This window comes from Sander lucioperca, chromosome 1 (assembly GCF_008315115.2).
Source record: "Sander lucioperca isolate FBNREF2018 chromosome 1, SLUC_FBN_1.2, whole genome shotgun sequence".
NCBI lineage: Eukaryota > Metazoa > Chordata > Actinopteri > Perciformes > Percidae > Sander > Sander lucioperca.
Genome location: NC_050173.1, coordinates 51,487,199 through 51,558,636, shown reverse-complemented (window position 1 = coordinate 51,558,636; position 71,438 = coordinate 51,487,199). Strand labels below are relative to the sequence as shown.

At 40.1% G+C, this 71,438-nt stretch overlaps 1 protein-coding gene across 3 annotated transcripts; it reads left to right on the top strand.

Moving 5' to 3' along the window:
• Window positions 1–27,034: 27,034 nt before the first annotated feature.
• Window positions 27,035–70,805, top strand: LOC116036608 (gamma-aminobutyric acid receptor subunit alpha-2). Of its 3 annotated transcripts, XM_031280199.2 has the most exons (10): window positions 27,035–27,559; window positions 28,000–28,105; window positions 30,573–30,688; window positions 41,342–41,409; window positions 46,597–46,817; window positions 48,444–48,526; window positions 49,448–49,591; window positions 65,730–65,882; window positions 68,231–68,433; window positions 70,157–70,805. In XM_031280199.2, exons 2-10 carry the CDS (start codon window positions 28,035–28,037, stop codon window positions 70,463–70,465), a joined length of 1,368 nt encoding a protein of 455 aa, XP_031136059.1. In that variant the 5' UTR covers window positions 27,035–27,559; window positions 28,000–28,034; the 3' UTR covers window positions 70,466–70,805. The 3 variants fall into 3 exon arrangements, with proteins under 3 accessions (XP_031136059.1, XP_035861593.1, XP_035861592.1); XM_036005700.1 differs by lacking the exons at window positions 27,035–27,559; window positions 28,000–28,105 and adding an exon at window positions 29,442–29,528; XM_036005699.1 differs by lacking the exons at window positions 27,035–27,559; window positions 28,000–28,105; window positions 30,573–30,688; window positions 41,342–41,409 and adding an exon at window positions 43,538–43,742.
• Window positions 70,806–71,438: the final 633 nt, after the last annotated feature.

Below are 71,438 nucleotides of genomic sequence, written 5' to 3'. Positions count from 1 at the left end.
TGCATGTTAAACTGGGCCTACAATAACGTTTAGGGCAGCCTAAAGCCTTTATACATACCTTTTTTGCATAGAATACTAAGCTATTCAAATAGCCTTATAATTGTTGGCATGATTTTATAAATCATGTATTAATGTTAAACATACATGTTTTTAGGATTAACTATCTGTGGATGGCTACCTTAGTGACGACCTTACCTATAGGCCAGTAAGCAGTGGGGATTTATATTTGCTGATAACATGTTGGATTCATGTTAAGACTTTTATATTTTTGAAAAAACTTTAATTTGGAGGCCCCCACTGCATTGACGTTGAGGACCCTCTAGGGGTCCCGGGCCCCCTGTTGAAGATCCTTGTGCTAAATATAAAGCTTAGAAACAGCTAGCCAAAGGTAACAAAATCCACCAACTAGCACCTTTAAAGCTTACTAATAAACTTCACTAATTAGACTCCAGGAAGTAAGCTAGCAGGCTAGCTGTTTCCCCCTTTTTCCAGTTTTTATGCTAAGCTAACTGGCTGCTTGCTTTACCTTCATATTTAGCATACAGACATGAGAGTGGTCTCAATGTTATTATCTAACGCTCAGCAAGAAAGCAAATAAGCTCATTTCCCAACATGTCAAAAGAGGTGGAGAGGAGAGGGGAGAGGGGAGGGAGAGGTGGATTTTTGCAAATCTCACTACAGGCTGTAGGTGGAGCCAGAGGAGCTGGATTTTTGTTTAAATGACCTGCTTCATGTAGTTCTACTGGAACATAGGGTCAGTTTCAGCAAATATGACAGAAAGTTAGTTTTTAAAAGTCTTACCTCCTGCATCTTTAACTCAATTTTCTTTAAATCTTGTTGATCTCTGAGGACACAAATTACATCACATTTCTACTTGTCCTCCTAGTAATGTACAAAATAGCCCAGAAAACCTTAAACCAACTAAAGAGTCACTGAAAAATAGCACCCCCATGTGATCAGGACCTTGTGCAGGTTCTCACTCTGGTGACCCTCAGGAGGAATGAAAGAGACTGCTGATAATTGAATCTTTGAATGTGTGAAGGACGTCATTATCTAAATATCACACACATGACGGCAGGAAACTGTCCTCTCTGCTGTCTCCTGTCACGGTTCTGTTACTGACTGGTAGAGGTGAAGTGGGGGATGTAGTCTCAGGTGTCCTTGCTCTGGACAAAGTGACATTTTCAGTGATTACTTGCTGTGTATAAGTGCAAATAAGACTAGAAACTAGGGCTGCATAATATAAGGGAAATAGACGATACGCGATAACGTTGTTGAATATCGCGATAACAAAATTACTTGCGATAATTAAACAGATATTAAAGTGTACTTAGTTCTGCATTTCTGCTGCTTTCAGTATTCTGCTAAAATGCCACGAAATGCTTGTTGTATTTAAAACAAATGAAAGGAAATCATTTCCAACATTATTTTGTTAAATTGAACATTGAATTGACTATAAAAGGCACCACTAAGACAACAATAACAGTCACATTTTTTTTAAAGATTATTTTTTTGGGCATTTTCCGCCTTTATTTTTGACAGGACAGATGAAGACTTGAAAGGGGGGGAGGCGGGGGAATGACATGCAGCAAAGGGCCGCAGGTGAACCCCCGGCCGCTGCGTCGAGGAGTAAACCTCTATATATGGGCGCCTGCTCTACCAACTGAGCTATCTGGGTGCCCAACGGTCAGACTTTAAAGTTTAAAGTTTTCTTCTCTGAGTGTCTTTTGCGATATGTCGCAGCCTTTTGCAATGTGTTTATTGCGCCGTTTGACAATTTAAAAAAATCCCAAAAGTACAGTTTTGGTAAATAATTGGTCTCCTCATTTATCAGTATTCCCTCATCAATCAGGACCAGAGCTCATGAAACATCTGTTTAGAAGATAATTAAGAAGAAATAATCCAAAAATCGTGCTCGACTAATAGTTCCTCACAGCCTAATTTATTATTGATTGGAGACCGTTTACAGAAGTTGAAGATTAAACAGTTGGTGGATGAGCTCAGCTCCGCTGTCCACCTCTGCAGACAGAGATGTCATTAGAACACAGTGCATGCTGGGATTCCTGATGCAGTGGGTGCCTAGTTTCTTGCTCCAATAGCCACATCATCCATGTTGTAGTCATGCTTGTTTGCCCTTGTCGATCGGTTCGTCTAACAGGAGTTATGATGCAGCCACAGCGGCGACAAACACGCAGGCTGACGGACAGATCAAGATGCCCGCCGCTGCCGCTCACCTCTCCGAAACGCAGTCATGTGTGAAATTGATTTTGCCGTTATTACCTCCCTGTTGGCCTCCCTCACTCCCTCTCCCAACAGTGAACAAAATACATATCTCCCCATAAAAGCACAGAACATCCATGTGTTAATGAGGACCCTGTCAACAACAGATTGACGCTCAGTGTTTATGGTGGCACTCTGCTCTGCTCTAAATGTGATGATGCATGATAGATGGAGCTGCCAACGCCAGGTTGTGGGTTTTCTTTTCTTTTTTTCTGACATGCTGTTCTAGATGACAGACAGATAGTTAACAGATGCTCCACATGCTCACGCTGCCATTTTGAGGAGCTGACACGGTGCAGGTTTTGTGTGGGAAGGTCAACCACACCCTGAGATCGAGCTCTCAATTTATTTTTGTCATTTCAGCTGTTTAACTAGTTCAAGAAGAGCATCAAAATAGCTTTTTCAAAAGCTGTGGAGTGCAGATGGCTGGGTAAAATGGGGCATTCTCCGTAGTTTTAGAGCACTTTTGATGTAAATGATGGCGTAACGCTCCCTCTAGTGGCTCAACTGACCCCTTTTTAGTTTCCTATTTCAGGACGTGCTCTTCTATTCATTTTAAACAGGCAGGAGTTGAATGCCACAGAAGAGAAAGTTATCCTGCTTATTGCCAGTCAGATATTTTATTTAACATGATGATGAGAGTTTAATTCAGCATCTGTTCGTCTTGTATGGCTGACTGGCTACCACAACTGTTGATTTAACAAAACAAAAAAAAAGGCTCAGGACACTTTTTCTATTTTGCATTACTCATGGTATGGCCCACTGAACAGCTGAATTATAACAGTAAAACAAAACTAATGCAAAGAGTGTGAGCTGCCAAATGTTATTAACTGCTGACCCTATCTAATTCATACAGTACATTCACACCGCTTATCACTGGCAAAAAAAAAAGTGTGTTCAGAATTTCAAAACAGACCTTCTTTCCTTTTCATTTCTTTTTTTTAACTGGAGGTTCACAAGGGTGTTTCGCCTGTTTAAATTAGGTTTCCTGCTGACAAAGCAAAGCCTCCTTTATGTTATGATAATGATACAGAATGATAATGTGAGATTTAAAGACAAAATGTACTGGATGGAAGGGTGATCTGACTCACCTGGTTTTAAATAAAAAATATACGGTTCATCCTCAGAACAGAGTGACTTTGAAACCTGTGTATTTTTATACACAGTGGCAAGAGAGCATTGTACTGTAAGTGACATTGAGACAGTGATATAATATATGCCTAAAAAGCCATAAATGTTCATTTCAATCAGGAGAGACTTCATTCGAGTGAACAATCGATTTTTATTTAAGTGCATGATAAAAAATAATTTGAGAAGAGTTTTTGGCAATTAGGCTCTATCGTGACGTAGTATATTTAAGGGGGTAGTGATCAGGCTTCAAAATTAACTTTTTCGTCCACCAGCCAAATGGCTAGTGAACATTCAAATATTACCAGCCACTCAATAGATTACCATCAGGTTTTTTGGCTGGTGAGTGAAGCAAATCTACCAGCCACTTGCATTTTTCACCAGCATTTGGCTGGTAAACGGTGCTAATTTTGAACCCTGGTAGTGATGCCGTGATTAGTTCAGGATATTTCCCCCCTGGGGTATAGACACTTTTTGGACCTTTATGATAGAATGTGGCGCAGGACTGGGTGAAGGGGTGAGGAGGGTCGCATCCGTTCGTACTGAAATGACAACAGCATGATAGCAGCAGAGAGGAGAACGTTTTTTTAAAGTTTGACAGCAAGGATATGATTGGTTAAAGGTCCCATGTCGTGACATTTTCACTTTATGAGGTTTTTTAACATTAATGTGAGTTCCCCCAGCCTGCCTATGGTCCCCCAGTGGCTAGAAATGGTGATAGGTGTAAACCGAGCCCTAGGTATCCTGCTCTGCCTTTGAGAAAATGAAAGCTCAGATGGGCCGATCTGGAATCTTCCCTTTATGATGTCATAAGGGGAAAGGTTACCTCCCCTTTCTCTGCTTTGCCCGCCCAGAGAATTTGGCCCACCCATGAGAAAGAGAGAGACATCATGGCTTGAAAACAAGCGAAGCATGGCAGTTGGTCAAGGCCACACCCCCACCCTCCACCTTCCCCCCCCTCTCTCCTCCTCAATAGCATTTAAAGCTACAGACACAGAAATGGCACATCCTAAGGAAAGCTCATTGTGGGACTGGCTCTAGTGGCTGTAATTCTGCACCAAGGCTGAATTTCAGGAAAGAGACTTCAGATACAGTATTAGGGGACCACTAAGGTCTATATAAAAGAGACTTCAGACGTATAGGAGACCACTAGGTCTATAAAAAGACTCAGAACGTATAGGGGACCCTAGTCTATATAAAAGAGACTTCAGATACAGTATTAGGAGACCACTAAGGCCTATATAAAAGAGACTTCAGATACAGTATTAGGGGACCACTAAGGCCTATATAAAAGCATCCAAAAAGCAGCATGTTATAGGACCTTTAAGAGAGTTCATGGCAAGTTAGTTGGACTACTCAGAGTGAATGCCAACAGAGTAGAAGCCGGAAATAGAGGCAGAGAGATATGAGAATGAATGAGTGAGTAAAGAGAGTCTTCCTGATTGAACTTTTGCTAAGCTTAATTTTTCAGTCAATAGAGTACTAATCCAACAACAATCCCACAGCGCTGTGGAGACCAGTCTGGCTACTCCGCACATACATTCCAGGATAGGAGGAAAATAAATGCTCTGGGTTGTTTGCATTTCTTTAAACCAATCACAATTTTCTTGGGCGGCGCTAAGCTCTGGACGCAGCGATGGTTGCTCTGCAAAATAGTCTCGGGAAGGAACCTGTTTAGGTGGAACATTTTCACCCTGCAAAAGAAAAAGCAACATACAACATTAAATGAGGTTAACTGTTGACACAGTACAGTAACTTGATCTATAAAAATTAGCTGCATACATGGTTAAACATAATTTGCTCTTACCAGTGTATCGCCGTGTGTATTTTTTCCATAGCAATCATCTTAAATCCCAAAACGTCCCAGTCAGAGAGTAAATGCCGTAAACATATTCTTTGTAAATCTTTACAATCATTTCCCAAAAGAACCAAGCAGGCCTGCCTTGTTGCACCATCCAAATTTTCTTCAAAACTTGCCATTTTCAGCGTGTAGCTTGCTAACTCGAAGTTTGTTGTTGTTTCCTGCAGAGAACAGAGTTAGACAACGGCAGCACAGATTATCCTGGAAATGAACTGTTGTTGATCCAGACTAGGTCAGGGATGGTCATCTGTCCACACACTCAATGGCAAAAGCAAGACATTTGGAAAATTGTGTGATTATACTCTTAAACAAATGGCTGGAATGATCTTAGAACTGATGTATCTGTATGTTGGTTGTTACACCCTGTCCATGGCATCCCACTGTACAGAAAGCACATCAGTTCTAATATCTTACATTACATGTCATTTAGCTGACGCTTTTATCCAAAGCGACTTCCAATTAAGTGCTTTCAACCCTGAAGATGCAAACGCCAGACAACAAGTAGTAAGTGCAAGTACATTAGCTTTAAATAAGCAAAACTAGAAAGAGCCGTATGAAAGTGCAGTTTCAAGAAAAAAAAAGAAGAAGATGGGGGTCAATAGGGAGCTCATTCCACCATTTAGGAGCCAGGACAGCAAACAGTAGGGATTTCGTTGAGTGATTAGTTGTCCCTCGCTGTGAAGGGGCAGCAAGCAGGTTGGCTGATGCAGAGGGGAGTGGGCGGGTTAGGGTATAGGGTTTGACCATGTCCTGGATGTATGCTGGGGCTGATCTGTTCGTGGCCCTGTATGCAAGTACTAGTGTCTTGAAGCAGATGCGGGCAGCAATTGGTAACCAGTGAAGAGAGCGGAGGAGCGGTGTAGTGTGAGAGAACTTGGGGAGGTTGAAGACAAGTCGAGCTCTTGAGCGAGATGATGAGCCATTAGAGGGATGGTTCATCATTAGAGGGAGCAATAGGCTGTAATTTTCTTCCAAATCCAAATGATGATCACAGATGATCACTATCAGGTGGCTCTCAGTACAACATGTCCATACAGGCTGATTTTGCACTCATGTTAGGGTCTAACTGCACTGATTCTAAAGCGAGGATCTATGGATAGCATTTCATTGTGTTAAACTCGGGCTCTGAGAGTGGGGGATTCACGGCCTGCAGCAAAATGAGGAATGGTTTCATCTAATGAGCCACTTTCAAGAGATTAGCACAGTTACAATGTAGGTCTACCCTCCAATATTATTATTCTCATCACATTACTGTATCTGTCTTCATAGATGAGAATCCTTTAGGCTAAATTTTACCAGTTAGGTGGGGGGAGAGGGGGGACTCAACCCAGTGTCTAACTTTATGAGACATGCTCGGGTGTATTTTGATTATACGTTTTGCTTACAGATGGTGCAATGAAGGATTCATCCAATTGTTTCATCCTAATTCCGTTACTTTTTGTCACTCTGATACTATTTGTGTCAAATGTTAATTTTTTTTTCAATTCACCCTGATCTTTCTTAAATATTCCTTTTTGGGACACTTTTCATGCAGTTTGTGAACCTTAATGGTTTCATGTGTAATAAGACCTCACTTAACCCAGTTTTTTGGAATGCCATAGGCCAAGATAATTAACGTGTAGGCCCTTGGTAGTTAATAGGATAATACATTGTAACTTGTATTATACTTTCTAGCACATGTGCAAGGCATTTTGAAGCTTACTAATCTTCCCAGTGAAAAAGGACGACATTATTCTCCTTGTTTGTTGTGTCACAACATTTACACACATAAACTGAAGAGGCCTATGTCCTTATTTCTGCTGGTGCATGTTTGCACCGGTGACGTGAAACAATCTTTTATGGAGTCGTGATGTTGATGAATGACCCTTAATTAAAATGCTCAATAGTAGGAGGAGCACTCGTTACAGCAGTCTTTAGAGTATTAGATAAGCCACAGAAAGACAGCAATAATGTAAACAAAAGTGTAGAACCCGACGTGCACAACCTTAAATTGCTTCCTTACATAAACTAAAGCTGCACCAAAGGACTCATTACAATGCTTTTCCATTTTGTAAGGATTTAAGATAAACACTTTAATTAACTCCTAATCGCCCACTAACAGACCCTCAAGTTGTACTGATATTTAAGCAACACTGCAGAACTTTGAATGCACTGGTTTGAAGGCGATTTTCTGCAACATTGCCTGAATCAAATGGACTTGTGAAAATAAAAATGGTGTATTGTGTACTTCGTATTGATGCCACGTTGAATTTATCCAAAGGGTGAAAACAAACTATGGTACTAACTGTACATCGTTCCGACTTGAATTGTTTGTCATCCTCTCAAGTTGTTACAATCAATATGCTGATAAAAGTATTTTTTGAACTAACGTTTCATTTATTAGTCCTTACCCAATGCACTGTTTTGAAAAAACACAATTAAACATGTTAGACTAATCCCTGCTTTGTGTTGTAACTTCATTTGGCGAGAAATGTACTACGCTAAATACTATATGACACAAGCAGAAGACACCACACTCACCATGTGTGTGTGTGTATGTCAAAGTCCTTCTCTCGTGTCGGTCTAAGTTGGCTAACGTGTTAGAAACAGTTGCTAATTTACGCATACAGCAGACACGGATGCAACATTAGCATCGGTGTATCTGTGGAACTGGAGAATGTAACGTTACGTCCAATATTCATTCTCCCTTTATCTCTGTTTTGGTCTCTACCAATGCTAAATGCTAAACGTTCACCAGTAGTCGCTAACTTTGTCTTTCTGCTGTTGCTGGGCAACTAGCGTACCGTTAGCTTATTTTCAGACCTCTAAATCCCTGCTAACAACTCCGGTTTGCTCAGGGATTAAAATTGTGCAAAATGAGCACAGTAAAACAATATGACATTTCAATCTAATATCATCAATCAGAGCTAAAACTGCAGTATTGTGTAGTAATTCTCTGGTTTTAATTACTTCAAACTACACTTTTCACATTACATACAGTGATTTGACACATTCTTTATACATGTATTGGTTAGTTGAGGTTTAAAATTTACACCTGAGCTAATGTCATATCAAATCATCATTGAAAACTCCAGGTATTAAATAGCTTAAATAGAAATACAGCACCTAAATATCCACCATATACAGTACATCTCCAGCCTGCTGCATTCAAAAGAATCTCAGCAGAAAAGTAGCCGTGTCATCTGTAAATGTGCCAGCAGTGATACTGAGACAGCTGGAAGCTCCATGTCATGATATGGTGATTACGTTATAAACTATTTGCTGGCCAAGAACAACCGTCAGATAAGCTGCTTGCTGCATTTAGCTAAAAGCATGCAGGCTAGATAGAGTGCTAATCTGATAAGCGTGCATAGGAAAGAACAAGTGCAGATGTTGAGTTAACAAGTAAAGCATTTAATTCATTGCCTGGCTCAGGTGGTGTTAGCGTTAACATTGAAAGGCAACCAGGCTTTAGCCTGTGACCAAGATATATTTTTTCAAAATTCAGAGGTTGGACATTAGACATTACACATTATGTAAAATTTGACTTTACATTATGTACACACAGCTAACATGCCCACTTACAATTTAGAAGTATTTTGTACCGACAGCAAAACAGAAAACACAACAGCTTTTCACAATACACAACATCATTTTGTGAGACTCAAACTGGACAAGCTAGGTACGTATTGGACAATGATATATAATTCCATCTCATGATCCCAACTAGCCTAGAAATCTAGACGCACCCTAGCGGCAGCAAATTTAATTTGCAGCCAGGGGGGTCTAGGCACTCTCTGTTGGCTTGCGAGCTGGAAAAACCAAACTCTGGTCAGGCCAATCACATTGTGTATAGAGTCGGTAGGCGGGCTTATGGCTGCTGCTGCTGGGAACAGCGTTCTTCTGGAAGACTTGGAGTTAAGCTTTTCTTTGAGAAAAGAACAAAGAACGGCACTGAAGTCATTCTTAAAAAAGGAAGATGTGTTCGGAGTTTTGCCGACCGGATACGGCAAAAGTTTAATCTATCAACTAGCTCCGCTACCTTCTTTGTTGCTCTGGTTGGTTGTAGTGGTATCCTATTGTGTGCAGAGGGAATTTGAAAGACAACCGTTTATCCCGCCCCTCGGATTGAGCTCCGTCAATGGTGAGTTCCCAGACCCAACATCTTGATGTGGGTCTGGCTTGTCAGGCTAGATCCCAACCTGTGTGAGACAGCATTGTGCTGCAAGGCATCCAGTCTGCAGGAAATCCAAAGAAGAAGAAGTACTTCCATTTGTCGCAGACTGACAGACAGATCAGCGATGAGGAATCAAATGCTGTTGTGTTTTCTGTTTTGCCGTTGTGTTTTGCATCTCAAGGCCACCATACTTTTGCCTCTTGCTCAGCATTAGAGGCAACAGTGGTCTAACAAACAACAGGTGTCTTTACGTATCAATGTTGTTCAGATGAAAAACACAATTTAAAATAGAGATTATTTTATGTACTATCCAATACAAAAGTGGATAGCAAGATGAGACAAAGCTAAAAGCCTCTCCTTCCCCCTTCCCTCCCTGTGTGCATGATAAAGAGCAGCTGGTAGGTTAGCTTGCCAGTTTTGTGTCACAGCTCATCACATGTAAGGCTGGTGACTACTGTTGGCGTCCTGCCGGGGAAAACTGAAAATCTGCATAATGAGAAACCTAGCTTTAATATATGTCTCTTGACAAATGGTTATGTTAATTAGAGATCCAATTAAAGGGGGGTACATATTGGACGGGATGCAATTTCATCACTCCGTCCAGTGTTTGATACAGACATTTAAAGCTGCACCAATCAATGTATTTATATTAACAATGGATCAAGTGACTATATGTAATAAGGAAGGAGAGGAGAATAATCATCTGACTGACTGACTCATTGAATTGGAAAGCAACTTTACTGTATTGTTTCATTCTGCTCTTGTTAACTTGTTAACTGTTAACTTTGTTAACTAAAGCAACAAAAAACACACTGTACACTACCTGCTCAGCACTAAACAGCAAACAAAGTTAGAAATGATCTGGTGAACACAGCGGAACATTTAACACCTAAAGAGCCAGGTATTTCCCTCACGAGACCAAAAACAGAGATTAAAGAATATTGTAAATAGTACGTATTGGACATACATTCGCCAGTTAGACTAAGGGACTCCAAATGTATGGGTTAAAAAGGCAACTATTTGCTTACACATTAGCCACCAACAACAACTTTACAAAGTGAAATGTCAATTTTGTGTTTACAGCTTTGTTCATCTCCCCCCCCCCACCCCCTCTCAAAGGCTCAAAGATCAATTATTGTTGCTTTTTGAGTAAGTACTCATTGCATCTTTAATTTGTCCAAATGAAATGCCAGTAGGTTGGTGATTTGAATACATATGTCTCAAATTGATGCCGTTTTAAATTCTCTCCTAATGAGAAAACAAGACAAACATTTCAGCTTTTATTTTTAGCTTTTTTGTGTTTGTTGTTACTACATGAATCATGCATGAATGTATTTGTATTTTTGAAATACTAAAGTCAACTGATTTTCACAGAAGCTCATTTGCATAATGAAATACAGATGGTCTTCCAGCACAGGTGTATAAACTCAACAGGTAGAAATGTACTGTCCTCTTCTGACTGAACGACTTTCATAATGTTAACTAAACAACAGAAGGTATTTCTGCAAATACAAATGTGTTTTGTATTTGAGAGAAATCCAAGCAGCCCCACAAAAGCAGTAATTAAGATCTGATAAATAATAAGCAAGCCCCATAAGAGGATTCTTAAATAATGGAAATATCTCTCACTGACAAATAGTACAGAGTGTGATTATAAAACACTCATAGATTTCTTTTCTTTTAGTAATATAGCATGTTACATTAAAAGTTGTAAATCTTGACTAATGCTTTCATTTCATATCGGTTTGCTTATATTAATTTAAACATTCCATATCTCTCATTGCCAGACCTTCCTCCACAGCGCTGCGGAGGAGGGTCTGGCTAGTCCACACAACATTTCAGGATGGGAGAGGAACATGCTCTGGTTTATTGGCATTTCTTTAAACCAATCACAATTGCTGGACGGAGCAACGGCGTCTCTGCAAAATAGCCTCGGGAAGGAACTTGTTTTGGTGGAACATGTGTACGTTCAAAAGTAGTTTTAGTCGTACAACAGAAAACTCAGATTGGACGGATATTCTAGTTAGCTGTCTGGATTTACCCTGCAGAGATCTGAGGAGCAGTTAACCATAGTCCTCATGAATCCACCAGAGGTTAGAACGCCAACACAAAGAAAGCGGAAGGAAACGGACATCGGCCAAAAGACATGCATCCGGCGGAATTTCCTGCGGCACCGGAGCAATCCCAGGAGTGAAACGTTGTGGATATAGGCTAAGGCTGAATATCATTTCTCTGTCTTACTCCTTCCCCTTAGTTTTGTGCGTTCACGTGAGAGTAAGGGCTATCCCAATTCTCATTTTCGAGGGGTAGGGCTAAGGAAAAGGGGTAGTTACCCCTTAAAACCAAGCATTTCATGATGACAAGAGAACTACAAATACGTACAAAGTTATATTTACAAGACACTTATCACTTTTTACATTGCATTACATTGTTTTTTACACAATGATGCAGCTTATGTGTTACTATGTCATTATGTTGCTCAGGAGTTTAATCACTGCTCTATCATTGTGAAAAAAAAACCTGTTTAAATGACATGATTTATGATAATGGCATATAAAAAAAAACTGCTCTCCCTCAACAAAAAGTCTAATGACTATTGAAATCAGAGATAGATAATGAACATCACATAGTTTAAAAAACAAGCAAAAAAACATTCAAGTTTAAAATTTAAAATTTAAAATACATGTATTGTGGGGTATTTACTGTGCTCATTTATTGAGAAGCACAGATGTGTAAAGAGTGCTAAACCTTCTGTGCCATCTAGTGGCTGTCTGGACTCTGGAGTCGAGCTGCAACTGGAAATATACAGTATACATATATATATATATATATATATGTATCTATGTTTTTATGCTTTATGCCTGCTGTGACACAAATTGCCCTCTGGGACAAATAATAAATTGATTGATTGATTGATTGATTGATTGATTGATATACAGAACATCTCTATACTGATGGACTAAACAGAGCAGCAGAAACACCTCACCTACTGTATACTATTTTTACCACAACTCTTACTACTACTAATCATCATCATCATCATCATCATCATCATCATCATCGTTTATCACCATCACCTTATAGAAGTGTTAAAGTGCTCATATTATGCTTTTTGGCTTTTTCCCTTTCCTTTATTGTGTTATATATCTTTTTTGTGCATGTTATAGGTTTACAAAGTCCACCCCAAAGGGACTTACCATCTCCGACAGAAAACACTGTTCACAAACTGCTCCAAACTGCTCTATTGTAGTTCCAGCCCTCTCATGGCAGTTCGTGAAATGGTGACGTTATTTAATTTATTGATTCGTGTACAGGGACACGTTTTTCTGTTTTTTGTTGGTGAGCACGAATTTTAAAGTAATGTATTTGAATGGGAAGCATATTACGTGATAACAGCACGATTATGGTAGCGAGTAGTATTGAAAAGCCAGAAAAAAGGAGGTTGGTTGGGGTGGTGGATGGGTCAAACAACACAGGACTTTCACCCCGGAGACTGGGGATCGCGTCCCGCGTGGTAGTTCCTTTCCGCATTCTTGTTCTCTTAACCACAACCGTCCCGTTGTCGTAGCGCGTCCCGTTGTTGTCGCCGTTGTTGTCGCCGTGGTGACCACCACGAAATAAAATAGAAAATCGTTTCCCTGTACACAAATCAATAGATCAAAATAATGTGACCATTTCATGAACTGCCGTGACACCGGGTTGGTAGTTCAGCCTTTACTTCCGTGACGAATGTGCGTCACTTTATAACACACGTTATAATGCTCGTCTAGCTGCCAGCGTGGCACGCCCTCATACTCTGCTTCTGACTGGCTAGTAGTCCTTACCTAGCTACTGAGCATGTGCGACTCCCAACAAAGATGGAACAGAAGTGAGATGTCTCACTCTGTAGCTAAAACAGAGAGCTCAACACACAGGGTGAAAAGAAGAGCTGCAGCAATGTGCAGTACAACAAAAATATGGTGTTTTTTGAAAATTAAACCATGTAAACCTATTTTGGTACAACCTCTAAATACAATTATGAACCTGAAAATGAGCATAATATGAGCACGTTAAAGGGCTGTATAAACAGTAAATGTTGAAGAATTCCTACTCAGTGTCATAGCCAGTGCTGTAGAAAAGGTCTTGACTAGGGCTGGGTATCGTTCAAAGATTTTCAATACCGGTTCCGATCGATACCAATACCTTGACTTCAATACCGGTTCCTGAACGATACTTTTTTTCAATACCAATTTTATAAAATCCATTTTTACAAAAAGAAATTACAATATTTTGGCACAAATCCTTACTCTTCAGCTCCTACTACATATTTTTGTAACGTAGAGTTTTTCCTGCAGGTGTCTGCGACGTGTAACGTTAGACAGCCAATCACAAACTCATTCAATCATTCCATTGTTAGATCTCGGTAGAAGCATGCTGCGTGCTTATTGGCTCTCTGACGAGATTTACTCCTTAGGTATCGAAATTTGGAATTGAATGACGAGGCATTTTTCGATACTCAATGCTATAGAGGCAATTCGGTCGGTGCTTAAAAAGTATTGAATTCGGTACCCAGCCCTAGTCCTGAGTCCAAGTCCCCCAATGCACTCCCAAGTTATTATTTGGATACTTTTGTTTATTCAATACCTCTTCAGTTATATGTGCCAAAACGTAAGGTATCGTATAGGCAATAATATTGACATCCATGCATTTTTTGTTAGGCCTTTGGTCTTTTATGGCCTTTAATTGATAGGATAGCTTGAAGACAGGAAAGGGGAGAGAGATGGTGGATGACATGCAGCAAAGGGCCGCAGGCCGGAATCAAACCCAGTCCGCTGCCAAGGACTCAGTCTACATGGGGCGCACTCTCTACTGAGCTAGAGGTCGCCTCAAAAGTTGTCACACATAAATATATTAAGTAGTACATCTAAATGCATTGGAATAAGCATACCCGGTGTGTGTACGTTTTTACAGGTAACTAAAACCCTGGATTTCCCATGAACAAAAAAGTGGACATTACCTCAGTGTTCCCAATGATAGCCACGGTCCTGTTCATACTGATTAAGTCAGATTCAAAAGTGTACACCATTTTTGCTCGTGTTGCATTCTAGATCAAGAAGAGCGGGAGATAGGGAGAGTCTTTAGAAATGTATTCCCTAACAACTGCCACATTTTCACTTTGGGGCCTCTGAAAGATGTGCTGCTGCACAATATGTCTGGCACTCATCGTTCAATACTGAGCAGTTTTGCACCATGTGACAGCGAGCTGTAGAAACCAGGTGTGAGAGCCCACGGTTTAGCTCTCTGCTGTTTGTACACTGGCTCGGCAGTTAAATATAGCCGTGGATAAAAAGGGAATTATTGTCAAAACTCTGGAAGAGTGGAGATGGCAGACGCAATATGACTAGCAAACGAGGGTTTATTTTCCTTGGTAACCTGATGGAACAAAAGCAACAGTGAGTGTAGAATACTTCTGCAACATATATAGCATTGGCCAGGTCAGAAAAAAAGTGATCTTTTAATTTGAATAAGCTAAATGTGCCTGTGATTCATCTATTGATTTATATAAGATACAGAAGAAGAGCAGAAATGAACAGATGTAGCCTTAGCATTTTGTAACAGTGAGATCATCTGGCAGCCGATAACATGAACTCAAAGTGAACTTGTATTTGGCTCCATCTGTGGTGCTCAGGGCTCAGGGCCGAGGTGTTTCTGCGCTGCACCTGCCAATCAAACAGGCAAGTGTGTTCAGGCTTTTCATTCCCGCTGACGAGTTGGACGTTTCTGTATGTGGTAGGTTTTAGTGGTCTGTTGATGCTAAAGACCCAGTCCCTTTTTATTTATTCATTGATACATGACAGACAGACATGTAGGAGCTGTCTTCACAGAGGTATACAGGACATTTATTATCATGTATTCATTCAGAGTGAAGTGTTTGTTCAACCGTCAAGTGTACTTTCTGAAATAGCAATGAAAGAGGATATCTGTTTGTTCGGGTGGATTTCAAAATGATTTCTTTTCTCCCTTTTTTCTGTCTTGTGGATCTTCTCACAGGCGTACAGGCACACTTGTTGTGCTGGCAACTGTGTGATGTTTCCTTTATAGAGAGTGCTCAGTGCTGATGTATGTGCCTAGATCAGGGGTCCTTTAGGCTAAGGACCCTTTAGCTGAAAAAGAGACTGAGCAGGGACCCCTACTAATATTGTATAAAATTGAGTTGCATATTAAACTGGGCCTACAATAACGTGTATGGAGGCTTAAGGTCTTTACACATATCGTTTTATGGTGCATACAATACTAAGCTATTAAAATAATTGTTGACTTACATCATGTTTTCATGTTAAACATGCATGTGGCACAGTGAATCTTTAAGCTAAACTGTATCTGTGGATGGCTATCTTAGTGGCTAGCTTACCTATAGGCCAGTAAGCCTATCATCAATGTTGAGTAATTTCTTTTTCCACAAATAGGCTGACTTATCCTTGCCAATAATATGTGGATTCATGTTAATATACATTTCCAGACAAAACTTTCTGAAAAATTATCAAACAATAATTTATTGTCCCCCCTGGAGTAACTCTGAGGACCCCCTGTTGAAGATATTTGGCCTAGATGAAGGCTTTGTGCCAAAACATATCAACAGTTTTGTCAGTCCATCAGTTGAAAATAAAAATGATCAAAAATGATCAAGAACGGTGCCTGTCGGCTTCTCTCAATGGTCCAGCGTGATAGCCTGAATGCCGGTGGCTATTTATTTTTGATGAGATTTCAATCTCATCAAAGAGGTATGCACAGGTGGGATTTATCTAGTGGGCTCACAGCAGCCCTGGCTTGGGTGAATGTGAATTCGGGAGGATGATGTGGAAACTATGTAAAATACCCACACATTTTTTTTTCATTAAATTTGTTTTTACGCACTTCATTCGAACATTAGCCTGGAAATCCAGACCCAAATCCAAAAGATTAAGGGTCTGGCACTGATTAATGAAAATGGCCCAACTCGAGGGGCGGCACCAAGCATGCATTTGAAAATCTCACTGCACGTGATTGGATAACACTACGACCAATCACAACAATACACGGGGTGAGTATCCAGAGCCCCATACGCTTAGCTACCAGTGGAGCTAACTGGTAGATTAAACTCTTAGCTACCAGCGGAGCTAACTGGTAGATTAAACTCTTAGCTACCAGTGGAGCTAACTGGTAGATTAAATTTTTGCCGTATCCGGTCGGCAAAACGGCAAAAACTTCTTGCAAAGGAACAAGTTGAGCACCATCTTCTGTTCCTCTTTTAGATAAAAAGCCAAGTCTAACTCATTCATTGTAGCGACCAAAGCCGTTTCAAACAACTGGTGTTCATCCGTAGCCATCTTGCAATGTTTACTAATGACTTCGACGTCGCAGCGCTGTCGTCATCTGTTTAGTTCGCCTCTGGCCCGCCTATGTCAGATAGACCGATGTGATTGGTGCGGCTCGGCTACAAGGGCATAGTTAATGAGCATCATTATTGAATGCCAGAGTGACTCGCTGAGCAAATTCAAATTGTACTCTTGCGAGAACTCTGGACTTCCAGGGTATTCAACTAATAATGGTAACACTTTGAGCCCAAAATGCATTCTATCTATACTTATAATGCATAACAATCTTCTAATCTACTTCTTCTTAAATATAGTTATATGCACTCATAAATATGCATTATGCTTTATAACAATAATCATAACACATTATACAGCATGTTACCTTGCACCTGAAATCATCTGTTCTTATCATAGACTATTTGACGCGTAGGCTAGAATTTAGAGGGCGAGAGATATAGAGACATGTAGCCTGAATGCAATGATCCTTTATTTTATAACCACATTTTCAGACACTGCGACAATGTGACTGTGAGATTGGCAGTCAAATCACGCTCCTTAGATCGAATAGTCGACTATTAGGGGTGACCCCTACAAGATATACGCGTGAAAATAAATATATCCAAGAAACTGGCAAACTATTTTTATTGTGAACATGATTATTTATTACTAAAATTCTGTTTAAATTGCAATGTGACTATAACTTTCATATTGCCATACTGATCTTGCTACTTGACAACACATTCTCACTCCCATCTCCTAAAATACGGACACTTTGTCAGGTGTCTTTGTCGTTGTTATTGATGCTAAAAGTGTCCTTTAGCGTCATATAACACACTATAACTAAACGCGCTTGGTCGGGACTATTGGCGTCCCTTTTGACACAGTTGTGTTAAGGAAAAGGTCTGTGACACGCGGGTACAGGAGGGTTAAGTTTAGGAAAAGGTCGTGGGTGGGCTTATGCTTCCGTGACACGCGGGAATAACGGGACGTTAAAGAAGAAAGCGACTTTAGGTGACACACGGGACACAAACCCTGGTCTACTGGGTGAAAGTCCTGTGTTTGATCCATCCCCCACCCCAACCAACCTCCTTACACGGAATTTCGTCCTTACATACTATTCTCTAAACCCTGTGTAGCTGCTGCTCTCCCCGGTACGATCTACAAACACGCTGAAGGATGCTTTTTTCGTCGCTTCAGATGCTGACAGCCACTGTCCAAACGTCCTTATTTTACGAGTTCGGAGTGAGAATGGGTTGTACTTGATCAGCGTTTTCTAAAAGCAATAGCTCACTTCAGTATGCTGTGATTATATCACAGCTAAGGGACCCGACGTGAGTAAAAAGGTGGTATTGTTGCAGCTAGCAAAAATCTGTTTCGATGTTCATATGGCAACTGACTAATATATTACAGACTTCAACAATTGCCAACCTATCCTTTATTGGCTGCATTCCTTTTTAGTTGTTTCAGCGCAAGTGCAAGTTCTTTAACGTAATGCGTTTATTGGTGTTGTGCATGTTGCCCCATTGCACACTTTACAGTGATGTGACAGAGCCATCGTTGGCGCTATTAGCTCTACCTGTGCTTCTTTGTGTGCTCCTATCCACGTGCATTCATTGACTAGGTTAACATTTTCAGAAGCAGATTAAAGTAACATTATGCTGAAAATATGAATATTTCATTTGACGTGTTGAATTTATGTCGCCTTAGAAGGAGTACAGTCCTTTAAGTCAACTGAGCCTCTAATATGAAGAATAATACATAAGGGTGAACATAAGGGTTAATGTCAGTTCATGTGTGTGTGTGTGTGTGTGTGTGTGTGTGTGTGTGTGTGTGTGAGTGTGTGTGTGTGTGTGTGTGTGTGTGTGTGTGTGTGTGTGTGTGTGTGTGTGTGTGTGTGTGTGTGTGTGTGTGTGTGTGTATAGCAAAAGGATTTTTGAGGGTGACCTATAACTTTAAGAGCTCCTCGATGGGCTCCTCATCTTTCTTCTCTCACAACATCTTTCTTCTGCCGTGCATGGCTTGTTGCCAAGGTAACAGGCCTGAGACTGGTTTAGCATTTCCAGCGATGCCCGGTGAATCAACTCATGCTGACATGCAACTGACAACAACATGCTGCATGATTGGCTCACATATTTTCTCCCCAAAATGTCAGCAGAGTCAACAACCACCTGGCGCTATACTCTTATATCAGGACCATTACAAAGGCACCATACATGATGTTATGTTTAGACAATGACAAATAGAGCAAACTGAGCTCTGTGTGACGACGACACTGCTTTGAGTTGTAAAGAAGAAAATCAAACCTTTTTCTATAGCTGTTTCCAAATCTATGAGGAGTGAGTTACTGTGTTTCTCCAGCAGAGGACACTGTGTGTGTGTGTGTGTGTGTGTGTGTGTGTGTGTGTGTGTGTGTGTGTGTGTGTGTGTCTATTTGTGTGTTTGCCTGGATAATTGTGCATGCATGTGAGTCATATCCCCACACATGGCTGTGAAACATTTCATTTTATAACAAGCAGACATTTTTGTTCAGACAGCTACTGCTGACTATAGTTAGATACACTTATTTCATAGTTATTCCGAAAGGAAAATAATTCAATTGGCTTGTTAAAATGCACAACAACAGCAGCAGCAGCAGCAGCAGCAGCACACTTTTCTGTCACCTGTTTTTTTTATCGACCAAATCCTTATTGAGCTGCTGCACCGCTGACTAAAAGAACATCAGTCAGTTCCTGCCTGTCTGAATCTGCATTTGTACTGCCCCCTTGGTATTCCTGCTGTTTAGGGGTAATCCGTCTGTTGGAAACCAATGCATGTAAAAACAAACAAATGGTTAACGGACAAGTCTGGTACCAACAGAAGGACAGATTGAAATTACTCAGCCCTCCATTAATCATACTAATGATGGATGATTTTTGCACATTTGGTTTGCACTATTCATATTTAGTATGTGGCTTTAATCAAAGTGACATAAATCACAGTACTGTAAGTTTTAACATACCGTTTATTATGTTAACTCAGATTGGATTTTAACATCATTTTCGTACACCAGCAACAGCGCTGATCCTAAAACACACAGAAACCAGGGCTGACAGTGATAAAAGGGTAACATTTAAATCAAACAAATATTTACAGCTACCTTTCAACCTGGAATTATTTGCTTCCCTTCCTCTAAATGGACCTGATCAATATGCATTGTCACTCATTGTTCCCAACTGGGACACATTAAGGCCTGGCAGTAGGTATGATGCAACATCTTGCAATAAACAATGTGCTGTAAGAGTGAGCAACACAGAGGCTAGAAGCAAGTAAAACCCAAAGTTTACAGGAAAACTAAACATGAACACATGCAAGCACAGTTTACAGGTTTTCTCAATTGTTTACACACAAATACAGGTACTTGAGACACAATGACCACAACATGTAACTCATGCACCAACCCACTGAACTAATTCTGCTAAACTACAAGCACAATTCCTGCTTTACACTCAAATTGCAGTTCTAGAAAACACTTTTTTCAAAACACTACACACAATTCTCTGCATTTGGCACAATTTTCATGAAGAAAATCTCTTGTTTTCACAAGGAACACACTGCCATTCAAATATGCACACTGACTCATCACATGGGCAAACACCTGTCACACAGTTTTACAATTAGCAATCAGAGCTTAAGCATAAAAGGGCAACAGGTGAGCTCTTCTGTTTTGGAGAATTTGTTTCTGCCAGAGATGGAAAGTATATGACCGAAATCCTCAAACGCGTATACCCCTTGTTGTATAGCAGTTGATTTTCATGGCTGGATTCGCCATGCTAAGCGATATTTCCCCCGCTGCTTGGCCAGGGAAAACGTTGCTTGTGATGTGGATGAGGTGCTGTGGCCAGGCCGAAACAGAAGAGAGGATGCTGCATAGTTTTTTTGTTTTTTTTGTTTTTTTTTACTGTAACTGTATACAGTAAATTCTTCTGTTGTTTTGTATGTAGACTACTGTATGTGCAACTTTGTGTTGGTTGGGATGTACACTGTGTATATTGTTTCTGTGGGAAAATAAAATGTATTTATTACCGTGTATTTGTGTGTTCTGAGTATAAAAACAATATTCTCAAATATTTTACATGTACTGTCTGTAGTAGGTGTAACACTGAACACAAAAAAGGCCTAAGTCATTATGATGAATGGAGAAGAAGTGTTTTTCATTCATTATAGTGTCAACTGGTTGTTATAAATGTCTATTCATATGATGGTTTGTGTGTGTCAATGTAAAGTTTCATTTTGCAGGAGATTTGAGGGGTTCTGCCCATTGTGTGTGTGTTTTTGGATTTGTGTGTAGAGTTCTGAGAGTATGAGGCATGCTTTCAGAAAATGTGTGTAAACAATCGAGAAAAACTGTAATAGATAACAGTAAAGGAGGAGATTTTGTTTGGTTTGTCCTTGATGCCCTTGCTTTTCCTCAGCCGGCTGTTTCCTGCCTGTTGTGGTGGACTTGATGACGGGCCCTAGGGTCACCTTGATTGCAATGACCTGCCTCATCAATCACTTGTCACAGCTATGGATTAGAGCAGAGATCAATGGGACAGCCATCTAGTCTGAAGTATAGCAAAGGAAGGCAGCGACTGCTTGATAAGGTACAGTGGTGTGTGTGTGTGCACGTGTGTGTGTGCGTGTGTGTGTGCGTGTGTGTGTGTGTGTGTGTGTGTGCGTGTGTGTGTGTGTGTGTGTGTGTGTGTGTGTCTAATTGTGTGTTTGCATGGATAATTGTGTGTGTGTTCTGGTTAACAGGGTCTCCTCAATGTTCGTTTGTCCTTTTTTCCAACCTGTCTGAGCATCTGGCACAGTTACCTGACACACAAGACTGTGTGTTTGTGTGTGTGTGTGTGTGTGTGTGTGTGTGTGTGTGTGTGTGTGTGTGTGTGTGTGTGTGTAAGTGTGCATGTGCGTGTGTGTATGCGTGTGCGTGCGTTCTGGTTAACCAGGTCTCCTTAGCGCTCCTTTTTTCCAACCTGTCTGAGCATCTGGCACAGTTACCTTATGTGCAGCACAAACATTTTTTTTTATATATTTAACACAGCTGTAGATGTATACACTCAAATGATTAATGTCTGTATAAACCTATTAGGATGCTCTGGGGCAAAAATTGCAAATTAGAAAAACAAAAACAAAATGTCACTCAATTACCTAAGTGATCTGCAGTGGACATGTGGGTTTTTGGGGTCCCTAGGAGTCCCGCACACATTTTGCTCGGTTGGTAATCCAGTCATGAAATGAGTCAGCATCAATTGAATTTTCTTAATTTCAAAGATATACTGATGTTGCTAAAACAAACAAAACACACACCTTTTCTACAATAATTAATATGCACGTCTTCTGTTATATTTAGCTCTTAATTACCACAGACTGACATTTTTTACCAAATTAATGTCTTATGGAATTTATGAATAATAAAGACTGTAGCCTAACTGTCACATTTGTAGGGCTGTCCCCTGAAAGTGGAATATTCAAATTCTCAGTCTGTGACCTCTTTCGACTGAGATTCTTCACATTGAGCAGTTGTTGTTTTTCTGCTCAGTTTGCAGCTACTTCTCCTCATCGCTTTCGCACTGCTCTCTGGGGAAAAATCATTCTGTGACTACGTCGTCCTGTCTGCTTGGTTAAGATGTCAGCGACAGGTACAGGACCCATGGTGAGTCCGATGAAGGCAGCTGCCCGGAGTAAGAGAGGATTTGTGCTGTCAGGCTCCGAGATAACATTATCTTCTGCCTCCTGCTTAGAAGTGGTTAGTTTACAGCTCATAGCAACTTAACATGATATAGTCTCTTAACTCGGAGGGCTAAACTGGCTTGTTTACTTTGTTATGTGAACGTCTTGTCACCCTGAATGTCCCACTGAACCTTGTTCAAAAATGTGGCAGCTCAATAAAGTGTTGCTTGATCATCTATTATGAAAGAAAAGTAACAAATAGTTGAATATTTTACAGCCAAATCCGATTTGACTGACAAAATTAGGATTTGGGAACAGCCCTACAAATTTCTATGCCTTCACTGGTTTGCTGTGTATTGTTTAATTTAATTGAAAATACAAATACACATACTCATTATTCCAGGGCTGCATGTGTGCAACCAATTATTTGGTGTTGCATTCATTGTATTGTTAAACATGGAAGAAAGTAGTTACATGTTAGCTAGAATACATTTCTCCAATGAAAGACATGACCATCTGTCTACAGCATGTGGTGCTGAAAGGACAGCTCCCAAAGCTCTAACATTAGAGGACGTGGCACAATTCAAAAGCACAGCAGCACTATGGAGGCTATTGTGAATTATAATGACGGCTTTTATTTTGATTTATTTTATTTGTCAGTTTCTGATTCGAAGCAATCCAGGGAAATGAGACTGCACGCTGTAAACACTGCAACTACAATAAATGTTTGAAAAGGTTGACTATACACAGTCCTAGCAACAGCAACGTGTCAAGAGGGCCATCCATTCTCTCTGTCCCACACACACACACACACACACACACACACACACACACACACACACACACACACACGCACACACACACACACACACACACACACACACACACACACACACACACACACACACACACGTACAGCACCAAAGAAAAACACCTTTTATTAAATCCAATGTTACTGATATTTGGATTTTGTGATACCATACGTTAGATCAATATTGGTCTTTATATTTTAGATATTGATACAGCAGTATACAGAGTAACCACAAAACAAGTTATCAGTTACAAAAAATATGCAATGTAAAAAAATAGGCATCAGTTAATGAATACTTAATTAATAAGTCACGTATCCCAGAGTTTGACTTAACATCAAATGATTAAAACTGTTGCTGCTTTAATGCTGCTTATCCATCAAACACTGTCATTATTCAGTATTTCAGTGGAGAGTATAGTGTCCCATGGTCTAATTGCTGAAGTCCAGATTATCAGATCATTTTTTTTAGCCTAAGGAAAAAAAAGGTGAGTATTCACACACACATCAAAACATATCTGTCTCTATCAAAATGGGTTGAACCCCATGGGTTCCATATTCAGACATGCCATTTCCATCACAACGTGCAATAAAGTCTGACTGCTCTGCATAATCAATATGGCACAATAGATATACGAGGCCACGCACTGTTTTAACCACACCCTTGACCTTGTGCTGGCATATGGCATCAAAATTGAGGACGTAATAGTATTCCCGCAAAATCCTTTATTATCAGACCACTTCTTAATAACTTTCGAATTCTTACTACCCGATTATACGAAATTAGATAAAAGCTTCTACGCTAGAAGCCTATCTGACAGTGCTATAGCTAAATTTAAGGAAGATATTCCAACAGCACTAAACTCATTAACGTGCCGTAATATAACTGAGGATCTTTATGTAAACTTTAGTCCCTCTCAAATTGATCATTTCGTAGACGATGCTACGGCCTGCCTACGGACTACTTTAGACTCTGTTGCTCCCCTTAAAAAGAAGACGATGAAGCAAAGGAAACTAGCACCTTGGTATAACTCCCAAACTCATAAATTAAAGCAAATCTCGCGCAAACTTGAAAGTAAATGGCGTGCCACCAAACTGGAAGAATCTCGTTTAGACTGGCAAGACAGTCTGAAAACCTATAGGAAGACCCTAAGAAAGGCCAGATCAGACTACTATTCATCACTAATAGAAGAAAATAAGAACAACCCAAGGTTTCTTTTCAGCACTGTAGCCAGGCTGACAGATAGCCACAGCTCTATTGAGCCATCTATTCCTATAGCTCTGAGTAGTGACGACTTCATGAGTTTCTTTAACGATAAAATTATAACAATTAGAGATACTATTCATCACCTCTTGCCCCCAACCTCTAATGGGTCACCTTTAACTGACAGACTGCTAGAAAGAACGACTAGACCTGACATATACTTAGATTGCTTTTATCCTATAAACCCTCAACAATTACTGCTAAAGGTCTCTTCAGCTAAGCCATCTACCTGTCTCTTGGACCCCATCCCAACGAGGCTACTTAAAGAAGCGTTACCCGTGGTTAACACTTCATTGCTAGATATGATAAATATGTCTTTATTGACAGGTTATGTACCGCAGTCATTTAAAGTAGCTGTGATAAAACCTCTACTGAAAAAACCCACCCTTGATCCTGAGGTCTTAGCCAACTATAGACCTATATCTAACCTTCCCTTTCTCTCCAAGATCCTTGAGAAAGTAGTCGCTAATCAGTTATGTGATTTTCTACATAGCAATAGCTTATTTGAGGACTTTCAGTCAGGATTTAGAAAGCATCATAGCACAGAGACGGCACTGGTGAAAATCACTAACGATCTTCTAACTGCATCAGACAAAGGACTTGTCTCCGTACTTGTCTTATTAGATCTTAGTGCTGCATTCGATACTATTGACCATACCATCCTCTTACAGAGACTGGAACATTTAGTTGGCATTAAAGGAATCGCACTAAACTGGTTTAAGTCCTACTTCTCTGATCGATCGCAATTTGTTAATGTTAACAATAAACCCTCCAATTACGCTAAAATTAACCATGGCGTTCCTCAAGGCTCAGTGCTTGGACCAATTCTATTCTCCTTATATATGCTTCCTCTAGGCAATATTATTAGGAAACACTCAATTAACTTTCACTGTTATGCGGATGACACCCAATTATATCTGTCAATCAAGCCAGACGAAACCAGCCAGCTAGCTAAACTTCAAGCTTGCATTAAAGATATAAAATCATGGATGGCCTACAATTTCCTGATGTTAAACTCAAACAAAACCGAAGTTATTGTCCTGGGCTCCAAACCCCTACGAACCTCATTAGCCGAAGATATAATTACTCTGGATGGCATTGCCCTGGCCTCCAGTACTACTGTCAGAAATCTAGGAGTTATTTTTGATCAGGATCTATCCTTTAACGCCCATCTAAAACAAACCTCTAGAACAGCCTTTTTTCACCTTCGTAACATTGCTAAAATTAGGAACATCCTATCTCAAAACGATGCAGAAAAACTAGTCCATGCATTCGTTACTTCCAGGCTGGACTACTGTAATTCCTTATTATCAGGATGCTCAAATAAGTCCGTTAGGACTCTCCAGCTGATCCAGAATGCTGCAGCGCGTGTTCTGACAAGAACTAAGAAAAGAGATCATATTTCTCCTGTATTAGCTTCTCTCCATTGGCTTCCTGTAAAATCCAGGATTGAATTTAAAATCCTTCTTCTGACCTATAAAGCTCTAAATGGTCAAGCTCCTTCATATCTTGAGGACCTCTTAGTACCTTATTGTCCCACTAGAGCACTACGCTCCCAGAATGCAGAGTTACTTGTGGTTCCTAGAGTCTCTAAAAGTAGAATGGGAGGCAGAGCCTTCAGCTATCAGGCTCCTCTCCTGTGGAACCAGCTCCCAATCTGGGTTCGGGGGGCAGACACCGTCGCTACATTTAAGACTAAACTGAAAACTCTCCTCTTTGATAAAGCTTATAGTTAGGGAGTGAGGAGTTGCAGTGAACGCCTAGACCGGCGGGGCAGGGTGTATAGCTGCAGACACAGCACCCCTGCTTTTCTCTGCTTCTCTTTACAGTCATCAGATTTACCTATCGTATAATCAATAATATAGTGCCTCTCCTAGTTATGCTGTTATAATTCTAGACTGCCGAGGAAGTTCCTTCTTATGACACGCTCTTTTCTTTTGTTTCCTTTTATGCACAACCTGTCTCAGAAGTGCTTGTTACTCACCTAGCTCTGGGGAGTTTACTCCCCAGTGTCCTTATGTTTCTTCTTCGCCCAGAACATCGCCTCGGATTAGGGCGACACCAAGACCTGGGTCTTGGGTGCAGCTGTGGCTATGGACCTGCTACACCCTGCTACGCTCTGCGATTCCCTGCAATGCCCGGCTACATCCTGCTGCGTCCACCGCGTCCACCCATGCTCTGCTGTGCCACGCTACATCCTGTACCGTCATAACCCCAACCGTCAGACACCGCCCACCAAGAGTCTGGGTCTGCCGAGGTTTCTTCCTAAAAGGGAGTTTTTCCTCGCCACTGTCGCAATAGCCACTGCTAATGCTTGCTCTTGGGGGAACTATTGGAATTGTTGGGGCTTTATAGAGTGTGGTCTAGACCTACTCTATCTGTAAAGTGTCTCGAGATAACTCTTGTTATGATTTGATACTATAAATAAAATTGAATTAAATTGAATTGAATATATCTTGAGTGTGAGTGGAAACAGTCATTAAAATCCTCACATCCCAAGGTCTCGGCTGCAGGCTTCGGGAAGGAGGCTGAGTTCATACCAGACTATCTCTAGGACCCAGTTCTTCTCCTCCTCAGTCTTTGTAGTTTGTGTGTGGAGATGAGGGAGACTGAGATGCTTCCTATCACGATTCACATCGAGCTTTTTTTTTTTTTTTTTACCAACTGAGGGGGGTGCTGAACAGGGCAATTTGAAGCCAGGATCGTCTCCCACAACTGCTGCTTTTTAATTTTTAATTATTGTTCTTTTTTTTTTTTCTTTTCTTTTTAGCTTTTAGCCTATTTCACTTCTTTCCATATCACTGTTATCATTTTTTTTTCTTCAAATTTTGGAACAAAAATTATGAAAGCCAATGCATTTCGGGTGCATACCTGCTGCTGACTGGGACTATGATTTAGAAATGCTCGCAGCTTTGTTCTCATGACACACTTGCACTCATTCACTCTCATCAAAACAGGAGAGAGCGCTGATCTGTCTTTAACTTTCTTGCATCTTCGACGATTCCAGCTGCAGCAGGTACTTTCTGCTCTTGAGGTGAGTCTTTGTTTTTTTTCATCCAACCCCCCTCTCAGACACAAAGGAAACGTTTATTGTATTATTATTTAGAAGAGCTGCTTGAAAGCGTGGGAGGGGAACACATTTTCTCACATAGTATTGTTATTTTCTAGCCTATACGTTTAATTATTTTGTAATCGTCTAAATTGTTGATACAGCTTCAGATCGGTGTACTGACCTGATCCAATATTTTTGCTAACAGTAATGTTCAGTGAGTGGAGGCGTGGGACGTGTCAGTGAATACTAATTGCTGTCAGTTGCGGTCTCTGCTGCTTCTCCTTTTTGTCTATTTTTTTAAAAAAAAAATTCGCGTGCCGAAGGGAATCCCTAGAAATAACGATGGGTACAATGACTGTATGGGTCACATATAAATCCACTGACATGTCAAGCCGGTTCAATTGAGCCTCCATTCGTTCCAGCGGCTGTCCTGCTGTGTGTAGGTGTTGAAGCAGCCATGTGGAGCAGAGAGAGAGCGCCTCTACTTCCCATCTGCCTGCTGGCACTCACAGCTCTCTGGAAAACCAGGTGAGTCTATAGAATGGGAGACGCCTTGAAGAGATCATAATGTATGAACTGTATTATAGGCAGAGAGTATCACTCACTGTGTGTCTCTGGAGACGGACTGGAGATCTCCACTTATCAATCACTCATTATCAGTGGGCACTCAATGCGCAGGAGGCGAGGCACTTTACCGCCTTCAGTATCCTCATCTGACCATGAAAAACCCGGAGGGCATGTGGGTAATTATTCAGCCTATTGCACGTGTAGTAGCCTACAATTTCTAATATAGGCCTAAACAATCATACTGGTTTCCAAGGTTATTTGGTGTTACAAATGAGATAGACCAGCTTAAGTTCTAGCCTATAGATCTATAACATGATATTAATTGTTGTTTCAACAGCCTTTCTTATTAGAGAGGCCTAATAGCTACAGCCAATATCAACCTTGAAATGTGATTTTGTGGCCAAATGGATTTTTTTCCCTCCAAGGAAATTAAAAGATAGGTTATATCTGAGGCCTATAATTCCTACTTTAAGTTGATATGTCTGAAAATGTGTCTAACCTGCTTTGTACCTTCATTTTTACTATGGCTGCAGCAACCCACTGTTTTATCAGAGGACATCTCACATTATCACATCAGGTGTAAAGGTGACAGTTTAGGTCATTTGAGTGTTCACACTAGAGGACAGTTGACAAAAGAAAGAAACAGCCAATGAGCATGAGAGGCAATTTAAAATAGGCCACTGAATTCCAATATCCACTATGTCCCACTCCCTACCAATGTATAGGCTAGGCTACTGTCGATTCTAAACACATCTGGATGCCAAATTGTCCATGAAAGCCTGTGATGATTTCACAGCAGACATTTTGACATATGTCACAGTATTAAAAGCACAGGTGTAACTAATAGGCTACAATTAATCAGAATTCTGCTTAGCTGCTTTGGTTTTAGGGTCCTGGTGTTATTGGCCTAAATGCTGGCTCACTGTCACAAACTGGAACACCAGAATGAAGCAGAGACATTGTTAACGTTTCAAAAGTCAAAAGAATGGGAAGAACAAGAACCTCATATCCGTATACAGTAGGCTAACATTATCTGTTAAAAAGTAAAGACCAGATACAAACAGTAGGCTACTGTTTGTATCTGAATTGGTTTTACAATCAATTTTGATACAATCAATTTTGTTTTTGAATTAGCTGAATTGATTGTACTGTTTTTGAATTGGCTGAATTGATTGTATTATATATGTTTGATTTTATTTATTATATATATATATATATATTTATTTTTTTTAGATGCAACGTGCCAGCCGTACAGCAGTAGATCCACAAAAAAAATTTTTTAAAAAAAATAATTTTTTTTTGCCACTGGTCTAATGAAACTTGTGTAGGCTAATTCTGTTCAGAAATTCCAGATATGTCCAACTTTACAACAAGGAGGCTGGAAGTCTGTACAACATGACATGAACACTGCAACATTAACTTAAATGCATATGAGTATCTGTAACAGTTTTTGTATGTGCTGATATAACGTTTGTTAGTAAAATGTCTTCAGAAAATCATAGCAATGCAACCTGCTTTTTTGGTAGCTAACGTTAGCTGGCTAACTCCACCCTGTCTAACAGCCCCCGCCCAGGCCAGCAAGCCTTGAAAAGCAACTTGGCTGGTTAGACAGCTAACGTTACGTTAGCATGCTAATGCTAATACAGTACAAAACAGATTAGCATAACAGATGTGAATGAACGGTTGAGGGATAAATGAGAAGGTTTACTTTATAATTTCCTCCACCTAAGGATTCCTACACATGCTAATGCAGGTTTTGTGATTATTTATTTGCTTACAGAGCCTAAAAATAGCTATGCTGGCTGTTGTGATATCGGTGTGATTTAAACTGTGGCAAAGTACTGTTGCTATATCAGAGAACATACTGTATTTGAAATAAAATATGCCTAGTCTATTAGGTTAAAACATTCAAAGTAGGCTACATTTATCTAACATCTTCTCTGATGGTAATTAGATAAATATGGTCCAAACAGAAAATACCCAGATGTGTAAAGTGATTAATATTGTATAGACATTCCATGCTTAATGTGAAATATGGCCGGATTTTGCACCAGATGTGTCGGCAGTGGTGAATATGTCGAGCTTTAATGTAGGACCTTATCTGAATTTATTTACCATGAATCTCTAGCTCTGATTACATTTGCATATTCAGTTGTGTTTTGGCTCCAAGATCAGATGGCTCACAAATGTTCCTTCTTGAACTGGGTCATCCATGTGGATGAGAAACAATGTGTATGTGTGCATCTGTGAGGGCATGTATGAAGTCTCTGCCAGATCGTATATGACCACTTTTTTCACCCCATAAGTCACGCCCAGTGGAAAACAGAGTTATCAGTCTAAATACATTTAGAATGTAATCAAACAAATAATTCCTATTTGTGAAGTGTCCATCAGCTGGTCACGTTGTTATTGTGTGTCCAACCACTAGGTCGGTGAATGCCGATGCCACATCTGATGCCTTTAAAACAAACATCACCCTGTTCACACGGATCCTGGACAGCTTGTTGGATGGATATGACAACCGTCTACGGCCAGGTCTTGGAGGTAAGAAAAGGGTCTACTATCCTTGGATGTGCAGAACTGTATCATTTTACATCTGTACTTTTAAGATGATACTATCTAACTCACTTTTTTGAATGTTTTGAGCTCCCATTCATTATGAAACAGCATGTGTCTTTTTTGGTGGCTCCTTTGGAGTGAAAACACTTTATTTATCATCAGATTTGTAGTACTGATAACCTTTGGCAACAATCCCCTCAAGAATAAACTGAGAAACACACTCTGCGCACAAAACATTCAGGTTATATAACACTCTCTCCATTTCCTGGATAGTCACAGCAGCCAAACTGGCCACATTTAACCCTGCACATAGCTATATTCTCGCTTGACTTTTTCTGGGAAAAATAAGTTTCTCTGTCGAATCTGTCAGATATTAGAGGTCAGTGTTAGTTTGACTGTGGTGCATGGTTGTAATGCTAGTTTGACTCTAGGGTAGGGCTGGGCGATATGGAGAAAATCAAATATCACGATATTCTTGACCAAATACCTCAATATCGATACAGCAATGATATTGTAGTGTTGACTATTGGTGCTTTCACAAAATATTTACACAATGAGATGTTTGATAAATAATCATCAGTAATGTGGATATAATGAGCAACTGGGTAAAGGCAAAATATAGAACAGTTACAACAGTGTGGTAAGTTCAGAAAATGACATCACTTTACTGTAATGCAGCCTTTAAAACCAGGAAAAGACACCACTTATGCCATATTACGATATTACGATATCCAAAATCTAAGACGATATCTAGTCTCATATCACGATATCGATATGATATCGATATATTGCCCAGCTCAACTCTAGGGGCATACTTGAAGCGATGGCAAAATAATACTTCTGACTGGATCTGGATCTATCTAACACCCATTGATCCATTCCTTCTTGGATTATATTTTTAAAGGAGCAGTTTAAGTAAAATGCAGCATTAAAAATCGATTGATTTTGTTATGCATGACCAGACCCAGAAATTGCAACATATATAGTAGGTCCCTTAGATGTTTGCAATTTTTTTTAATTTCAATTAGCTATTGGCACAATGGTTAGTGTTGTTTCAATGGAAGTCTGCCAAGCCACCACTACACTCTAAATAGACAGCGAATGTCATGGATATCTCAAGAGGTCAACTAGGAGATTTTTTTTTAAAGTCCAAAAGCATTTTGTAGTACATTTTGTGTCCTACTTTGAATGAAAATTGGCATTAAAACATGAAGCATATGCTCTCTTACCACGTGTGTTTTTATTTGTATATATACAGTATATTATATATAGGCCTATATGCAAACATATATATACATATATTTATTATATTTTTATATTTGTGCATTGCTGTAATATAAAGTATAAAATATATTTTTACATTCTGCTCAAATTTAGCCATTGAAATGTGATTTTCCTGAGCTTTTGTGAGGTTCGATACATTTTTAGCTACATAAACATGAAAGGCTTCAATATTTTCCACTCTCTGCAGAGAGTGCATTTTGTGTGTCGTTGAGAATCACATTTTCTCTTGTGTACCTCTGTGCCTCTCCATCTTCACCTCCATCCTCCATGTTTGGCATCTCAGTATCAGCTGGCCCCTCACCCCAAAGCTGAGCTCCTCCCTCAGGATTTGGTCCCATTTGAAATTCAAATTCCTGGGGCCATCAGCCCAGTCCAGGAGCTGCCATATGGGGAACAGACCTCCTTTTAGCTTGTCAGAGCTCAGCTTGTACAACTGGACCTACAGCAATGGTGCTGCTAGCTTATTTACTGTGTAGGAAAAGCATATTACAACACAGTAGCTCATTGTATTACTTTAAGGACCATAATGAATTTCATGGCCTGTTTCCATCAAATATGGTGTATGCACCAAAATGTATACTTAATATATACAATGTATACTTTATAAAAATATAAACGAGTATGTTTCCTGTTAAAGGCAGACATGAGGGAGCTCAACGATCTGAAGTAAAACATAAATAAAGAATTCAAAGATAAATTAGACGCTTTTATCCAAGGTGTCTTACGGTACCATGATCTCATACATTTCTATCAGATTTGTTCCCGGTGGGAGCCAAACTCCCAAACTCAAGATGTAGTACCATACTGTACTCATTAATGTACACAGGGACCACATCGTGGAGCAGAATGCAGTCTAAGAACAGAAACATGACATCAGATGGAGTTTTCCACATTGTAGACACATTAGATCTTTATGTCTCATCTGTGGGAAAAACATGTTAACGCTTCACTGTGCGTCAGTTCATAACACATTTATAATGGCTGAAAAAGCGCCTCATCACAGCTGCATGAGTGTGTTCACTCAGACATACATTATATTCTGGGATACAGAGTCAGTCCCTTTGACAGTTTTTGTTGTTCAAGTAGTGTGCCACCCAAAAAAAGGTCCTGAACTCCAATGTATCTAATATATATATAGTATATACTTCAAATTAGGGCTGGGCGATATGGAGAAAATCAGATATCGCGATATTCTTGTCCTAATACCTCGATGTCGATATTGTGGCGATATTGAATTGAATTGAATTGATATTCTAGGGTTGACAATTGGTGCTTTAACAAAAGGTAAAGGTAAAACTAATAGAAGCGCTAGAACAGTCTAGTAACAGAAAATTACATCACTTTACTGTAATGCAGCCTTTAAAACCAGGAAAAGACAACACTTAAGCCATATTACGATATTACGATATCCAAAATCTACTTTAACACGACCACACTCTACAGCCTAAAAAAACCTCTCAGCCACCGTTTCAGCCAAAATTAAATCAGTTGCAGTCTGTTACCATTTGATTCTACACTAAATGGTAGGCTCCTATATCAAGGTGGAACGTTGAGTTAGTGTTTAGGTGTTTTTCCTAAGGCGTGCGACATTTCAACCTATCCCGATGAGCACTCTGCTGTGTCTTATCGCGGTGAACAAGAGATGTGAGTTGAAAGATGTTACCGCTGCCACTGATAATCAAATGATAAAGATTGGAAAGATGAATCTAGGACAGAGGTTTTCAAGATGAAGCCACATATCCCCTTGGGGCTACTAGTACTACTACTAAGGTTTCAGGGGAGAGAAAAAAACAACTGGAATCGTTTCAGGCTGCACATTTCTCCAGATGTTTTTTTATAGCAAATACAATATAACCACAGCCATTTGATGGCAAAACAGGCTATTACTGCCAGAAGCAAAAACTGCTATTTGCTCCGAAACAAAGCCTATAATGTAACTACTGTGGACTAAAAACCTAACTGGTTTAATCCAGTATTTATTTTTTTATACTTGTGATCTGTTTTGAAGCAATACCAAATGCAGCAATTGGTTTCTGTCACTTTAGCTGAAATCAAACCAGCAGAGATGGCAAGTAACGAAGTTACTGTACTTTACTGTATATTTCGCGTCATCAATACCGAATTCAATCTTATTGGATGGGAATATACTGTACGTTGTTATAATGTGCTGCAAATTGTGCCAAGCCGAAACACCACGAACTGCTGGCTTTCAAGAATTCACCATCACATTTGAAAAAACACAAAGAGGTAAATGCATCTTTTTGTTGTTATCAAAAGCTATTTGTTGTTTGTTTCAGTAACTTGTAAAATGGTCAGTTCCATTTGTTCTCCTGCTAGCAATGACGATGCCTTGGTTCGCTAGCATTTAGTTAAGTAACCCAAGTAATGTTAAGGTTAGCAAGCGTTCAGGTTATTTTTAAATAATCTAATACTAGCTGATACAATATCTGCATACAGTTTTATATTAAAAACAAATTCAATAACTTGATGTAGTGTAACAGTGCTGTAGTAAAGTTAACGTTACTCTAGGCCGTTCTTGTTTTCGAGATCACTTAAGTTAACGTTACTTGGTCTTGTCTCAAATCAACTTTATTTTGGGCTAATGTTAACGTTAATGTCTCAAACCTCTCAGACGTAAGTTAGAGGACTCATGTTTGAATTCTCACAGAATCACAACTGAATTCATATCTTGCTAGTCAGAATCTTATTAACCTGGAGTCCCAGTCTCTGTCACAATAATCATATATATGTGATGTTTTAGGTCTGTTGGCAGACATCCATTTAAAATGTAGGCAATGTCCACTGAAGTTTCTCAGCTTGACCTCTAGTAACGTGTGTGGTCCAGGTAGCTTTGCATAAAAAATGGTTGTCATTCGCAAAGCTACTTTTACTTTTATACTTTAAGTAAATTTCCAAGCCTGTACTTTGTGACTTTTACTTGAGTAAAGAAGTTAAATCAGTACTTCTACTTTTACCATAGTATTTTTTTAACACAAGTATCTGTACTTCTACTTAAGTACGAGAAGTGAGTACTTTTTCCATCTCTGCAAACCAGGTTGCAGAGAGTGAATCTAGAAGGGACAGTTGCTCCCACATCATCATGGTGTGACTGCTAGGCAGCTCACTTCTGTTCATATTCACACTTCTGCTACTAATTTGTTTTCATCATAGACACGTAATCCATGTCTCGAAACATAATTAAGAATGCAGTTTTGTTGTATGGGAACGTTGTTAGTTTGCTAAAACTTGTTATCCGTGTTTTGAAACGTAATTAAGAATGCAGTTTTGTTGTTGACTTGCTAACACTTGTATCTGTTTACTGATTAATGGAGCTTTATACTACACTGCTTTCTTTGGTGCAATACAAACTAAATCACAACACTGTAGCATGACACTGATACGCAAACTTGTATCATTGTATTTTTTTATTTAACCTTTATTTAACCAGGTAGGCTGAACAGGTTCTCATTTGCAACGGCGACCTGGCCAAGAAAAGCGTAGGCGTGCAAGACAGCAAATAGTTTCACATTCAATACAGTACAAGAATACAGAATACAATATGCTACATAAAGTGCAGAATAAGTGGACATTACAAATGCCGGCATGTAGTGAGGTGTAAGTAAGTCGTTGGATATGCAATATACATGAACGGAGGGTCTATATCACTGCTGAGATGGTGTAAAGAGTCAATAAACAGTTAGTCTGGTGGTCTAGTTAGTGAAGTAGATCAGTTGTAACACAATGTATATGAATAGAAAGTCTGAAGTGTAGTGAAGAGTCAAAATACAGTTAGTGCAAGTTGCGGTCTATCAAGTGATGTAGATCAGTAATAACACAGTAAGCAATAATCAGTCTATATAAATGCTGAATGTAGAGAAGAGACAATATACAGTTAGTGCAAATGGTGGTCTAGGTAGTGATGTAGATTAGTAATAATACAATATGCAAGAATAGACAGTCTAAGTTTGATATAATTGTTACACACCTAATATTGGCTGTGGTGCTCTGATCTGTTTTCTAAGTTCTTGCTAGCTTGCCTGGTTTAAAATGGATATTGTTGAACATTTATGTTTGCACTGTGGGTGACATTGTGATGCCTTTCGTTTGGATTCGGGTTGGATTGGTTGAGTCTTTAATCTTGGTGTCAAGATGATTATTGCTGCTCATGCAATTATTAGGACCACAACATCTGCTCAGTCATCTTAACCCTTGTGTTGTCGTCCCGTCGACCATGCAACTTTTAGTTTTTCTGGGTAAAAATTTAACGTTTTGGTCCCAATGGTTTTGTCACTTTTTTCAACATTATTTAGTCACATTTTCCCGACGTTTTTGAAACTTTTTTCCAAATTTTTCTGTCACTTTTTGCGATGTTTTTGTCTGTACTTTTTTGCGCTTTTTATGGGACATTTATGTTGTTGTTTTTTTGACGTTTTTGAAACTTTTTCTGAAATTTTTGTCACTTTTTTCAACGTTCTTTTATAAAAAAAATTCAAATGCTATACAATTGAATAAAACACCCAATTTCAATGAAAGTAGCTGATCATTTATTTTACTTGTGAAGAGCATTGTATGGAACCATCCACGTTATTGACAATTTGGTTGAAAGAAACCCAAATTTCAGATATAGAAACTTTTTTTAAAAACGGTCAAATTTGACCCGAAGACAACAGGAGGGTTAAAAGGCTAGCAATGCTAACTACACAGACACATTAAACACAACACTTTACCTATACTAACAGGACATCAGGTGTTAAAGACATGTAATCTGGACTGATGTCATTTGCTCCCCCTGACCTGTCCAGCGGTACAACATTGGGTTTATGCTGATGCTCTTTATCTCCATCCAAACTGGCAACAGTTAAGTTGACATTTAGATAGTTGCAGGGTGGGATGCACAGACAGGTTTTGTCTGACCAATTAAACATGGGTCAGCAGCCCATCTGTACCATATGATTCAGATTATATTAAAAGCACATGTTTCTGACTGTTCTTGCCTGATAAATGAACTTTAGGTATTGTCCTTGTTCCTATAAATAAGTGGTGTCCTGACATCCTCTGGCATGAAGTGCACTTTGGATATTTTTTAATAGTAAACACGGACTTTCCCCGAGGGCTGTGCTTTTATAGGTTTGCTACTGTGAAGATGTATCATTTGTACAAATAGGGTTAGTTTTGCTTGTGAATTTGCTCCACTCATGCAATGCAGATGGACAGCAGTTGTCATTTTGGTGATGGATTTTTGTTCAGAAATACAGAACTCATACAGACTCAAACAGATTTTTTGGCCGTGATGTCAAAACACATTGTATAAATACATACAAGTGAATTCCCTATAACACATCCAATAGAAATGTATAAATAATGATCTGGGTAATCAACAAACCCTAAACAAGAACACAATATCATCAACAAAAGAGCAATCCGCACTTCATAAAAGCATAAGAGGTCAATTCTCATTTAAATATGCAGAATAAATATAAAAAAACAGCATAAATATACATAATTACATCAACAATATGAAACGTTAAAGCAATGCTATGAAAAGCACAAAGTATCTAGAGCAAACGTTACTTCTCTTAATGATTTTTGTTAAAATGCACAATACAATAAATAAAAAAAAATATATAAAAAAACGAATAACTTATGAATAGAAAATGCTCTGGGTAGGTACTTATTCTCTGATGCAATTGTCTGGATACAATCATGCAAATATTTTCCTTATATATATATATATATATATATATATATATAAAAAAGCCCGTCCGATAAAGGATTTTTAAGGCCGATACCACAACACGGTCTCACGGCAGTTTGTGTAATAGTCATGTTATTTTTTATCTATTGATTCGTGTTCACGGGGACGTTTTTCTTGTTTTTTTTGTGGTGGCCAGCACGAAATGGGAACCATCTATTCAGAGGTTGGGTTTAGGAAAAAAAACAATGGGGAAAGGACGCCTCACACACAGCCGCGGGGGACGCACGACAATAACGGGAAGGTTGTGATTAGGAAGACAATTTGGAAACAAAACGTCACACGCGGGACGCGATCTCCGGTCTCCCGGGTGAACGTCCTGTGTTGTTTGACCCATCTACCACCCTGACCAACCTCCCTACGCGGATTTTCAGCTTTTCATACTAATCCCTACCGTATTCGTGCTGTGATCACGAAATATGCTTCCCATTGAAATACATTACTTAACATTTTCATGCTGGCCACCACAAAAAAAAACACTCACCAACACTCAGAACATGGTTGAAGGGTGTTTCATCCGTTTTTATTTAATTTTTTTAATATTTAATTATCAGAACAATTTGTCATTATAAATGATTCTGATGAATGAATATTTAAAAAAAAAAAAAAAAAAAAAAATATATATATATATATATATATATATATATATATATATATTTATTTTTTTTTTTTTTTTATTTTTATTTTATTTTTATCGGCCATTATAAATGCCGATACCGATAGTTTGGAAAATGCCTAATATCGGCCGAAAATATCGGCCCGCAGATATATCGGTCAGGCTCTACTGTGATCAAGTTAGATGTTTCAAAAAAGAATGACTGAAAGATCTGGAAGATCGTTTTGTTTCGTTCTCTTTGGCGACAGCTATGGCGATAATTGCAAATGGGTTTTTTGGATCTCACTTCTTTCTTTTTCTTTGGATTTGCACTTCTTTTTTAAGTTTCTTTGTCTGTAGTCATCACTCTTTTCTTTGTTTGGTCGGCTCTAGTAACCGTTTACTCAAAACACTAGCAGAGGCTGGAAAAAAACAGTACGCATACATAAGTTAAAGTGTCAGCTCTTGGATTGTGACCGTAGGTTTAATAGCACTTTTTATATTGCTATTGTGGGATCATTTCAGTCTTAATGAGGTATGACATTTGGAAAACGCAACAAAATATCTAACACACAACATTTAAGGTCCAATGTGTGGGAATTTTTCTTTCATCTAGCGTTGAGATCATATATCGCAATCAACTCTCTCGCACCACGCAGTTCAAAGTACGTATTACAGCTACGGTAGCCTTCACGCTTCAAAAAGCCGGTCTCTTGCTCTTTTCAATATCCTTTTTCTTTTTCTGGGCGAAGAAGAAGACTCCTGTTCCTGAAATTTGGATTTTGAATATGTGTGGTTCTCCATGTTTCCTTCTTCAAACTTGCCGGGGCCGGGAAGCTATGATACCCATTAGCAGCATTAGCAGCAGCTATGAGTTTATCATGTGACAGCGAAAACGCGAAAGGCGGAGCAGTATGTCCTGTATGTCCCTTACCAGCTAACGTATTTCAAGATGGAGCATGAATGTGGAGCGTCTACCCCAGTTCATGCGAATGCAAATGTAAAATTTCAAGCCAAAAGGAATACTTGGAATTGATGGTGGTGGTAAATATTCATGAAAAAGGACAAGTTTGTGAACAGGCAACACCGATTTTGATAATGAACAACTGAACATGTTACACACTAGGACTTTAAGGACTGTAATAGTAAAAAATCTCAGACACAGCTATTAAGAAGTTCACAGCACCCCCCCAATGATAAAATCACCATACTGAATTCTTTTCTTTTTTAAAGAAGAAGCATTGCAGCACAACTGCGTATCATGTGTGCCTCCACACAGAGCATTTCTCTTTAAGTAAATCAAATTAATGGAGGCCTCTGTGAGCCACAGTAAAAACCTAATCATTTTAAATCAGCCTGATTCACATAACAAAGGCCTGGTTTACATAAATAAATGCACCCCGTCGGATGTCTTGTTAAATGTACTGCACCATTACCTGGCAACCTGCCACTTCCTCTTGATTTATATTACCTGTAAGAAAGCATTTTCTTAATAAGTCCTGTAAGAGGGACTTGAATGATGGCTCGCCTTGCCATGCACAGGAGCACTTTATTGAGGATTAATCATCTCTTTAGATTGTATGCGAGATGCTGTTTTACTGTGTAGTATAGAGTGTAGAGTAAAACGTGAAAGCTTTTTGAACAGGCCGTGCACGAGAATTATCAGCTTCAGTAATTATTAAAAGAGAGAGTGTAGAGAACGCAAATGGACCTGATGCAGCAGCACTGATGCACGTAGTACATTATCACATGAATAGGAAGCATATGAGAGCTTTGCTCTTCCTATCTGTGACATCAGTGTGAACATTTAGGACACATTTTATACGCTTACAAAGCTCACTAAATCTAATCTTACAAGAGTTGCCTATGAGTTGGCTTGCACAGGTTAGTATAGGTGAACCAAGTCTGTACACAATTCATCTGATGACAAACAAATGACATCGGAAAGAAATACGATGGATTTATCAACAATACATTTGTCATTCTTCATGTATTGTTGGACGGTGTATAACCTTAAGAAAAAAATTGACAATCTGGACACTCATCCATCACCGTCATTGGACAAAAATGCCCTAATAACCTTTCAGCATATTGTAATTCAAGTAGTCTGAGAGAAAACTAGACCTCTGCACGTCCTCTTGGCTCTGTCTTCAAGCTTTAGAAAATGTAGCCTGTGACGAAAGACTTTGACCAATCACAGATCATTTCGGAGAGAAAGCGTTGCTATTGGTTGTTCTGCAAATGCAGATCCACATAAACGTCCATTCCGATGGTGAAAGCCTGATTCAATGATGGAAAATCCTGCAGAAAACGTTCCTATTCCAGCATTGGCAACAGCTATCAACCCAAAAAAAGAAGGCAGAGTTAAGAAAAGAGAGTCTTAAAGAGAGTCTTTGGCGGAACATTTCAGAAATGGGAAGACAAATTGTTGCTAAAAGCTGCTCCAGCATCAGTGGACTGGCTTTAAATCCAACCTATGGCTGTAATCCCCTCTTTCTCCTCCTTCCTGTCTACCTGAACTGTCAAATATCAATGTCAATATAAAGCTAAAGAAATGGGGCACCTGGGTAGCTCACCTGGTTGAGCGTGTGCCCCATGTACCAAGGCTCAGTCCTTACAGCAGCGGCCGCGGGTTCAGTTCCAACCTGTGGCCCTTTTGCTTCATGTCGTTCCCCCTCTCTCTCCCCCTTCTCCTGTCTTAAGCTTAAATCCTGTCAATAAAGGTCTAAAAATGCCCCAAAAATAATCAAAAAAAGAACCCATAGGAAGACTCCTCAACTGCCTTTGTTTTCTCTTTAAAACAATAAAAGAAATTAAGCTTTTAACATAGTATGTCCAGTCAGATTTTGTTGCCTGTACTCAAAATCTGGGACAGGTCAGAGAAAGTTTATAGAAAACTATGTTTAAAAAGAATTCCATATTCTCCACTTCAATGTCTTTTAACTTTTCTTTGTTGTTTTTACCCTTTTGGTGTTTTGATGCCTGTCATTGTTGTCTTTTTTTCCAGACAGGATAACTGAGGTGAAGACAAACATCTACGTCACCAGCTTTGGACCAGTTTCAGACACTGACATGGTGAGAGCAGATATTGGTCACTTATTTATTGTGTTGAATTATTCACGCCCATCTTTGCTGCTGTAAACATCACTCCAGAGGACCGACTTATACTCATGTTCATACCATACTTTCAGGATGAAAAGATGCTTCTTTTGCTTTATTTTTAGTATCAATACGGCTTTCTGTCCTTTCATAATTGCATCATCTCTCTCTCTCTCTCTCTCTCTCTCTCTCTCTCTCTCCATTAACACACATGCCACAACATTGGAGTGGGACGAGTTTTCAGCAGATTCTCTATTCATCTGACAATTGTCATCTTATACATTATTGAAAGTCCTCTTGTTATTCAAGTCACTCCTATGTTTATCCTGTGCTTTCCTGTTTATCATTCTGAAACATGCACCCTCCCTCACATCATATCATGAGCGTCCCTTTCTTTTGTAGAAGACCCATTTTCCAGGTGATTGATCTATTGATTTAGCAGTTATAATATTGGAGTTCAATGCAGTGGCCTATGAAAGATACGTATATGTTATTTTTACAAAAGCAAATGAACATTATAGAAAAATAGAACATGAGGATGAACATATATGATTTATTGCAGGTTCTACTCTTGCCCAGCCTGAAATATGTTTTCCTCTAACCTGATTGATTTATTCAGATACTGTTAAGCAATTCAGCTGATTGGTAAGCTGGCCTGCTTTATTGATTTTATAAGATTTGTAGGAGGTCTACTGACAGCCAAAGCTGGAAAATGAAAGAAATAAAATTGGAAGAAAACGTACTGTATTTAGCTTCAAAAGAGCATTAGGCAAACATAGATGTCAAAGGTATCTTTGAGATTAGATTAATTAATATAAAGGCTTTATTGTCTTTGGCTGCAGTTTTGTGCATACTAAGTGTGGTCGGTGTAGTAACACTGTGCCTTAAAGGATAATTCCATTTTATTGCAACTTGGCCAGGGCAAGAATCACAAGCAGTGAGGCGATCTGACAGGTTTTATAGGCTACAGTAAATCTGGAGATGTTCAATGTTTTTTTTATTGTCAAGAAACCACATGAAAAAACAGAAATGTGTCTCTCAATACATTGCGACGTCCCTACCCAGCCTGTGGCACTAAGCCCTAAGCTCATTTGTTAATACCGAAGACATAAACCTTTAAAAACAGGTGACAGATATATAGTTTTACGTTTTTTCAAAGGCTTAGTACTTTTTAGCAAACATTACTTAAAGGTCCAGTGTGTAACGTGTTCATTATCAAAATCTGTGTTGCCCGTTCACAAACTTGTCCTTTTTCATGAATATTTACCACCACCATCAATTCCAAGTATTCCTTTTGGCTTGAAATTTTACATTTGCATTTCCATGAACTGGGGTAGACGCTCCATATTCATGCTCCATCTTGAAATACGTTAGCCGGTAAGGGACATACAGGAGGTACTGCGCCGCCTTTCGCGTTTTTGCTGTCACATGATAAACTCACAGCTGCTGCTAATGCTGCTAATGGGTATCGTAGCTTCCCGGCCCCGGCAAGTTTGAAGAAGGAAACATGGAAGACCACACGTATTCAAAATCCAAATTTCAGTAACAGGAGTCTTCTTCTTCGCCCAGAAAAAGAAAAAGGATATTGAAAAGAGCAAGAGAACGGCTTTTTGAAGCGTGAAGGCTACCGTAGCTGTAATACGTACTTTGAACTGCGTGGGGCGAGAGAGTTGATTGCGATATATGATCTCAACGCTAGATGGGAGAAATTCCCACACATTGGACCCTTAAACAGGAGGAAATAGTGAATTTGTTGGGGGACTTTTTTCAGTCACGGATTAATACACATTTGGCCAGTCAATAGTCATGTTTCCATCTAACTGTCAAGCAAATTTTAAGCAAACTTTTAAAATGTCGCAAAAAAGAAAATGCGAATTAGAAGCGTTTCCATCAACTGGTTTAGAGGGAATAAACTAGACTACGCAAAGCGCAGTTTCGTCACAAGTTGACGTTACGCACGATTGTAAATCTTGTAAGCCTTGTAAAGCTTGCTAAATCGAAGAGTTTAGAAGCTAATATCTTTGGCTAAATGGAGAGAGGTAGCCTTGTACAAGTTGGCCGCCTGTGTGCAGAATACAGGGTTGTGGCAGAGACATTTGGTGTCAGTAAGACAACCGTTCACCGCTGTGTGTACGCAGTGTGCAGGGCCATATGACTCAAGCTGTTAAACCAATTCGTCAATTTACCCGACGTGGCTGAGGCACAGGCTATAGCGCACCGCGACTTCACTACACACCGTGTGCCACAAGTGTCCGGCGCACTGGATGGGACCCACATGCCTATCCGATGGATACCGGGACTATAGTCATGTGAGTTACGTGTTTGCTACGTCACAACTTATTCAGCAAAGCTGTTTCCATCTCACATTATGCGCATTAACTCTTTTTTGAAAAAGGCAAAAACCACTTCAAGCGAGTGTAAAAACATTTTTGCGGATTTGAGGACGTTTTTTTTTTTTTTTTTTTTCGAATTTTGCCGTTTCCATCAACATTTTCTAATGCGATACGTTCATGGTAACATGACTACATGGCAGCATGATGTTGTCTGGCGGATTGACTTAAAATAAACAACAGTTTATCTACAGCAGCCCATGTTCACATAATGAAGGGACATGTTACTCAGTGCAATGGTGTGGCTAATTCAAGAGGTTTTCGCTTTAGCCATTTCTGAACAAAATTAGAGATCAATGGCAGAAAGTAATAAGTTCTTATCATGTGTGCAACAATTACAAAGAAGTTGTTATAAATCTTAGCCCTCAGGCACTTTCCAACAATGCTCATTCAATATCTAAAAAAAGAAAATGACGCAAGTAAAAGCAAAATCTGAATGTAAAATAGTGCAAGTTGAAATATAGGTAGAAAATATAAACATAAATAAAGTAATAGTAAGATAGTAATGCAAATGAATAAACTGAATGTAAGCAGAATGTAGTAAATATATTTGCATAATGAGAAGTAATAAATATGTACACAGAGGTGTAAACAGTTTGTAAAACAGTAAGTAAGCAGTAATAGTAGAAGCAGTGTCCTCATTTAGGATCCTAGTGGCCTGAGCCTCTTCCTTAGCCTCTCAGTGCCGGCCTGGTGTATCTGGTACCTTCTTCTTGACCTCAATAGAGAGAAAAGGCTGTTACCCGGGTGGTTTGGATCCTTAATGATGTATAAATAATGTATATATACTTTAGGCAGGGTAGGGCACCGCCTGCTCTGTCAGGACGCTCTACTCGTCAGGATTCTGTTGATGATGCAGGAGTAGAAATTGCTCAGTATTTGAGAGGAAACCCGGAATTTCTTCAGGCGTCTGAGGTGAAACAGTCTCTGCCTGGCCTTTCTCAGCATGAGTCAGTATGCTGTGCCCAGGTCAGACCCTCGGTGATGTGGACACCAAGGTACTTGAAGTTCCCCAGCCTCTCCAATGAGGACCCGTTGATATTAGGGGGGAGTAGTTCCTTCCCTGCTTCTTACCAAAGTCCACTATCACCTCTTTAGTCTTGCTGTCATTCATAAGTAGGTTGTTGTCCGGACACTAGGGCTGCACGATGTGAGGAAAATATCTAATTGCGATTATTTTTGACTGATATTGCGATTCCGATATGATTCGCGATATTGGAGTGAATGATCATTTTTCTCATTTTCATTGAAAAATATTAAAAATTAAAAAAAAATATTTGATTATAGTGTGATTTCTGCGAGGATCTGTACCAAACAAAGATGTTTTCTGTAGTCTGTAGAATAGGATGTGTAGGCTGGGATGTCTCTGCAGCACCACAATACATTCTGAATGGTTTGACACATATTTTGCCTTTAACAAATATTGTGTCCCTCTGCGATTTGGATATTGCACTAGTTCATATTGCGATAAAATTGCAAATAATTGTGCAGCCCAACCAGCAGGTCATGTACTCTACTTCTTTCAGGTTAGGCCTTTTCATTGTCCTTCTTCTTACACCGCTGGGTGTAGAGGTCCTCCATGAATGGCAGCTCCATCCTGGTGATGTGCTGGGCAGTTTTCCCCAGCCTCTGTAGAGCCTTACGGTTGAGGGCGGTGTAACTGCCATACCACGCGGTGATGCAACCAGTCAGGAGACTCTCGATGGTGCACCTGTACAAGTTGCAGACAATACTTGTTAGTAGGATAAATTAGTTGTTGGTTTTGGTCTTTCCATGGGATTTGTTAACAATAGGAAAAATATAAAAAATCACCAAAAGTATCCTTTAAACTGATCCTTGGGTTATCCAGAATTATTTGGAAGGAAAAACAAAGGCAATGGTAAGTCTAAATCCAAACTATCTGTTTATGAAACCATTTATCACAGTTTACAGACCAATGTCCTGCTTCAACTTTGACCTACTGCAATGAGGGTTTATTAGTGACATGTTAGCTGCAAATTATTTTCACTTCACATAAAATGTTTAAGAGTCACTCTACAATTGGCTCATTTCCAATTTGTCTGATCACCTGACTGCTCATATTTCATGTCTAGATATATTTGTTGGAGCAGTGTTGCCGTGTTCCCAGATCTCAAGTACTTTAGTGGGTAAAATGTTATCACAACCAATACTAAAGGTAACCAAGACTACAAAAAGAGACGCAAACTGTAGTAAACCTTTGCTGTTAGAGCTGCTATACCCTAAAAGAAAGTCGTTAGTTTTGGTTTCAGTGTCCCCAAGATCTAAATATCAGAAGCCTTTCAACTGTGACAGGAAAAAACACTGGAGGAATGTATCTCTCGCTTAATCACACAAACATACACACTCGCTCTCCCACGCACACACATTTCACAGTGCAGTGCTTTCTGCCCTAAATCCTTTCTTGTGTGTGGTTTCTTTTGACAACAGAGGATTGTAGGTCAAGGGGTTGTCTTGGCCTCAGAGTTAGCTTAGGAAAACACCGGCTCAGAGAGCTGAGAGCACCACGGAGAGTGCGGGCCTCACCTTGATGGAGCTTTGACAAATAGAGAAAGCCATTCAGAGCCCAGGTTTTAAAGTGGCAGGTGAAGTCAGTCGTGAAGAGCTGCTGCTTGTAGGCTCCGATGAAAAAAAAAAAGGGCAGTGGAAAGTGCCCTGTGTTTTATTTAACTTTTTTTCAGCAGAAATGGGACTCATGTTGAAGCATAATAATACAGTTTGATTATTAACTTTTTTTCATCCCCTCTGCCCACAGGAGTACACCATAGATGTTTTCTTCCGGCAAAGCTGGAAGGATGAGAGGTTGAAATTTAATGGGCCGATGAATATTCTGCCCCTCAACAACCTGATGGCAAGTAAAATCTGGACTCCGGACACCTTCTTCCACAATGGGAAAAAGTCCGTGGCTCATAACATGACCATGCCAAATAAACTGTTGAGGATCAAAGATGATGGGACACTGCTGTACACCATGAGGTAATTCAAGTCCCAGATGCATGTCTGAAGATAAAGTCACAAAGTTGCATTTAATTTGTGTTTAATGAGATCGATTTAAAGGAATAGTTCGACAATGTAGGTAATACACTTATTTGCTTTCTTGCCCCCCCCCCCCCCCCCACCAACGTCTGTAGCCTAAAAATGAAGCCACTGCCAGCAGCCGGTTAGCTTACAGATCTACCTTATATTGTTAAAAGTGAGATTTCCATGCTTTTTTAAAATTATAAAGCAGGCCTAGGTGCTATAAATACTTAGTCTGGCTATCACCAGACCAAGCTCAATCTTTTCAGATTGAACATTATTCTGGGGAGTCTGCTCTGTATTTTCTACTGCACAAGAGGCGTGATCAACGGGCATAGTTCAAATTACTCTGTACGCAATTGGATAGTCCTTCATAGTGACGTAGCAGCGACAGCGGCATCAACGGGTTGCTGTGCTTCAGTGGCCGCCATGTTGAATGTAAACAAGAAGCTGCTTGGTCGCTTCTCTATCGTCATCGTGTTAAACCTGCCAATAGTGCGCCAGGTGGATAAGCCAGTTTGTGATTGGTCCCCGCAAATTTGTAACGGAAGCAGGATAGAAAGATGTACAGGTTTCAAATCGCCGGCAGATCGGGCTGAGTTTACCCAGTCTAATAAATACTGTGAAAGTATCAAAACGCTCAATCCATGGAAAAATGCACACAGCCTATATTCAGAAACGAGTCGTCAGAACTTCTCTACGGTTGTTATGTCACAACTGCACTATATATAGGTAGAAGGTGCTGCTATAGTGCCCAGAAACCCAATTTATGTGCGCTCATTTCATTTTGTCCAGTGTGAGAGTGTTTACTACGCTCTGCTGTCATTTATGTTCATGCTCGTTTCTCTTCTGTCCACTGATCTCTGTTTCACAGAGGGCGGGGCTTTGCATTCACACCGGCCAACCCGGTCTCACGGCACGGAGCGGAGCATACAGCATGTAAACACTCGGTAGTCCGCTAACTTGTTGCTCTCGCTACCAATTAGCTGCTCTGTTTCAACAATGTTAGCGATCGTAAGCTAAGCTAACAGGCTGCTGGCTGTAGCTTCATATGTAGTGTACAGATATGAAAGTGGTATCAATCCTCTCAGCTAACGCTCTCTAACAGAACACCTACCTTGCTAAAGAGTGTGTTAGTCTTATGGAAAGTACGTCCAGAACAATACAACATCATTGTTCACATATATTCTTCATGCATCCTATTTTATCCAACTTAGTATCTTTGTTGTCTAAGCATCTTTGTTGCTTTCAGGAAAATCTATTTGAATGATAAACTGTTGCAAGTTATTTTCAGTGGTTGAATATTGTTGTATGATAGTACAGTTGCATACAATGCAGATTCTTGACACACATTAGTCTTTTGATTCCTAATGGTCTCTGCAGCACCCTGTTTACTTTGCTCTGCTGATTACAGTTAAGATTAATTATTTTTCTGCCAAGGCATTACAGATGGGAAGCGTCTTAAATAGTGCATGAGGCTTGTGAGGTTTTCTTTTTCTTTTTTTTTGAGACGGTGCCTAATCTGTGCTGTTTACTTTTCATGCATTTGCAAAGTCTCCTTAATTGTCTGTGAATTGGATGCAGGTTAACTGTGCATGCAGAGTGCCCAATGCATCTGGAGGATTTCCCCATGGACTTTCATTCCTGTCCACTAAAATTTGGCAGCTGTGAGTAACTCTGATGATGGTAGCGCCTCAGGGACCCTTAAGTAAAATGCTATTTTCTTTTTTTCTTCTTCTTCTCCTTACTGGTTCTTTGGCAAATAGCTGCCTAAGAACCGGGTGAAGCTGGAATGCATGGCTCACTTTTCTGGCAGTAGGCCTTCAAATTTCAACAAAATATGCAGCAATTAAACAGATATATACTGTAAATATATATATATATATATATATATATATATATATATATAGAATAACTGACAGATAAAAGACTTAGTGCTAAAGTCACCAATAAATATGGGGAAAAAGACATAGGAAATATTTTATTTTGTGAATTTAGATCTGTTTTAATCACTATTTTATTGCCATTGCTTCTTTACATTTGGATGAAAAAATTGGTTTAAAAACAAGGGATTATTAATGATCAGAGCATCAGTACATGGTGGGTCATGTATGGAATGCTTTGACTTCTCACTTTAATTGAATTTCCCATTTACTTTTAATGCATTTATGTGGCAACCTACAGTATTTCACATGAAGCTCACAACATTTGTTGCAGCAATCTGTAGGATGACATGATTGGCAGGACATTTCAATAATTGTATATTGAGGAAAAATTATGTTTCATCAGACATTCATAGGTTAGCAGACCAGCTTTCAAATTTTATATTCAGTGCATGCTGTGACTGATTGAAAAGGGCAAATGTCACTGTGCATCAATTGCTTGTTGGCGTTTTATGAATTCCATCTTCAGCCACTGAGAGATTGTTTTCTTTCTACAGTATTCCCTTTTTCTAGAAACCCAGCTTAAAACACAATGTAGTGGGGGCTTTTCATTTGGGTCACTGAAATAATTTCTCGAAAAATCATCAATAGCTGCGGCTGCCCCAGATTTATCCCCTATGGGTTTATCCTCTTCTTTTTTTTTAGATGCCTACACAATCTCAGAAGTGACTTATGCTTGGACTCGAAATGCCTCCGACTCTGTGGTGGTGGAAGGAGAAAGCTCCCGCTTGAACCAGTATGACCTGCTTGGCCAAACGGTCGGACAAGAAACTATCAAATCGAGTACAGGTAAGCTTTGTGGAGGTCTAGTTAAACGTCTAGAGAGTATTAAGTCCACCTCATGACTCCTCCACCTCCCACTAACCTCTGTTCTCTGCAGTAAACATTCCTTAAAAAATGTCTCAGAATTAGCAAAGAAAACTCTGGATTTGGTATTTTCAAATACTTTAAGTGCTCATGTTATGCTTTTTGGGCCTTTCCCCTTTCCTTTATTGTGTTATATATCTTTTTGTGCATGTTATAGGTTTACAAAGTGAAAAAGCCCAAAGTCCACCCCAAAGGGACTTACCATCTCCAACAGAAAACACTGTTCACAAACTGCTCCAAACAGTTCTATTGTAGTCCAGCCTTTACTTCAGAGACAAACGTGGTCACTTTGGAACACATGTTATAATGCTCACCTAGCTGCTAGCATGGCACGCCCTCATACTCTGCTTCTGACTGGCTAGTAGTCCTTGCCTAGCTACTGCGCATTAAAGCTTAGATCGGGCCCAAAAAATCAAGCCCGACCCTACCCGAGCCCGTGCACGTTGTGTCCGAGCCCGGCCCGGCCCGACACGTTAACTGTAATTATGAGCCCGAGCCCGATTTAAACCCGACATTTTTTTTAATACGTGCCGTTATAACTGACGTTGTTATAACTATAATTCTGAGTTGTAGAAATTTTGCAGAAATGCTCCAAACAGCTCTATTGTAGTCCAGCCTTTACTTCAGAGACAAACGTGGTCACTTTGTAACACGTTATAATGATCACCTAGCTGGTAGCGTGGCACACCCTCATACTCTGCTTCTGACTGGCTAGTAGTCCTTACCTAGCTACTGAGCATGTGCGACTCTCAACAAAGATGGAACAGAAGTGAGATGTCTCACTCTGTAGATAAAACAGAGAGCTCAACACACAGGGTGAAAAGAGGAGCTGCAGCAATGTGCAGTACAACAAAAATACTGGATGGTGTTTTTTGAAAATTAAACCACATAAACCTATTCTGGTACAACCTCTAAATACAATTATGAACCTGCATAATATGAGCACTTTAAGAAATGATGAAGCCACACTACTAAAATAGCCCAGGTTTTGCTAGATAGTTGCCAGCTGGCATGCAGCAAAATGTGGATATTTAATAGCTGTTTCTAAAACAAACTTTAGTGACAAAACCAGTGCAAATACAACACTAACCTGAAAACTTTTGTGGAATTAGCAACCTAAAAATCTTTATTGTCTCGGTCCCAAACTGTTTGAGTGTGAAAATCAAACTGAGGATTTTATGCTTGTTTGGGTGGATGTTGAACTTATCCACCTCCTACATGTTGCAGGAGGCGGCCGTAGCTTGCTGTGAAGCGCTTGCTAAGTTTTGTCTTTTTGCTACTCACTTTACTTGGCTTGGAAAATGCAGAGAAACATTTGTTCTGGCTTCCTCTGCATGGCAAAGATTCGACAAAACAGGGATTTGGTAGGCATGCATCTTGGGGGCCATGCACACGGAGACGCTTTTTTGGTGTAAACGCACGTTTTGCATCGTTTTGGCCGATTGTCCAAACGAATCCTGTAAACGCACTGCCTGAAGACGCACTTTTTTGAAACCCCCCTCAATGCTTGTGTTCCTGGAGAAGATATTGAGCCTATGAGGGTTACTAGGGCAAAATAAACTGTCTGTTTGTATACAGCGTGCAAGCTTTATGCGCATGCTCCGCCTCTTCTTCTCCGTTTTTGGTGAATTTTTCTGTAGCAGAAACAGCGCCACCTATAGGCCTGGAATATGAAGTAGCGTGTTGAGTCATTTACAAATGGATCCGTTTGGACGCTAATATTCTTGAAATGATGCCAGGGAAGACGGGGGGGCTGCAACAAGCCTTTCCTATCCAGTTTCTTTGGATGGATTTTAAATGGACAATAATAAATAAATAAATAGATGACAGATGCTGAGTCGGAATTAGACATAAGGTAGCGCAGCTGTCTGTTGTGGCTGTCAGAGACACTACTGTAACAGAGGAGCTCCAGGAGAAAAGAAAAGCTGCTGTGTTCTTCAGCGATTTAAGTGTCTTGCGTTGGTGCCCAAAGACACAGGAATGTCTCACAAAAGTGCAGTGATGTGTGAAATGACAAAGAAAATCTATGTTCTGGGTCCAGAAAGTGACTAACTGTGCATTGAAAATGTGGCATTTCACTCAAATGGACCTGCAGGAGACATTAGCAAGTGAATCCAACAGTGACTCATTAGTGGACAGGATAATTAACTCTGGTTAAGTCTAGAGTTTTAAGAGCAATAAAAAGTTTTAAAGCTAGTAAAAATGTTGTGAAGGCTTTTAAGAAAAGGTTTTTAATTGGCCATTTGCTAAAGCTGTCCCCCAAGCGGCAAACTACAGTTGACACAGCAGACCTGTCCAGGTTTGGATTTTACAACACGCTGTAGTGATGGGGGTAGGAAATAGTAAAGGAGATTAGGGTCCACTACTCCGCATTCACTGCTCCGTCGGCGTCCTCACCGGGCCAGCCCCACTCTTCCTTGTTGTTGTAGTTCAGGTTTTAAAAAGTGTATTTATAAAAGTTGTGTTGTGGGAAAGTTGTGCAACTTGTTTTGTTTCCGGTTAGCAACCTTTACTCCTGGTACTCTGTTTACTGGTGGATTACAGCCATGCATAGCCTGTAGCACCAAATTTGATGAAACCACGCATAGTTTATTCACTCCAAACCATTGACTGTAAATGGCGCAAACAGTAGCAAGCCATTATCGATCCATTATGGTTATTACAGTTAACCAAACGTTATAAGAAACTTGGTTATACGTTTGCTAATAGTTAGCGTTAGATAATGATAAGCATCGACAATCCCCGTTTTGCATTTCGCTGACACTATGTTTAAATTAGGAAAACGTAAACTTCGATTTGCAGAAAATTAACGTTAGCATGTTTTACCATAAGTGGCAAGCTAACGTTACAGACAATTTACATGGTAACTTCAGATACATTTCCAGTGGCACTCATAAGTTTATGAACCCATGCTAAAGTTGACTAAAAAGAGGAATAAAAAAAAAATCATCTTTTGGAAATTGATCTTAATGCCTTAATTAAAAAAAAAAAAATAGGAAAAATCCAACCTTTAAGGACACCAATTGTCTTTGTGAATGAATAATGTATCGTAAATAAATAAATGTTCTTCCTTAAAATACAGGGGGCATAAGTAAGTACACCCCTATGTTAAATTCCCATAGAGGCAAGCAGATTTTTATTTTAAAAGCATTGGCATGGTTTTATTTCAGTTAGCCTAATAGCTGGTTTGATTTGCATTGAGAGATGATCTTATGGAAAGTACCCCATGCCAATCTCTAGGTATGGTGAAGGGTATGTGATGATGTGGGGCTATTTTAATTCCAAAGGCCAAGGGAACTTTATCAGGATGCATAGTATCCTGGATCCATGAAATAACTGGCCGTTAAAAATAAAAATCTGCCTGCCTCTATGGGAATTTAACATAGGAGTGTGTATACTTATGCCCCCTGTATTTTAAGGAAGAACATTTATTTATTCACGATACATTATTCATTCACAAAGAAAATTGGTGTCCTTAAAGGCTGGATTTTTCCTCATTTTTTTAATTAAGGCATTAAGATCAATTTCCATTTTTTTATTCCTCTTTTTAGTCAACTTTAGCATAGGTTCATAAACTTATGAGTGCCACTGTACTTTACAATGTGACTCCTCTTATATGTAATATAACTATGGGACAAAGATATATTTAAAACCTAGCGTAGCTAAATCTTACCTCGAATTATGTAGGCTAGCTTTCAGCAGCAGTTGCATCCAGATTGCCGGTGAAAGTATGTAACGTAACGTAGAGTGTAAGCAGCGTTGCTAACTCTCAGCTAACGTCACTGTCAGATAGCGCCCAACAGTCTATGGCTCCTCCCTCACTCCTCCCTCTCGTCTAAAATCGTCACATTCACAACCAGGATGGCTGCGCCCGTAACGGCAAACACATGCTCTGTCCATTAATATTAACAGTATATGCTCCAAACCAGTTAATGAAACCGTGCCTAGAGTAATTTGTGGGGTTTTTTTTGCGACATTTGAAAAGTTAGCCTAAAATTAGCTTGACAATTGTATGGAAACATGGCTGGTGTGCTTCTCTGCTCAAACGTGAGCAGCAAACCGTTGCATTCTTGGCTAACTAGCTTGATTTGACTACTTACAGTAGTAACCTAACCAAGCATCACTTAAGAATAAAATTAATCTGCCCATGTTATTATTGTAACTGCATATGTGCAAGCTTGACAGGCATAGCAACAGTGACTAAAGGGAAGGGCTTAGCAAACAGTCAATTCTTCCTCTTTCAAGTCTCCTTGTAACAGTAATTCTTAGAAATTGTGTAAATATATAGGCTAGTTTTAAATGCACTGAGAAATGTAGCAGTTACCAAATCAACAAGCGTGTTGTCTTGAAGCCTTGCTGGCTCTGTCAGGGGCCTGTACAGAAATAGAAATATGCTCTATCAAAGACAATCAGTTGTCACGTTAAATGTATTTATAAAACACTTTCAACAAGCATATTATTCACAAAGTGAATAAAAATAAAAATAGGCTATAGTATAAAAGAAAGAGAAAGAACAACACATTTTGTGCAAACACACTAACACACATGCCAAGAAACAGAGCCAGAACTTGAATGCATACACAAGTCTATGTGTGTGTGTGTGTGTGTGTGTGTGTGTGTGTGTGTGTGTGTGTGTGTGTGAAGATGAGAGGCACCATTGCTGTCCAGGGAGTAGACAGTGAGGAGAAAAAGCTTGAAAGATGAGAAAAGGTTTGCAGCTGTTTTCCTTTACATGCTGGGAATCTGACACCCAGTGACAAATCACAGATGAAGGCTGTGTAATACATGTGGAAAATAAGAGTTTGTAATAAATACATGCATTCACTGGTAGCCACTAGAGAGAGAATACGGCCAAACTGCAGAGTGATGTGTTTTTTGTTTTAGAAAAGGAAATGATACTTAGGCCATTGTGTTAAGTGATTGGAAAACAAGTCTGGATCAAAGATATGTGAGGTGACTCTACAACATTTGAAATAAGACTGATCTCTAATATGTGATATCTTTCCTGCTTAGGAGAAGAAATTTGGCATCTACCTTCTGTTGTACCGTTCATTTTCCATGTTATAAGCTTGATTCTGTCACAGCAAATAAAAATGGAAATCCAAATTGAGTCTGCATCGTAGTTTCCTCTCAATAAAGCTCCCTGCTGTGGCAATACATCGTAGCAGAATGAAATACATAGCACAGTGATAAATAACATGCAGGCACCATTGCAAATAACCCTCGATGGTTATTAACTTAGAAATAAACGCCCTCCAGGGTGCGCACAAACGGAGCAGAACCAAAGCAGGTGGAGGCTGCTGGGTGGAGTGGAGCAGCAGTAACAGCAGCAAACACGCGTCATGTGAGGGTCTTTAAATAGGCCGCCAGATCAGTGCAGTGAGATTTGATTGCTGCGGTTGTGGTCGGTTAACTGTCAGTTGACACAGCAGAGGGTGACGCCTGACTATGTCCTGTTAGAAGTAGTAATTTGCTATGTAACTCTTTATCACGGAGGTCAAAGCACAATAAACGTTATGTAAATAATGGATAATAATGTGAGTGTAAGGAGGAAGAATAACTGAACTACTATAATAATGACTGAACCCTGAGGGACCTTATTACACACCTGACAGATGAGCCAAAACCAACAGACCCACAATTGATCACAATGCGTGTTGCCATGTTGTAACATGAGCATAAGCTTATCATAAAGTACTTGAAGTTCTTGAAACATTAGTATGAAACCAATAGTACGTGTATTGCATACTATTTTCCAGTGAAATATTACAGTATGCCAACACTGGACACTACGCCAGAACAATGCAGTGGTGACAACAACCAAGGGCTCTTCTCATTTCTGTTTTTCGTGCCTCATCCTCTCCTCTCTCCTCCATCCTCTGTCTGTGATCTGGAAATCGATCTCAGCGCGCCATCTTGAAGGATGTCTCAATTCCTAAAATATATCTCTAGGAAAGAGTAGGCTTGCCGGAGGACATATAACTGGATACAAAGGTGTATCTTTTGTGTAAGTCTTTTTGACACCCGTGACGTATACACTAAAAGAGGCGTGACAAACAGCTGGAATATACTGTACAAACCATGGCAGCTTTAAAAGGACGGCTCCAAAGCCCAGATGTCTCCTTTTGTTAAATGTTGCCTCGACTCCTCCTTTCTCAAATCACTGAGGTTGCCTCGGAAATTTAGGCTGCACTATACATGCATTACCTGCAGGCCTAGGCGATTTCATTACGTAATTCCTAACGGAGATCTTCTCACAGCTCCCGCCTGCTCCCGTCGATTTCTATGCTCTATTCCGTCCCTATCATGTTGCCAACAGTGAAATTAACTCCCATACCGCGGGACTCCCGCAGGAATACCGTGACCTGCGGGAATACCGTGACCTGCGGGAGTCCCGAAAAATTGTCACCCTCTAGTACAAACTGAGAAATGAGAAGAGAGGCTAGGCAGCTCTGTAACGTCGATAACAAAAAACACAACAAGTTTGCCTGTGATTGGCATTTTCTAACAGCCAAAGTACTCCTACAGATGTGAAGAAAGACCAAAAACTCAAGCTTGCTGTCAGCTACTGCAGATGGCTGTTGAGCTGAGGTTGGCACGGGTTACCACGGTCATGCGTCTCCAACTGGCAAGGAGGCTCTCAGGAAGTGACGTGGTAATTACAGCTCTGTGCGTCCGAGAAGATACACACTTGCATTTATTCACACAAAAGTATGTTGAATGATAGTATTGGGAATGTATCAATAAAAAAAAAAAAAAAAAATCCTTGCTGCTTCATTTTCACCATTTAAGTCAAGTAAAAAAAAAGGTTGTTGATGGGTGGGTGAAGGTGATGAGAAGATCTAAATGGATGTACAATTCCCTGTCATTGAGCGACAGCACTGATCTAATTTTAGCAATACTTCTTAGAAGGAAACATGATGGAAGGAGCTTTTGAAATACTGGACAATAATAGCAGTGATCATAATGCTGAGAAATGTGTAGGTGGGCTATAATTACCGGGAGACCAGTGTGTTTCCATTTTTTTGTCTAAATGGAGTATGCCTAACATTACTGCAAACCTTCTTTCAAATGTAACTGCATCCTTTTATGTTGATAAATGTATTTTTTTCTACTTTGAATGCAGACAGTTTTGTCACTTTGTGTACGAACATCAGCTTGCAGAAACTTGAAATCTGCTTTGGAAAAATGTCAGTAAATTATAATAATATTTGAGGAAGTCGCTTCTGTGGTGGACATGTGAATAATGGGTATCATGATTTAGAGAAGTGCGAAGAGTGAGTTACATTTGATGATCGTGAAAGAGTTTAAGAAGTTTGTTGCTGGTGGAGGATGTTGACCTCGGGGTTATCGCCTCCAGACTTTAGTTGTTAAGTGAAGGGAGAAGTGGGTGGTGTGCAAAGCATCGCTGTGGAGTTAGACGTCTTCTTTATGCGCCCGAGTTTGCACAGTGAGTCCTCTTCTCACAAGCTGCTCCAGTTTTCATTCTTGGAACTTTTATGCTTATGTTTCAGCAGTTTGGTATTTCAGGGTGGTGTGGGTGAAAGCATCGAAAAAAGTGTCAACTCTGAACCCGCTTTCTTTGATCACAAAGTCAGTGCGTGTGATATCCCTGTAGCATTAATCCTGATAATAGAGAGATAATTAAAGAGGTTTACTAAATTTAACCATTGCATGCAGATCCGTCGACCACAGAAAAACAGACTTCATAACTGCGTCCCTGTGCCAAGTGCTCCACCATTACTCCCTATAGGTATCAATTACCAGTATAGGGTATTTCCCCCGGTGACTGTGTTCCACTATCAAGGGAATGCCGTGCTTCAATTCCATTGTGTAGGAATATCCTTTCATGCACTAAATGCTCCTATCTAGGTTAAGTGGTGTATGATGCCTCGGTAGAAGGCAGAATGCCTGCCAGTGACTGTTTCTCATGTTTAACTAGTCACTCCACATTATGTGATTGGCTGAATTTAAATTAATCATTCATTACTAGTGTGTCAGTGTTTGGTGTAGCGTACTTGCAAACTAGGTCATTTGGCACGAATGGATGTGCTCCCAGGCTTCAAGGGGGACGGACATCTTGCATAAGCCTGTGAACATATCATACACTGTTACAAAAGTCCCACTATTCAGCCATGCATTTATGTGTCACGCAGTCATGTTCGACTTGTTACTTGAAAGCACTTACTGTTTCAGTTTTATAGGAATCACACTTGTTTTGTTTGCTGTTAAAAACATTGTTTGTGTAACTGCATAACTTCTACATCAAAACCCAACAGAACTGAATGTAGTGATGTTTACTTCACACAGTGTATAATATATGGCGTTCTAGCAGTAATGTCATTGTAACTTTAACATTAATGTAGCGTTTATATACTGAGTATACATTATATTACATAGACAGTATATCTGTTTTTTAAAACGTGGACGCAACAGAAACATTACCTTGCAATGCAGCTGGATTCTCGCCATATCACGAGATCACGCGAGAATTGCAGGAGCACATATCGCATGGAAATCCATCTTGTCAGGCTTCAAGTAATGCGTTTGCGTCCAAACTTTCGTTACAACTAACAAACAACTTTCGTTAATTGGCATTTCTTTAAACCAATCACAATCGTCACAATCGGCGGTGCCGGACGGAGCCATGGTGCCTCTGCAAAAAAGCCTCAGGAAGGAACTTGTTTTGGTGGAACATGTGTACGTTCAAAAGTAGTTTGAGTCGTGCAACAGAAAACTCAGATTGGACAGATAGTCTAGCTAGCTGTCTGGATTTACCCTCCAGACAGCTAGCATCCAACAGCAAACATCTCCTCACTATCCGTGAGCTGCCTGTCCCCTGAACACACTGTAAAAAAACGCGATCTCTGTAGACAGCCCAGGCTCCACAAACGCCAACAAAAACAAACTGTGCCAACCAGCACCACGAAACATAACAAACAGTGTTCCAGCGTTCCAGCCAATAACCGACAAGAAGGATTTGGGGGTGGGGGTTGGGGGGTTAGTTAGTTAGTTAGTTAGAATGCTAAAACAAAGAAAGCGTAAGCTAACGGACATCCGGCCAAAAAGAGAGACAAGGTGTGTGTAACGGCTGGGACTGTTCAATAGTGGTAGACAGATGGTTCATCCAATGACCTGCCAGGTATTCTTTGAAAGTGCCTGCCCTTTTCTAAACAGTCTCCAATGATGGCTTCTCAAATGGTTCTGTGTAACAAACCACCTGGCGTGTCAAGTTAGCAGAAACAAGCTGTAAACACAACAGGGTCATATTAGCATTTTTGATGTTGCAAATATGACAAACTCGTTAGCAAACTGTTGCATATTTACACATCCAGCAGATATAGAGGAACTTTAGTAGGGATGAATCACAATGCTTTGAAGCTTCGACCGTTGCCATGGTTATCAACGTCCAAATCAGTACTTAAATTATTTCTTTAAAATTTTTTTAAGCCTTCTGTCTTTCAATCAACACTTACTCCATCTTCAGTAGGGGTGGGAATCACCAGACGCCTCCCGATACGATATCATCACGATACTTATGTCACGATACGATGTTATTGCGATTTTAAACATATTGCAATATTCTGCAATATATTGTAATTTATTACCTTTTTTTCCAACTTCTAATTTTTCCCAATTTCAAATTATGTCCCCAAAAGGAAACTTCGTCAACATCTGTTTTATCTAAAAAGATACATTTCTCTGTTTGTTCATCTCACTTCAATTTTACTGCTGCAGAATGGGATTGTCAAGCAGACAAACTGACCAACACATATCTAATAAAAGATCGATACTTGGCGCCTGTGTATTGATACAGTATTGCCACGGAAAATATTGCGATACTATGCTGTATCGATTCCCCCCCACCCCTAATCTTTAGTAAACGTGTCTGCCTGTCTCAGCTGTCTGTCAGCAGCAGTTGACTTTTCTTTCCCCTCCCACCGTAGCAAGTGAGGGGAAACTGCCTGTACTGAAACCAGCTGAAATGTAACACCAACTCAGAGGAGATTCTCAGGAAGTGGCAGCAGAGGCAGTATCTGTTAGGGTTAGGGCTCAACTCCTTTGGTGTCAGCACAGTCCTGCAGGCAGAATCCTGGCAGAATCCTGACCCCTCCCATGATCTGTCCCCTGCATTTGAGTGGCTTCCCTCTGGACGCCGCCTTCGCTGCCCGGGATGCAGAACTCAGAGGAGAAGGGCAACCTTTGTTCCCAGGGCTGTGCAGCTCCTCTCAACTGTCAGCTGTCCCTGACCCCCCCCGCCTGACATCTGCTCTCACGAACAGTGACAGACTGCTTTATTATATTTATTTACTTATCTGTCAGAACTTCTCCTCATACTTCTGCCTCATGCCAATCTGAGTTTTCTGTTGCACAAGTAAAACAACTTTTGAACGTACACCACAACAAGTTCCTTCCTGAGGCTATTTTGCAGAGGCACCGTTGCTCCGTACTGCCCTTAGCGCCGCCCAAGACGATTGTGATTGGTTTAAAGAAATGCCAATAAACCAGAGCACGTTTTTCTCTCATCCAGGAATGCTGTGTGGACTAGCCAGACCCTCCTCCGCAGCGCTGTGGAGGAGAGTCTGGCAATACGAGACTAGGTCAGTGAGACGTGCAAATGACGGACCTTATAAAACGCTTCTAAAAATGCTTTCTTTATGGATTGGCAGGCTGCTTGCTTTTTGTGGTTGTAAATAGAACTTTCTGCTGTGATTCGGATGGAAAATGACATGGGAGTGAGGGCACAGTCAACGAGAAAGCAGAACAACAATCGAATACTCAGCACTTACTGTTCCAGTTTCCATGAATCTCAATTGTTTGTTTGCAGTTAAAAAATAATTTGTGTAACCGCACACTGTAGTTATACATAAAAACCCATGACTGCACAGAATTGTATCCTATTATGTCATGTATATTCTGTATGTGTGCTGTGTGTCTGATATTTTGCTGCTGCAACACTGGAATTTCACTGAATTTGTTTTGGGATCAATACAAATCTATCTATCTATCTATCTATCTATCTATCTATCTATCCATCTAGAATTGAATCAATGCATTGGTCTGTAAAAGGGGCATTTCACCAATGTTTTATAAATTCTGAAAATAGCCATGATGATGTCATCAAATTAATCTCGACATGGCTTTGGAGACTACACATTTTTAACAAAGTTAAAGTTAAAAATTTGAATACATGTTGTTTTTTTACCAGCTGGGGAGGGTCTAATGTAAGACACTATGGAGTTGCATTATGGGAAGTGTAGGATCCAGTTTAGCTTGACCCACACTAGGGACTAAAAGTCAGGATATCTCGGCCTAAATCCCCATGAAGCCTCCATTTACAAAGCTTGTTGTGTCTTGTGTGAGAGTCGGTGCCCTCTTGTCAGACAGGTAACACCGGGCAGTGTGACCTGAGTGAGTGAGGTATTCCTGCCGTGTCAGCAGGAGCCTTGTTTCCTATCTGTAGGAAACATGACGCGATTACCACCTTCTTTCTATAATTACTGTCTTCTCTCAGTGAAGCGATCACAAGCTTCTCTAGAGAAAATTCAGCCACATTCCTATCTTGTACATCCTCCTCCTCCCCCATCCACAACACAGGCATCGAGGCTGGCATGCAAATTAAATTACAGAAGATCTAGCGCTCTATAGTGTACTGAGAGTGCACTTAATTCCACTAAATTCCTGCTGTGTGTGTGTGTGTGTGTGTGTGTGTGTGTGTGTGTGTGTGTGTGTGTGTGTGTGTGTGTGTGTGTGTGTGTGTGTGGAAAGAGAGAATTAGTCCTCACATAACTGCTAGAAACACATGCAAATACAACTACAGAGCTACAAAATAGGGGAATAAAAAAATCTTTTGGGATTAGTCCTTGGAATTGACACCCCCTTCCCCCCTTCCCACTGCTGAAAAGGAGTTTCCTCTTGCCAAGTGGCAGTGTGTATCAAGGCCTTCATTTCAGAATCGCAGCAAATGAGCTATGTTTCTCTGTTCTGTTGCCATGGGTAACACATATTTTTCTTCTCATGTCTAATCTTGGCCTCTCTTTGAGATATTTTCCATTTGGAAGGCCTGTCTGCTACTGCAGCGTTGGCGCTGTTTCACGGCCTTGTCAGCTATTAGGCTTTGCTCGGTGGCTAGTAAATCATACTGCCTACTTTCCTATGTATGGATGTATGAAGGTAAATATGGTGCAAAAAGGGAGAGCTTGTAGAACAAAAAATCTGAACTTGTATGTTAAAATTTGCACTTGTAAAAATTTAATTTGCACTTGTAAAAATAAAATTTGCACTTGTAAAAAATATTCACACACATGTGATCTGAATTTGAAGTCATACAAAGAAAAAAAACATGAGAGCTTGTAAAAAAAAATCTGAACTTGTAAATTGAAATTTGCACTTGTAGAAAATGTTCACACACCTGTATTCTGAATGTGAAGTTACAGAAAAAATATTCACAAATGTGTAGATTGATATTTACATGAACACAATGACAGCTGCAAACTTATAATGCAACATTTACTCGTATACTTTTTTTTTTTTACTCTGGTTCATTTTCCATCACAACCACAACTCAGTGATTACAACCTCTGGAATCTGTCACTGCAACTTCACATATGTGCTCTCTCGCATCACAAAGTGGCCAATCTGCGCACCTCGACTTTCACAACACTCTTGATGATACAGTTGGTGCAAAACTAATTTGTACCTGTGGACTTAGGCTGTGGAGCTCTGAGCTAACAGAACGGGAAAAGCCTTCTTATATACAGTCTATGGGAAAATCAGGGTTTCTATCGCCAGATGAGGGACAACTCTGTCTGGCTTATTTATGTAGCATGGAAACTTGCCTGCAGCCGCAGACGGACCGTCATCAGTGGGTAACAGGTGCCAAGTTTCGCATCCCTGCTGAGAATTGCATCCACTAGGGAAAATAATGATTTTATAAGGCAAAGTACTGTTTAAAAACTAGGCAATAGTAAATCTCTTTGTCATGTTCATCAATAATGATTAGGATTTTAGAAGGTTTAGAGACATCAATGTTTTATCAGACTCTGTAGTAGCATTTCCTTGCTACCTAGATGCAATTTTCGGCACCAATGAATTCTGCAGAAATTATTGTTTCTGCCCAAGCGGGTGCAATTCTTAGCAGGGATGCACAACATCAGCAAAGCAAGCTCTGGTCATGGCCGGGGGATGGGCCGCTGCTACCGGATGTGGGGCTCTCCGTGTCCCGCTGGAGCTCCGACTGCAGGTCGAGGTCGGCAGCGAAGCTTTCTGGCAAAAGCAGTGTTGCTACGCTGGTCGATCCCTGCAGGCCGTGGAGCTCACCGCCAGCGTTTTAGTTTGACTGTTAAAAAATGTTTAGACAATTAAAAGGTATTTATTTAGAAGCGGGCTGGCTGCTAGTTAGCTAACGCTAGCATGCTATTCCACCAAGTTTCCATGCTACATAAATAAGCCAGACAGAGTTGTCCCTCATCTGGCGATAGAAACCCTGCTTTTCCCATAGACTGTATATAACAAGGCTTTTCCCGTTCTGTTAGCTCAGAGCTCCACAGCCTAAGTCCACAGGTACAAATCAGTTTTGTACCAAATGTATCATCAAGAGTGTTGTGAAAATCGAGGTGCGCAGATTGGCCACTTTGTGATCCGAGAGAGCACATATGTGAAGTTGCAGTGACAGATTCGAGAGGTTGTAATCACTGAGTTGTGGTTGTGATGGAAAATGAACCAGAGTAAAAAAAAAAGTATACGAGTAAATGTTGCATTATAAGTTTGCAGCTGTCATTGTGTTCATGTAAATATCAATCTACACATTGAATATTTTTTACAAGTGCAAATTTTATTTTTACAAGTGCAAATAAAATTTTTACAAGTGCAAATTTTAACATACAAGTTCAGATTTTTTGTTCTGCAAGTTCTCACATTGTATTCTACAAGCTCTCCCTTTTAGCACCATATTTACCTTCATAGGATGGATTATTCAATCATATATGTAAGCTACAGCTATCAGCTGAAATATGCTGTCTGATCTACTTCTAAGACTGTGTTGGCATCTTAAAGCTGCATTCTATACAAGTTCCACATACAAATATAATGTTTTACTGATTTATATTACACAATTGTGAAGCACCAAGGGAGGTGTAGGGTTGCACTTGCATCTGACTGGTAGAGAAAAGTCATCTCTGGTAGTTTTGACGCGTACAGCACCACTTCCTGTGCAGTGGGAGTTTCCAACACTTTACTCATGTACTTAACTATCATGGACTTCACTCACAGCCACCTTCTTTTTTCTAATTTGAGGAGAGAAATGCCTTTACTTCCTTATTTGATGTGATTGGTAATTGTTAAATGATCTGAATCATGAAACAGAAAGTCCAGACGAAACAAAATTTCAGTATTCACGTTTTGCTACGTTTGGGTTATAAAGAGCAGAGTCGTCTTTTAATAGCATAGTATTTTTACTCCTCTTGTAATAAATTATCATTTGTGACGGCAGTGGAGCAGTAAATATGTGTGTGTAGCTTTTGTGTGTAGCAAACAGAGACTTCATGGGGATGTATCACTAAAGGCCGCTTTATGGTTCTGTGTAGGCTCCACGCAGAGCTTTCGCCGTAGCCTACGAAAGTGGCCTGATGTTTATACTTGTGCGCTGGTGTGTGCGTCGTACCGGCATGTGTGTGTGTGTGGGGAGTGTGTTAGAGCGAGGGAGAAGTGAGAGAGTGACGGCGAGTAGCGACTCTAGAGTCATAGTGAGAGAAACAAAGTGTCTCCCCTGTGCTTTCTGACCACGGTGGGAAATCTGGAGCAGGAGAAGTTAACCCTCTCCTTGATTTCATGTCGTTTATGGACAAGGAAAACCAGGAAATTAGTCGGGGGAAATACAACGCTACCAAGCCACGGTCGAGCGACGTGTAGTTACATTTTTCTAGAGGTGCACGTCAGGCTACGGCGTAGGGTCCGGCGTAGACGCAGAGGGGTCTGCGGGGGTACGCCGTCAATTCGACGCAGAAGCATAAAAAGGCCCAAAGAGATACTTGGTCATGTTTAACGAGTCTTTTGAAGAGACACCGCTGTGATTTAATATTGCACTTAAAAATACAAAACTTAAATTTAGTAGTATTTTCATAATAATTTTCCTTTTTTTATCAAATGAAACCCTAGGCATACACTTTTAAAGAGTAACTAAACCCCAGAGTTTTTGCTGAAGTGCCTCTACCCTGGAAATTCAAAAACAGGCCTCGGTTTAAAAAGTATCCTCATGGGCAGCGCTGGGAAGAGGGTAGATGCTAGATCACACCCGATACACGTGCCGATTTCAACACGCATACACTTGGGCTTCAACGCCATTCAACAGACGTTACTGCAGTGTTTATGTTTTACATTTATTTAACCTTTATTTAACCAAAGCGACTTACAATTGCTATATATATATATATATATATATATATATATATATATGTATCAGAGGTCGCACGCCTCTGGAGCAACTAGGGGTTAAGTGTCTTGCTCAGGGATACATTGGTTGATGTATCGCAGTAGGAATCAAACCCGGGTCTCCCACACCAAAGGCATGTGTCATATCCACTGCGCCATCACCACCCACTCTCATCACATTCAATATAGTACAAGAAAACAGAGTGCAATAGGCTACAAAGGTACAGATTAAGTGGCTGCTTCAAAGCCAGCGCAAAGTGAGGTGTAAGTAAGTACGTCGATGTAAATACAAAGGTGGAGCGGTAATAACATAATATATGTACACTGCTACATGCTATAATGTTAGGCAAACCTGTAATCTTGGTCGCCAATTTTCTTAACTTCTCCCCCTTTATTGGTGGGAGCTCGGTTGGTGACGAAAGCTGCCTCCATATACGCCATCTGGCTCCAGATCAGTCGTCATGCACAGGTGTCGATTGCAAGTGTGCAAAATAAATTTCAATTAACTGAGCTGAGATTTCTGTATGAGTGCACTGAGTAATTAAAAAGGCTCAAATATGAAATTGTAAACAGTAGTAGAAGTAGCTGCAGTGATGGTGCTTTAAAGTGACCCTGATTATTGTCTCCACAGGTGAATACACGGTGATGACAGCTCATTTCCATCTGAAGAGGAAGATTGGCTACTTTGTCATCCAGACGTACCTCCCATGCATCATGACAGTCATTCTTTCCCAAGTGTCTTTCTGGTTGAATAGAGAATCAGTGCCAGCTAGGACTGTGTTTGGTAAGTGTCTGCCTTTTGATCCTTTCAAACAAAGATACATTTCAAATGGGCAATTAACCCGCATCTTCAACGTAATATCATGACTTCGCGTAAACATACACGCCACTTTCTAAAGCCAAGTGGCGTGTTATCTGTACGCATTATGAGCTATCTGCGTGTATGTCTACGCTGAAGAACGGGACGTTGTATTTGGAGCTATCCGTGTGTATGTTTACACCGTGTATGTCTACGCCAGAAGGGGACGTTGCATTTGGAGCTCCGGTTGGGTTTAGGAAAAGATTAACGGGACGGTTGGATTTACGAAAACAATAACGGGACGCGGGACAACAACGGGACAGTTGGGTTTAGGAAAAGAAGAACGGGTTTGGGTTTAGGAAAAGAAGAACGGGGTTGGCTTTAGTAAAAGAAGAAAGCAACGGAACACGATCCCCACTCTCCTGGGTGAAAGTCCTGTGTTTGACCCATCCTCCACCCCGACCAACCTCCCTATGCGGATTTTCGCCCTTTCATACTACTCACTACAGCGTCAATTCACACGCAATCGCAAGGTAATGTAAGTCAATGGAGGCCAAACGGCGTTTATAAACACGCTAAAAAGCGAGTCACTGAAAGTTGCTAACAAATGGTGGGAGCAGGAGAAAACAGGGCCACGTTCAGCCCCGACAAAACGTAGCAAACCGTTTATTTAAACTGTGCTCTGCCTTTTTATTACCACAAGTTTACATACACAACGCTACTGATTGGGTATCACCTGTGACACAACCACTAAACGAGAGACACACCCACCAAATAGAGAAAACATATCTCAAAGCCCGTTGAACAACGTTTCACCACAGGAACATGTCGTTCAACCTGGGCTGCATCTCATGGCCCTTATTTGATAGCTCCTCGACTCCGAGGATACGTAGCTCGATATATCGGTCGGGCTCTAGCGTCACAGTGGTAATTCGATGATGTCACGATGGGGTCTAATCTTTCAAAGACTTTCTTTCATTTAACATTTTTAATTGTGCACATGTCAATAAATAATTGTCCAATTAACATAAGGTCTCTCCTGATTGGAAAAATAGGAAAGAGGGGACATTTCTTAGAGGCTCCAGTGTTTTTTTCAATCCAGCTGGACGAGCTACTGTTAAGTAAGCCAAGTGGAACTAATAACAGTGACCTAAGACCGGTTAGCTCGAAGAAAGACAGTTACAGAAGGCAAGAATAAACTTATGTCCTTTGGCCAAAGATTGTGACCCTGCTGAGCAGTTAAAGCATTACTGAAGGTCAGCGATTTTTACGGTAGAGTAGGCGAGTAGTGACCTTATACTGTAAGGAGACATTATCAGAAATGTCCGTTAAAGGTACAGAGGATATACCCTTAATTAAGAGAATTTTCCGTTTTGGATTAACAGAAATGTCCGTTAACTTAACGGACAAGGTCCTGGTTATTTTCTGCCTGGACATTATCCATTTTTCTACGGATTCTTTTTTTTTTTTACAGTGTTATGACAAAAAAATCTGAAAAGGGTAAAACAGTAGTTACAGTGTTATGTATATTAGGCATGGGCCGCTTACCGGTTTCATGGTAAACCGCGGTTTGAAAAAGTCACGGTGTCAAAACCACTAAGATTTTCCGTCACACAGTTCCTAAGGTATGAGTTGTTTTTTTTATGAGAGGTCAAGGACAGAAAGTTCAGTCTGGTATTCCATCTCCCTGCCAGTGTGCAGTGTGTTTCAAAATAAAATATATTGTGTTCAATTAACCAGACATTTAAAGGTGCTCTAAGCGATGTCACGTGTTTTTTAGACTACAACATTTTTTTCTCACATACAGCAAACATCTCCTCACTATCCGCGAGCTGCCTGTCCCCTGAACACACTGTAAAAAAAAAAAAAGTGGTCTCTGTAGACAGCCCAGGCTCCACAAACTGCAAACAAAAACAAACTGGCCATCCTGCACAACCAAACATAACAAACAGTGTTCCAGCGTTCCAGCCAATAACCGACAAGAAGGATTTGGGGGTGGGGGTTGGGGGGTTAGTGCGCGTAAGCACAGAAGGGAGGGAGAGGGGACGGGATGAGGAGGAGGGAGGGGCGAGCTAGCCTCGTTTTGTTTGAAAATACTTCGAACGTCAACAAGTGCTGTCATCCAACATCGCTTAGAGCACCTTTAAAAAAAAAAAAAATGTTTAAAGCTGTAACTGCAATACCGTGAAACTGTGATATTTTTGCTGAAGATTATACCGTCAGAATCGTATATATGTACAGTATATGTGTGTGTTATATAAAAAAAAATTAATTTCCTAATAAACGTTATGAGAACAGGAAAAGAAATATGATTTTTGTGTGTGTATTTTCAGGTGTAACCACTGTTCTCACTATGACAACACTGAGTATAAGCGCGAGGAACTCCCTTCCCAAGGTTGCCTACGCCACTGCCATGGACTGGTTCATCGCCGTCTGCTACGCCTTCGTCTTCTCCGCTCTGATTGAGTTTGCCACCGTCAATTACTTCACAAAGCGCGGCTGGGCTTGGGATGGAAAGAGTGTTGTGACTGACAAGGTAATGAGGGGGAAAAGCTTGTCTTTTTGACAGGCTCCATTTTCGAAGAGAATTCATTAGCATCGTGACTGTATGTTGAAGAAGGCTTGCAGATTGCAGATCGGAGCTTCAAAACCATTTGTTGGAGGCAGAGGGAAGCAGCGATAATGGCTGCGTTAACCCCCCACAAGGGGAGCCAAAGTGCTACAACTATTTTTGAGAGCTAGTTAGCTCAGTTGTTGTCTCGCATTGCCAGACCTTCCTCCGCAGCGCTGCGAAGGAGGGTCTAGCGAGTCCACACAGCATTCCGGGATGGGAGAAAAACGTGCTCTCGTTTATTGGCATTTTTTTTTTTAAGAAATCACAATCGTCTTGGGCGGTGCCGCTGCAGAATAGCCTCAGGAAGGAACTTGTTTTGGTGGAACATGTGTACGTTCAAAAGTAGTTTTAGTTGTGTGAGAGATAACTCTGATTGGACAAATAGTCTAGCTAGCTGTCTGGATTTACCCTGCAGAGATCAAATGACAAACTCTGGTTAAGATATCAATGAAGAATATAAAGGCAGTGACTTCATATGGCTTAAAATAGACAGGACAGACGTACTGTATGCAAATGTAGAAACCAAGCAGACAGCAAAAATAAGCTATAAACACTTCCAGCAGATGCAGACGGATTTATTAATAGTTAAAAAAAAATAATAATCTAAGAATAAGTAATTCAAATTTGGTGAAAAAAATGATTGATCATTCAGTTGAAGTTGCAATATTATTGCCATAATCATGGACAGTGGTCGTCTTGTGTCTCTCTGTAGGTGTTTTGTGTCTTTACATAAGCGCTATGTGTCTCTTTGTAAATGTTTTGGTCTATTAGTAGTTATTTTTTGTGTGTGGTTGTGTTTCCCCCTTTTGTAGTCTTTTTGTGTCTCCTTGTAGTTCTCTTGTGTCTCTTTGTGGTAATTTTGAGTCTCTTTGTAGTCATTTTGTGTCTCTTTGTGGTAATTTTGAGTCTCTTTGTAGTCATTTTGTGTCTCTTTGTGGTTGTTTTGCCCCTTTTCATAGTAGTTGTGAGTCTCTTCTTGTCTCTTTGCAGCTATTTTGCCTATTTTTCTAGTTGTTTTAATCTCTTTGTAGTCGTTTTATTTTTATTTGTTGTCATTTTACATGTCTTCGTGATCGGTATGTGTCTCTTCGAATGACATTTTGCAAGTGAAGGCCAGAGGGGCCCCTGACACAATTTGGGCCCCTTAGGCCCGTTCAGTAATCCATGCATGGCCATAATGTGAGTTGATCAAACTCCTCTATTTTATTTTTCTGAATCACGTAACTCCATAAAAGGCCTGTGTGACCATTATTTATGATGACCTGCTGCATCTGTGGCCATCTTGCAGTGTTTCTCTACTCAAAGAGAAGTACTATATTTAACCTAAATGAATGTCATGTGAAATGCTCTTACACACATTACATCCTGTGTAACCTCCTCCTCCTCGCTGTAGGTGGATAAGCCTCAGTCCACCAATGCTTTAAGTTTTAAACATCCTTGGAAGTAAAAGAAGGCTGAGATAATACACAAAACAGTGAACGTTACACTGCATCCTTGTCAAACTGGTGACACATTTGGCCCTTGTGCTGAGCTATCTATTGCCATTTCACTCCTCCATTTACATGTATTTTTAATTCATGGATAGATGGTGACGGGTTTCAGGGTTACCTAGCTTTTGCATCTAATCCTTGTTGTCTTTCAATAGAAAAAAGAGAGGGCATCTGTCGCCAAGAAGAATAATGCCTACGCTGTAGCAGTAGCCAACTACGCGCCTAACATCACCAAGGACTCCAGCACACTTCCAACTATTGCCAAAGGTGGAGCTTTGGATCCCAACAAGCCCAAAGCAGACGGCAAAGCCTCAGACAGCAAGAAGACATTTAACAGCGTGAGCAAAATTGACAGGATGTCAAGGATCATGTTTCCGGTTCTCTTTGGCAGTTTTAACCTTGTCTACTGGGCCACCTACTTAAACAGAGAACCCATTATAAAGGACATGGTCCCCTCTAATTAGAGGCCCGTTTTTAATGGGTTCTGGTCTTGGGACAAAAAAACGAACCAAATACCTCCAGCAACTGCGTACACATACCTTTGCAGAGTGAAGTCCTGGATTGCAGTGTGATCCTCTGTGGTCCCAGCCTGTTTTCTACACCGTCTGCAGCACTTTTGAAAAGCCCAGCTTTTGTAAATGTGTATGTATATTTATATTCATGGTTTAATGGTGACATATTGTGTGATTACTTTGATTTTAGTGCATATTTCCTTGAAAGTATGTTTCCAGTTCCAGTATGTGGCCAGTGTACATAAAATATCAAATGAAGAGTAAACACATAAACATGGACACATACATTTCATTTACTTCTACATGTGTTGAATTGTTTTGGTAATGCCCACTCTCTAGATATTATAGTATATATTTTTCTTTTGAGTGAAAGGGACTGCTTTTATGACATTTCTTACCTTTTTTTGCCATCTCAGAGTGGCCTGACTTTTTTTTCTTCTGTCCAAGCCAATGCAAAAACCAACTTGTATTATATTGTAACAGTGTAAAGGTTGTTTTACTATCTGTGGCTGCAGGTATGGGGCTGCAATCAAACGCTGACCTCCAGAATTCTCCAAAACAATCAAGCCCAAAAAGGTTGTAAAACATACAGAGGAAGCTGCCACATTAGTGTGCCTGTGCATGGAATACTGTTTAGTGCTGTTAACTTTCAGGTTTTCAGTAGTATCATTTGGAATTACAGGAAAATTTCTATATGAAAAACTAATGAGTATGCATTACACTGGAAAGGAAAGAAACAGAATTACAAAAGATGCACACAGTGTGTGTTGAGGTGTTAAAAGTCATGAATGCTTTATATATTTACATGAAGTCACTATTCTTTTTTATTTATGACTTATGGAAAAAGCTGATATTCCATCAAGTGCCATTATTGAATCGGACAAGCTTTGAATGGTATGTTTATAAGTGTGTGCTGTCAAGTTAT

Excerpts from the sequence above, each read along its gene's own strand:
- LOC116036608 (XM_031280199.2), top strand. The coding sequence starts at position 28,035 with ATGTGGAGCAGAGAGAGAGCGCCTCTACTTCCCATCTGCCTGCTGGCA. Across the intron at positions 65,883-68,230 it reads GCCAGCTAGGACTGTGTTTG|GTGTAACCACTGTTCTCACT; the intron begins GTAAGTGTCTGC and ends GTGTATTTTCAG. Across the intron at positions 68,434-70,156 it reads AGAGTGTTGTGACTGACAAG|AAAAAAGAGAGGGCATCTGT; the intron begins GTAATGAGGGGG and ends GTCTTTCAATAG.